Source organism: Tursiops truncatus, chromosome 8 (genome assembly GCF_011762595.2).
Source record: "Tursiops truncatus isolate mTurTru1 chromosome 8, mTurTru1.mat.Y, whole genome shotgun sequence".
Taxonomy (NCBI): domain Eukaryota; kingdom Metazoa; phylum Chordata; class Mammalia; order Artiodactyla; family Delphinidae; genus Tursiops; species Tursiops truncatus.
In genome coordinates, this window is record NC_047041.1 from 18,555,854 (window position 1) to 18,627,514 (window position 71,661).

Here is a 71,661-nt window from a genome sequence, read left to right on the forward strand (position 1 = left end):
TGGCTCCACCGCCAGGTGGAAAACCCTCTATTACGCGGTCCCTAGACAGGTTCCCCAAATGGGGAGCAGCCTGAACTCGTCTGTGAGGAGTCTTGAGCCGGTGGTGAGTCCTAGAAATGAGCAGGTTTGAGGGACGACAGCAGAGAAGGAGACTTGCGAAAACAGCGTCCACAACCCACACCACCACTTCCTGGGCGTCAACCGCCCAGAACACACCGCTCGGGGGCAGACGCTGACCGTTAGGCGCGGGCGGGGCCTGGGTCACGTGACCGGCGCCGGGTCATATGCCGGCGTATGCGGGAGCACGTAAAGAGCGGCTCGGCCCTCGGCCGCGCGCTTGGCGTGCGCGCGCAGGCCGGGGGCGGAGCGTGTGGGCTGAGCCGCCGGCGCGCGGCGGGGTGGAGGCGGGGCCCTAGCGGGGTGGAGGGCGGAGGCAGGACCACCTCCTCCACCTCCTCCTCCTTCTTCTCTTCCTCCTCCTCCTCCTCCTCCTCCTCCTCCTCCGGCGAGGCTGGGCTGGCGGCGGCGGCGGCGGCGGGAGGCGGGTGACCTGCGGAGGGGCGCCTCGGCCATGACTGCGGAGCTGCAGCAGGACGACGCGGCCGGAGCAGCCGACCGCCACGGCTCGGTGGGCCCCGCGGCGGCGGGCGGGAGCCGGGGGGGCTGGCTCCGGGTCCCGCGGGAGTAGGGGGTGCGGGGCCGGGGCGGGAGCGGCGCGGGGCGCGGGCGGGCGGGCCTGCGGGGCTCCGGCGCGGGGCCAGGCGGGAGGGGGCTGCGGAGGGCTCCCGGGCCCGGCTGGGGAGAGGGCGGCGCGCCGGCCGGGGTGAGCCCCGGGGCTCGAGGAGGAGGGTGAAGTCTCTGCAAGGCTCGGTGGCAGAGATTGAGGACTCTCTTCGGGTTCGGGGACGGGCTGAAGTTCGAGGGAGATTAGCTAATTTGGAAAATCAAATATAAAGGGCTGGACGTGGGCTGTCTGCATCAGGGATCTCTAAGAAGAGCGCTCCTGGCCCCCGACCAAGGGTGAGAAACTTCCGAAAGGGGCAGCTTTGGTGGTTTTTGTTTTTTGTTTTTGTTTTCGAATCCGTTTTAGGGCAGTGCTGTTCTAAGAGTCTAAAGCAGACCGAAGTTACCTAAGTTAAAGCCAGGATTTATCTACACCGTGTGAAAGACCAGGGGTCCTTGTTACCACTTCATGCCTTCCACACACACCCCTATTTTTTTAAGCAGAAAGCAGCATTCCCAATTACTGCATTCATCACTCTAGATTTTTAAGGAAGGGGGAGGAACAGAACAGCGCGATGAATACAAGGTATGCTGATAATGCTTTCCCTTTTCTATTATCTAAGAAGATTGAAATCAATACGAGGATTTCTGGGCTAAGGTGGTGAGAGTAAAAGAATACTGGTTTGAGAGAAAATCAAACGGCTAATGTCTGTGCGAAAAAAAACTTGGGAAGTGGGCAATTTGAGAAAGTCTTCTAATGTTACTTTGGAATGTTATAACTTAAGACTACCCGTCACCCATCAAGTGTTAAGCTGTTTCAAGACAGAATTGGAATCCTGTACCACGTATTTAAATGCGAGTTTGGAAGTGGGGAATTTCATAAAATATTTACAGTACAGAGCTGTCAGATACTTCCACGTGAGAAACCTTTTATGCCTTTTTGTTTTTCCTCTTCAGGCACTCGGGAGACCAATAGTGTGTAAAGTGACCGCACTTACTTTTTAAACTCCTGTAGTAAAAGATACCTCTGGGTCGTGGACTCAAAAATGAAAGTAGGCAGATGGTGTTTCATGTGCTGATTTGTAATAGAAAAATTGTTAGGTGTTTACCAATGCCTGTTGGAACCTGAGTCAGGATTTTCTTTGGTTTCAGAGATCAGTTCTATTTGTTTTTAGGACAGTGAGTTAAAAACAGGTGGGAAAATCTTAGCTTTGAGACAGTCATGTTGATTTGGAGAAGAGACTATTTTAAGGGAGAGCAAGTCATTTAAATTCGTTGGTTGACACCATGTGCCTTTTGGTCAGCAGCAACTGCATTTACCTCTGCCGCAGTTTGATAGGTGACCATTGTCTCAGCACTCTCTGTTTAAGAGTTCGTATGTGAGGTGTTTGATGAACACTTGTATATAAGTCATAGCTATTTTTGGAAAGATTTGGAACTCCAGTGGCTGTGGCTAGCTGGAGGACCCTGATTCCTGGCAACCTGCAGAGTGATGACATTTACTGTTCTTCTCAGTGATTCGCCCCATACAGACAGATGATAAGCTTGGAATGCTTGATAATGTTTGCCCTTTTTGTTTTTGCTAATGTAAAATGCTTGAAGTTAGCAGGCTAGGCTGAAGGAGTCTTATATGAGGAAATTACCTTTCACATCTCAGAGGAAAGATTTTAATATCTTCTTCCTAATCTTCATAAATTTCATGTTAGAGTGGACTCTATTTTGAATTCTCTGAAGCATTCTACATTGCCCTTAAAGGATCTTTCATTGCTGTAATTGAGGGGAGCTCTCCTCCCCTGACACTAAATCTATTTAAAACCTAGAATGCTTCCCTTCCATTATTGGTCATTTGTACATGGAACAGGCAGAACCCATTATAGCCGTCCAAGATTCGAGTGCAAGAAAAACGTAGTACTCTTGAAATATGTTCTCAGTACGTACTCGAGTCTAAAAGAGGGTACTATTTCAATCAATTCTTGACTTAGATGAAAGCCAGCAGCAATGTTTACTGTTATTGTAGTTTACAACTTGAGGTCAGGTTGGCTCTTAGAAACCTGTGGTCCTTGGCAGCTAAACTAGGGCTCATCACACGTTCTGCTAACTGAAGCCCTGTGAAAACCTGTCAGTTTCCGTGAAAATTTAATGCTTTCTTTTGATTTTTTGGCTTTACACCCTCTTTTTTTTTTTTTTTTTGCGGTACGCGGGCCTCTCACTGTTGTGGCCTCTCCCGTTGCGGAGCACAGGCTCCGGACGCGCAGGCTCAGCGGCCGTGGCTCACGGGCCCAGCCGCTCCGCGGCATGTGGGATCCACCCGGACCGGGGCACGAACCCGTGTCCCTTGCGTCGGCAGGCCGACTCTCAACCACTGCGCCACCAGGGAAGCCGTTTACACCCTCTTTTACCTTGTCTCATTAATTGTGATTTTTGGAACATCAGTAAGTCAGTGCTTGGTTGGCTTCCACAACTCTCATGCCTCCAGCTACAAACAGTTCCTATTCACACAGTACTTTTAGTAAACTTATAAAACACATTGACAAGTAACACCTCACCAGGCAAGATCTTCCATGTATTTTGTTTCATCCAAGAAATTTAAAGCAATAGCCAAGTGAAACATTTTTCAAGGAAAATAATGACGCTGATAATAGTAGTAGATAACATTAATTGATCATGTACTGTATGCCACACTCTGTGCTACGAATTTAACATATATTATCTTAGTACTTATGACAACTCCAGGAAATTTTCTTGTTAAATAATTTGCCAAAGGTCACCAAGCTAGTCAATGGTACAGCCAGGATTGAACCCAGGCACTTCTGACTCCACGGAGCCCAGGAAATCCCTGATCCTACTTCTTAGTCAGTGGACGCCTTGTTTTGGGTCAGATCCTTTCTATTACTCTCTAGAACTCTCTTCCTGATGTTTTAAACTTTCAGTCCTCCCTGCACTCTTTCTAAATAGATAACCTTCCTTTCTACTTAACTGAGCTTGCTGATACCTTAAGAGCTCTCTGTCTCATATTTGGGGTTTTTTCCCCCCCTCTTCAGCATCCCTTTTTCTCTCAGTGGAAGAGATACCCTTCCCTTCTCCCTTCATTTCTTAGAGATGAATCTAAATCACGGGTGTCTAGAGACCTTTTTGACTGTGACTACTGGGGGACAATGCTCCAGTAAGAAGCCCGGGATGCTGCTAAACATCCTACAGTGTACAGGATAGTCCCCCCTAAACAAAAAGCTGTCTGGACCAAAATGTCAATAATTTTGAGCTTAAGAAACCCTGATTTAGATGTCTCTCCTCACATGCCTAAGTTTTCTTACATCTTCCTTATCCGAACCTAACCCCCAGGCACCTTCACTGACTTCTGCTCCCTTGCGACTCAGAACATGGTCCATGGACCAGCAGCATCCACATCACCTAGGAATTTGTTAGAAATGTAGAAATTTTGGGTGTGCTGTAGCCACCTTGTACTTGTCCTGCTTCCAGACTTTTTTGACAGTTTATGAAGCACTTTAACATTTATTCTCATTGACTCCATGTAGCAACCCTATGAAGTAAAACTTAGTGCGGCTAGGAAGTAGAATTTGCAAAGTGACACAGCTAGTAAGTGCTAAAACCAAAACCCTGGCACAGGCAGTTTTCTCCTAGGATATCAGTATTTTTACTACAACCTCTAGATGAGTTTTGTTAGATGGGCAGGTCACAATAGTTTACATTTAAAAATCATTTTTTCATTTTAGTAACAATTACTGTATGCATTACTTCACTTCATAGTCACACCAGTGCTGTCAAGGCTTATGGTATACTTTAGTTTCCAGGTGTGGAAATTGATGCTCAAGAAAGTTGAAATTTGCCTAGAGGCTAATGTGTGCTAAGAATCTGGGCTACTTAGTGCTATTTCCACCATCAAGGCTTTATAATAAAAAGGGAGGTCAAAATACCAGACATTCAAAGGCAAATTAAAGATCTGCGGGAATAGGTGCTGGCAGGTGCTGCGTGATGGTTGCTAGTCAGGTTAGACTTGAGATGCCCTAAACAAATATGTCCTTTTTCAGTATTCCAGCCCAGGTTAGTACTTTCCTGCTGTCTTTTTTCTTCTTGCGTGTGTGTGTGTGTGTGTGTGTGTGTACGTGCGTGCGCGCGATTGTGCAAAGCTTTCCCTTTTTATTCAGTTGAATAAATTCATATAAAACTATTTTAAAGTGTACATTTAGTATATTCACAGTATTGCACAACCACCACTTCTGTCTAGTTCCAAAATATTTTTAACACCCCAAAAGAAAACCCACTAAGCTGTCACTCCGTATTCCCGCTCCCCCTGGCAACACCAGTCTGCTTTCTGTCTCTGCATTTACCTGTTCTGGATGTTTCATGTAAATGGAATTGTATAGTACGTGACCTTTTGTGTCTGGCTTCTTTGACTTAGTTTAATGTTTTCGAGGTTCATCCAAGTTACAGCATGTATCAGTACTTCATTCCTTTCAATAATGGCTAATATTCAACTCTATGTATCTATTACATCTTGTCTGTTTTCCCATTGGTGGACATTTGAGTTGTTCCTACCTTTTGTTTTTTATGAATAGTCCTTCTGTGAACATTCACGTACGAATATTTTGAGTACCTGCTTCCAATTATTTTGGATATATACCTAAAAGTAGAATTGCTGGATTATAGGGTAATTCTATGTTTAATATTTTGAGGAACTGCCACACTTTTCCACAGCAGCTGTACCGTTTTACATTCCCACCAGCAATGCACAAGGGTTCCAGTTTCTCCACATCCTCCCCAAACACTTGTTATTGTACATTTTTGCTTTTTTTTTTAACATCTTTATTGGAGTATAATTGCTTTACAATGGTGTGTTAGCTTCTGCTTTATAACAAAGTGAATCAGCTCGGTACATATACATATATCCCCATATCTCCTCCCTCTTGTGTCTCCCTCCCACCCCTCTAGGTGGTCACAAAGCACTGAGCTGATCTCCCTGTGCTATGTGGCTGCTTCCCACTAGCTATCTGTTTTACATTTGGTAGTATATATAAGCCCATGCCACTCTCTCACTTCCTCATTTAGTTTTGATTTGCATTTTCCCAATGGCTAATGTTGTTAAGCATCTTTTCTTATGCTTATTGGCCATTTGTGTCTCTTCTTTGGAGAAATGGCTGTTCAGGTCCTCTGCTCCTTTTTGAATTGGGTTTGTTTGTCTTTGGTGGTTTGAATTGTAAGAATTTTAATATAATCTGGATGCTAGACCCTTATCAGATTTATGATTCGAAAATATTTTCTCCTATCCTGTAGGTTGTCATTTCACTTTCTTGATAACGTCCTTGGATGCACAAAAGTTTTTAATTTTGATGAAGTGCCACTTACCTATTTTTTCTTCTGTTGCTTGTGCTTTTGGTATAATATAAAAAGAATCCATTGCCAAATTCAAGATAATGAAGATTTACCTTTAACTTTCTTCTAAGAGTTTTATAGTTTTAGCTCTTATATTTAGGTTGTTAATCCATTTTGAGTAAGTTTTTGAATATTGTGTGAAGTAGGGGTCAAACTTTACTCTTTTGGAAATGGATATCTAGTTGTCCTAGCACCATTTTTGTTTGTGGTGTGTGTAAATTTAAGGTGTACATCATGTTACTTTGGAAAATTTGTATATTATCATATGTTTGCTCCTGTAATGATATTTATCATATAATATACTTATAGTGCAATATTATTGTCTACATTCAATAAACTGTACATTAAATCTCTGTGACTATTTTAGTACTTGTTACAAGTTTGTACTCTTAAACACCATCAATCTTATCCCTACAGCACCCCCAGTACCATTTTTTGAAGAGAATATTTTTTCCCCATCAAATGGTTTTGACACCCTTGTCAAGAATCAGTTGACCATAGATGTATAGTTTTTTTCTGGACTCCCACTTCTTATTCATTTGTCCATATGCCTGTCCTTATGCCAGTACTACACTGTCACGATTACTGTAGTTTTGTAGTAGGTTTTGAAATCTTAAAGTGTGAGTCCTCTAACTTTGTTCTTTTTCAGTATTGTTTTGGCTCTTCAGGGTCCATTGAAATTCCATATGAATTTGAGGATCAGCTTTTCCATTTCTGCAAAAAAGGTCATTGGAATTTTGATAGGGATTACACTGAATTTGTAGATCACTTTGGGTAGTATTGATATCTTAACAGTATTAAATCTTTGTAATGATTCGTTTTATGTGTCAGCTTGACTAGACCAGAAGGTGCCCAGACATTTAGTCAAACATTATTCTGGGTATGTCTTCGAGGGTGCTTCTGGATGACATCAGCGTTTGAATTGGTAGGCTGAGTAAGGCTGATTGCCCTCCCTAGTGTCTGTGGGCCTTACCCCTTCAGTTGAAAACCTGAATAGAACAAAAAGGCTGAGTAAGAGGAAACTTTACCCACCTGACTGGGTGCAGGTCTTCTCCTGCCCTCAGACTGGAACTTATATCATCAGCTCTCCTGGTTTTCAGACTTTCCAGATCTGACTGGAATGACACCCTTGGCTGGTTCTCCAACTTGCCAACTGCAGATCTTGGGACTTCTCAGCTTCCATAATCCCTAGAGCCAATTTCTAATAATAAATTTCTTAATTCATACGCACAGGAAACTAGGAATACAGGGTCTCTTCATGTGCTTGCACACACATGTGCCCTATTGCTTCTGTTTTTCTGGAGAACTCTGACTGATACAGTCTTCCAATCCATGAACTTGGATGTTTTTCCATTTATTAAGGTTTCCGTTAAGTTCTTTCTCAGTGTTATGTAGTTTTTAGTGTACAAGTCTTTCACCTTCTTGGTTAAATTTATTCCTAGGTATTTTATACTTTTGGATATTATTGTAAGTGTAATTGTTTTCTAAATTTCCTTTTCAGATTGTTCATTGCTGCTGTATAGAAACACAACTGATTTTTGCCTGTTGATCCTGTACTCTGCAACTTTGCTGAATTTATTTATTAGCTCTAGTGACTTTTTTGTGGATTCTCTGGAATTTTACATATCATGTCATCTGTGAATAGAGATAGTTTTACTTTCTCCTTTCCAGTATGGGTGTCTTTTATTTATTTTTCTTGCCTAATTGCTCTGGCTAGAACCTCTAGTATAATGTTGAATAACATTGGTGAAAGTGGGCTTCTTTGTATTCATACTGATTTTAGGGGGAACTCTTTCAGTCTTTCACCATTGTGAATGATGTTAACTGCGAGTTTTTTTAAATAAAGGCTCTTTATCACGTTGAGGAAATGACCTTCTCTTCCTAGTTTCCTGATTGTTTTTATCATCAAAGGGTGTTGGATTTTTTCTGCATCGACCAAGATAACTGTGTTTTTATCCCCTTCATTCTGTTAGTGTGGCATATTACATTGGTTGGTTTTTACTTGTTTCCTTTCATGTCTTCATCAGTCATGTTTTCTTAGGCATCCATTTTCAAATATTTGGCTAAGCTTTATCTCTTCATTCTTTGAGATGTGCAGAGTATACTCTACCTTTCCATTTCTCCTGCCAGCTTCCTACCTCTGTCATCACACTTGGTTTATTCAGTACCCCTATAACTCATGGTTAAGCTTTCTTTCCCTAGTCTCATCCCACTTTAAACTAGTTGTTGACATGTGCTAGATGAATCCCCTTAAAGTACCTTTTTTACCCCTCATATTTCTTCCCTGCTGAGGAACCTGTAATAATTTTTTATTGTTCATTAGATCAAGTCTAAACTCATCCTGACATTTAGAACCCTTCATAATCCAATCCCACATCACCTCTCTGGTCCCTGTTATTTACCTTAAATGGAAACTACACACTGAGGCCCATCTAATAATAACTTAAAATTTTACTGTTAGATTTCTAAAATTATAACCATGTAAACTTGATTTCTTATATCTTTTCCCATATTTTCTTAGTTTCTCAATAAACCTTAGCTGTAGATTGCTGAATGACATTTTCTTTAATTTTTGAAGATACATTTCATAAGACCTTATTGTAACAGTTTCCTGGCCTCGTTTCTTGTATTTAGTTGGGGCACATATGTATTTAAAGAAGTGAAAAAAATATTGTCTTAATGTATTCAAAAGTAAGAAGAAAACAAGGTGCAAGACATGATATATAGTATGAAAGAATATATTTGTGTGCATAGACCATTTCTGGAAAGATATGTCAGAAACTATTAATAGTGATTACTCCTGGGAAATGGGACTGGATGGGAGGAAGAGGGAAATTTCCCTTTCATTTTATATCTTTTTGTGCTGTTAGAATTTCCTACTCAGTGAATGTGAAAAAAAAAAAAGATGAAAAAATTTGAGTAAATAATGATCAGTTCTTTTTTTTCTTGCTTTTAATTTTAGTTTAAACCCCACTATACCATTTAGAATTAGCTAACTTTTAAAAACTTTTAATGCTTTTTAAAAACTTTAAGCCAGTTGATGAACTGAAACAGTGATTTTCATCATGTACCTAATTTTTTGCACCATTAAAATAAGTTATCAAGTAGCCCATTTTGGGAGATTTAGTTTCATCCACTAAAGAAATGCTATTTGTCAATTGTAGAGTCATAAGGCACTTTAGATTTCTACGTTATGAGTAAATTGGACCAACATGGAGTCGTTGCTGGGAGAAAAACTGAAAAAATACCAGGGCTTTTGTGGACTTGTTCCTTGTTTCGTGGAAGTTGGAAAGGTTAGTGACAGTCTCAGACTGTTGTTAAGACCCTGTTGTATAAGTTGGGTTTCTGGAGTTGCTGCTGTATATTTTCTTTGACTCCTAAAGTTATTCCTTTGTTTTCCTTGGGTATTTAAGTTTTATTTTAAAATTAGAAAACCAGATCTTTAACTTTGGAGGGAATTTTATTAGGCACACCTTGGTAGTTCTTTGGAGTAAAGTAACATTTATCAATTATGTACTTAGTTTTAAATTTAGAAATGGCTTTGTAAAAAGAGACAGTTGAGATCAGGAAATGTGTGCATGAGAATGATGAAAATAGCATCCCTGTTTGAAGGAATGGAATAATCTAGAAATTATAATAAGAAATAACTATAGCATCACAGTGCTGAACTGGGTATTTGAAGATTGTGAGATTAGTAATCTCACTAATTTGCTGATCAAAGAGTTTTAGTTTAGTTGCAGTAGGATTAGGACTATAAAACTTCATAGTTTAATGTTTCACTGGGTGACTAATTCTGTTTATTGCTTACTAGAAGGTGAGTTATTGTCTTTGCTTTAAGAAAACCTCAGTCCTGAGAAGTTTTGCACCAAAACCACGGAGTAGTTGAGGTCGGAAAGCTTGAGTTCCTTCTTTCTAGAGATTTCTGTGTGCCTGTCTTTTTTCACTGCCTCTGGGCAAGAAAAGAGAGTACTCTTTGTTTTATGAAAATAATGTGTATTTAGCTATAGGGAAGTGCAAACATGTTGGCTCTTGTCAGTTATTTGACCTCATTATGACTGGAGCACAGGCTTTGTCTTGTCTCATGTTGGGTGTGTACTTTATGTGTAGCATCATAGTTAGGGTGAAGTTAATATTTAAATCAGCTTCCTGTAAAGTTCCAGAAGAAACTGTGAGTTAGTAATACCGTAGGATCCTAATGAGCTTAGCTTGTCTGTTGTGGTAAAATTAACATGTCATATATAGTACTGATTGCGTTGTCTGTGTGAGAATTTAGGTTTACCTGAATATTTATAAGACTGAGTCATGTCATAGCAGTTGTTCATGTGTATCACTAGCATAGCTTAATCCTTGTGAAACTTGTTATTCAGACTCTTAAGTTATTTTTGATTAATCTTTTAATTCAAGACACTTGATGACAAAATAGGTTTTGTAAACCTTAGTTTTCTAATTTGCACAATGAAGATAATGATTCTTAACTTTTTTAGGGTTGTTCCAAGGATTTCATGTGTGTGTGAGGCATCTAAGGTTCCTGACAGAAAGGCGTTCAGTAAGTGTTAGTCACAGTTGTTAATAGCACTGTCCTATGGCTAATTCAAATCAGCTAGTGTGTTGTGTGATTCTTGCCTTTACAGAGGCAGGAATTTCACTTAAAACAGTTAGGAAACCACATGGTTTCCAGATAAAGCCAGTAAGTCCTATTCCTTTGCAGGCTCATTCGTTCCCTCAACATGGGAGGGGGAGAGGATAGTGAGGGACCAGAGTTCTTGAAGGAGGTAAGATGAATATAATGTCGTTCTTGACACTGTACAAAATGATTTTATGTAGCTGTCATCTCTGCCCAATAGCTTTTAAAAAAGGGAAACGAAGAGTTTATTTTCCTTTCCTGAGTGTATTATTCTAGATGTGTTAATGTCCACTGCTACCTGTTACAAAGTGGAGACAGAGGAGTGGGACTTTAACCCACAGCCAAATGTAATGGTTAGTAAATTATTTATCATTTCCATACCGTCTTTCATTGATTAGCATTTACTTGGCATTCTGAGATCTCTGAAATTGAGATGGTCCTTACATTTACTATCACCCAAGCAGCACATGTGGTATAGTTACCATAGTCTGCACATGTGTGGGCTTAGTCATAGCTAATCCTGCCGTCATGGCAGTCGGGTTATATGCACTCTTGGTACCGCGGGGTTAGTTTACTTGCCATTTAAAAGGGCTTTAAAAAGATCGAAAAAACTATGAAGAAAGGCATAGAAATAGAACAGCAGGGTACAGATTTGATTTCATGTGAAGTAAAATATTTGTCATTGGAGGAATGATTGCAGTTTCAAATTTTCTTGCAAAGCTACAATCAAGTGCATTATGGGACCTCAGAAAGGAAGATACTATAGGTGTTTTAAGCTTTTTTTTGTTTTTGCTGAGAAATATGCCAAAGAATTATCTATTGCATGCCAGGCAGTGCACCTGGAAGTAGGGTGAATTGGTCTATTTCTCAACATAAATGAGACATTTTGGAGCTACAAGAAGCTGATGTGACCAGTTCATGTGTCTCCTAGGACTGTCATGAAGGACTTCGTCACACTTCACTGTCATGAAGGCATTTAAGTGGCAGCCGTTTTTGTCTTTGGTGGTGCATAAAATAATGGTGCTTTTTATAACTGATGGCACCTTAGATTCTGTCCATTATAGTGTTTACCTCTCTACTTCCTGATGGTAGCTTATTTGGAACTGATTGTACTACTAAGTAATCAAAATTGTGATTATATAAGGGCAGCTAAAATAGGAAACTTGTTAAGATGCAGAGATCAAGGTCAAAATATAAGAATAAAATGTTTGCATTGTTTTGCATTAAATAGGTATTCTTGCCTGTTTTCTTTGTTTTCTCAGATACAGCATGGCATAGAGGTTAGAGTGCAGACTCTGGAGTCAGGCAGCCTGGGGTCAAATCCCAGCTCCACCCCTTACTAGCAATAACTTTGTGTAAGTTACTTAACATCTCTATGCCTCAGTTTTCTGTCAAATGGGCGCAGTGTCTATCTCACAGGTTTGTTATGAGGGTTAAATGAGTGAATACATATGAAGTGTTTTGAACAGCACCTGGCTAAAAGTAAGCAGTGGGTGTGAGCTATTATTTTAACCGGGATTGTCTTCTGTGACTCCTGCATCAGTTGGTACACAGTAATTTGAGGTGAAGATGTGATTGTCTATCCCACTCTTACCTTCTTGGTTCCAGTGCAGGGCTGATATGCTACCCATTTCCTCTTCCTTTTATTCCACCCTTTTTTGGGTACATTGATTTGGATTTTTTAGAAAATTGGTTATGATTGACCTATATAGATTCACACACTTACACAATACGATCAGTGGAATTAGAATTTATTTGGAAACAAACTTTTTAATACTTTATTTTTCTAAAAATCATATGCTGTGTTTTCAGTGTTTTCCAAGGTTAAATCTGGATACCTCTTAGTGTGAGAGTCACTCTAGCAGTGCCCAGGCGGTGACTGCCTTTGACAGACTCACAGCCTCCAGGGCTGCTGGGCTCAGCAGGGTAGGGTTCCATTTCTAGCCTATGACGATGACCTGTGACTAGAACAGAAAGACTGTTGATGCTTTTCCAAGGACTGTACAGGGGTGTTTCAGTTCGTTATTTCTAGTGGTGTGCTGCTTGAGTGTTGCATTGGGCCCTCAGCTGTTGAAGAACAGAGGATACTGTTTCTGTTACAGCTGGCAGTGAACTTGACTGCCTACTGCCTCTTGGAGACATAGTACTAACTGAAAGACAGTTAATGGTCAAGCATCAAGTATTGAATTGGGGCTTCATTCTAGTACAATGTTAAGAATAAATTAGATTTCTTCTCGCTGGATTAAATTTGAGCTATTTCGTTTTCAGTATTCATCTGTAAGATCACTGTGTCTTCACTTGGGCCAGCCAATTGTTTAAATTGTTGAAAAGCTTACTTGTAAATAGGTGTTTTGTGTTAACTTGTCTGTGTTAACTTGTCAGTTGAAGACTTTAAGGCTGAAAAGGGTTATAAACTGATCTTGTAGCTGGAAGTTAATAAGAAAGGTTTTTCCATGATTCAGATTAATGAAGAGAAAACATTCCATACTTTATTCCCTCTGCAATTGTATTTATAATTCAGAAAATTCTAGCTTTATCTATACATTTTTTTAAGCAATCAAACCTAAAGTTTCAAATGTAACATTGGTGGTATCGTTTGTTAATTACATGATTGGAAACTTAATGTCAGTGAAAAATGACACACACAAATGGCATGTGCAGTGAAGCTTAAAATAGCACATCTTCACATCCATGCAAATTCCCTGGACTCCTCATAATGACCTACTTACGTACTGCTCACAGAGAGAAACCTGAGGCACTTGAAGCATCCATTAAAGCTGGAATATTACATTTAAATGTTTTATGTATTTGTAGTTTTGCTATTTACTCATGTTTCGTCCACAAATGCCAAAAGCATTTTCCATGATTAAGCTTTTAAAAGAGCAATACATTTGGCATTTCAGAATGTGTCTGACAGTCAAGTACCTTGTTCCTTGGAGCTTGTTGGTTTTTTAAAGTAAACAATGCAAGTCTCAAGCCTGTTTACCCAAGATGCCGGTGTCTATTCTTTAAACGTGTCCAGGTTTACTTTCCGATTGACACGTGTGTGTGTTCTTTCTGTTTCTCAAATACAGAGCTGCCAAATGCTGTTAAATCAACTGAGGGAGATCACAGGCATTCAGGACCCTTCTTTTCTTCACGAAGCTCTGAAGGTTAGTCTCAAGGCCTCTATTCAGCAGGTTTTAAAGCTGTTGTTCATATCATAGTTATGTCAGTTCAAGCTATATTTATGCCAAGATGAATGTGCATACGTATAGGACGGAAGTTCTAAAGGTCAAATGACCCAGTATCTTCAACATGTAAATTATAAGAGCAGGAAAAAGTTGAGGAGGGGAGAGACTCATAGTGCGGGGGGAAACCTACAGAGATTTAAGGTACCTGTCAACTAACTGCACCGTATGGACCTTTTTTGGATCCTGATTCGAACTAAAAAGTATTTGAGTCAGGGAAATTTGAACTGGTTATTTGTGTGAGGATAGCATTATGGGTTATATTTTAAAATATATTAAAAAGATACATTCTGAAATGTTGACTGATGAGATGATAAGACACTTAGAGTTTGCTTCAGAGTATCTGGGGGAGGAGAGGCAGAATAGGTAAAATAAGACTGACCAGGGCTCGGTAATTATCGAAGCTGAGTGATGGGCACATGGGGTTCAATTATACATTCCCTCTCCTGTTGTGTATGTTAGAATTTTTTCCTAAGAAAAGTTTAAAAAGTTAAGATGAAATAGAAGTGTGGTCATCACTTCATCACTATAGAATATGATAACTGTTTGGCACCTTTACCGTAGGGGCTGACTTCACTTAGAATCTCTGTGTTAATCGCCAGCCCCCTTCTTGATACATCATGCCGTAATTCTGTGAAATCAGGCGGCACAGTATCCAAAGCAGTGAGATTTCATTCTCGTTTGCATGTTGTGGGAAATCAGAGCATGGCAACTCCCTTCCTGTAACTAGGAGTTTAATGGCAGTGCTTTAAGCATAATAGACCTACTATCCTCCACTGTACTCTGTTTCCTCCTTTATACCCTAGAATTATGCCTAGACTTATTCAGTATGTCACCAGGGTAGTAAGAGTTATAACCCCCAGACTAACTTGCTGCTTATTTTAAATGCTGTGATGCTTTACTTTTGAAATTTCTATTTTTTTCCTCCCCTCAGGCCAGTAATGGTGACATCACCCAGGCAGTCAGCCTTCTCACTGATGAAAGAGTTAAAGAGCCCAGCCAGGAGACTGCTGCTACAGAACCATCTGAAGTAGCGGGCAGTGCTGCCAACAAAGAAGAATTAGCAAGTAGGTATATCCTGGCTTGGTCCCGCTCTGAACTAGCGGAGAGTAAGAGATGAGTTTACGTGAGTGTCCTTTCCATCGCATCAACCCTTCGGAAATAGTAGTAATAATGACTAATTACTGAGCCATTACTAGGCGCCAGGCACAATTCTCAGCGCTTAAATGGTTCCATTCATTCAGCACTTATTTAATGAACCCCTATTATGTGCCAAGCACTCTTTTAGGCACTGGAGATGAACAAAAGAAACAGGAATTGCTGCCCTGTGAGAGATGAGGCCATTGAGGGAACAAATGGGAGGCAGATCTTGCAGAGCCTTCATAGCTGCTTGGCATTTACTCTGACTTAAGAGGACTAGCCATTGGAGAGTTTGGTGCAGAGGAATGCTGTAAACGGGTTTCCTTTGGCTAAAGATCATTCTGGCTGCTCTGTTGAGAACAGAATGTGTGGGAGGGAATAGCGAGCGTGGGGCAGAGCAGGGAGCCCAGGACGACTCAGGAAGCTATTGCAGATGAAGGCGGTGTGGGCCAGGATGCAGTAGTGGAAGGGTGACAAGTGCTTGCTCTACATGATTTGCTTACAAAGGATCTGAGAGTTGTGAAAGAGAGAGGGGTTAAAGATGACTCCAGGTTTGTTTCCTAAGGAGCTGAAAGGATGGAGCTGCACTTAACTGACGTGGGAATAATTGCAGATGGAGCAGATTTGGGGTGGAAAATGAGGAGATCGGTTTTGGCAATATTAAGTTTGAGATGCCTGTTAGACATCCAGGTGGAATATCAAAAAGGCAGTGGAGGTCCAATTGTGCAGTTCAAGGGAGAGATCTGGGCTGGAGGTGGATAAAACCTGGATTCATAAACCTGTAAATGGTACTTAAAGTTATGAGAAGGGATGAGCTCTCCAAGGGAGTGGGTGTAGAAAACAGGAAAGGTTCAGTGACTCAGCAGTAGATCTTCCAGTGTTGAGATGTCTGGGCGGGGGGCAGGGGAGTAGGAGGAAGACCAGGAGAGTGGTGCTATGGAGGCCAAAGAGGCTTCCAGGAGGAGGGATCTATCAGCTGCGCAAGGTGGTGTTAATGGATATTTGAGCTGTTGGCAATTTTGAACTATTCTGAATAATGCTGCTGTGAATATTCTTGTGTATGTCTTTCGGTGCACGTAGTGACTTTTTCAATCCACATTTTTCTTTTCTAGACGCATCCATGTTGGTTGTACCTGTAGTTATTTCTTTTGACTGATGTGTAGTATTTCTTGGTCAGAATATACAACAGAATTGATATATTTGTTGATTGACTTTGGGGTTGTTTTGAATTTTTTTTGCTGTTGTAAACAAGGCTGCTGTGAGCTTTTTTGATTTATGTTTCTTGTGCATGTATGCAAGAGTTTCTTTAGTGTATATGCCTAGCAGTGTAATTGGTGAGTATTAAGATGTGCTCATCTTCAACTTAGTAGCTATTATTAGTGACATTATTTTCCAAAGTGATTTTTTAAAAAAATATTTATTTGGTTGTGCCGTGTCTCAGTCGCGGCATGTAGGCTCCTTAGTTGCAGCCTGTGGGCTCCTTTAGTTGCGGCAGGCGGGCTCCTTAGTTGTGGCACACAACCTCTTAGTTGCGGCATGCATGTGGGATCTGTTTCCCTGGCCGGGGATCGAACCTGGGCCCCCTGCATTGGGAGTGCGGAGCCTTAGCCACTGTGCCACCAGGGAAGTCCCCAAAGTGATTTTTTTACATATTTATACTCCCACTAACAGGGTTTGAGAGTAACTCTTGCTCTCAAATTTGTTAGATTGTAAAATTGTTGCCTGTCTTTTTGATATGAAATGATAATCTTGTTTTTAATTAGAATTTTTAAAAATTAAATAATGAGATTGAACATCTTTTCCCTTTTGACTATTCATGTTTCCTCATGTGAAGTTTCTTTTCATGTCTTCTGCCGGTTTGTCTGTTTGTTTGCCTCTTTTTATTGATTCTTGATATTCTTATTGATAATGACCTTATATTCTTGATATTAACCCATTTTTCTGGACTTGGGTGTTGCAGATATCGTCTCCTTATTGATGACTTGTGTTTTTACACTATGGTGACGAACTAACAAATAGCTTTCATTTATTAATCTTCTGCTATGGTTTGTGTTTTTTGTTTAAGAACTCCTACACTGTGAAGTTATAGGATATTCTGTTATATTTTCTTCTAAAACTGTAATGTTTTGCTTTTCACATTTAAATCTTTAATTCATCTGAAATGGATTATCTTGGTAAGCCATAAGATAGAAACATAGTTCGATCCACCCCCTCACTTCCTCCAGCTATTCAGTTGGTTCAGGACCTTTTATTGAAAAGGCTATACTTACCCACTGATTTACAGTATTAGCTCTGTGTTATATCAGATTTTCATATTTTCCATTCTATTTCATTGAGTATCTGTTTTTAATTCTTTGGGATATATACCTAGGAGTGGAATTGCTAGGTCATATAACAATTCTGTGTTTAACTTAAAAAAAAAATTCTAAAACAGGACTCCTTTTTCATAACTGCAACAATATTATCACACCTAAAAATTAATAACAATTTCTTAATCTCATCAAATACCAGTGTAGAAATTTCCCTGATTGTCTCACTAACAATATGTTTGTAATTGGTTTGTGAGAATAATGATCCACATAAAATGAAAACATTAAAGTATGTTTGAAATGGTTTTTTAAGATCCCTTTTGTCTATATAGTCCCCCTCTCTTTTTTTCTTGCAGTTTAATGTTTGAAGAAATAAAGTCCTTTGTTTCAGGATTTTATTTGACAGGATTTGCATGATACCACATGACTGCATTCCTGTGGTATCCTTTAGTGGATTTTTATGTCCTCTGTGTTTCCTATTAATTTAGATGCTTATCTGGCATGATAAAGTCATAGGTAGTGTTGTGTGTATTTCTTCTATTTTGTTGTATCAAGAAGTAAATAATGTCTGGTCCCCGTCTTTTTGTGTTGTTAAAATTGTTAGTGTGTTCAGATTGTTAGTTTGATTAATTTATCATAAAATTCCCCACCTAGTATTTCCAGCCACCATTGGTGATTATTGCTTAGATTCTTTATTTTACTGGAGATTTCAAAATGGTAGTATTTTATCTATCATTACTTAATAATTTATTAGTTGGAATTCTTTTTTTTAATTGTAGTTAAAAAACACATTAACATAAAATTTACATTTTAATCTTTAAAAAAATTTTTTCATCATGGATATTTTGGGGGGGGGCATCAATTTTAATTAATTAATTTATTTATTTATTGGCCACACCACGTGTCATGCTGGGTCTTAGTTCCCTGAGCAGGGATTGAACCCTGCCCGCTTCAGTGGAAGCAGAGTCTTAACCACGGAACCGCTAGGGAAGTCCCACATTTTAACCATTTTTAAGTGTACAGTTCAGTAGTGTTAAGTATATTCACATTATTGTATAAAAGATCTCTAGAACTTTTTCATCTTATAAATCTGAAACTTTATTCCCATTAAACAACCCTTTTCTCCCTCCCCGCCCCCAGTAACAGCCTTCTACTCTCTGTTTCTGTGAATCTGACTACCTTAGGGACCTCATATAAGTGGAATCATACAGGATTTATTTTTTTGTGACTAGCTTATTTCACCTAACATAATGTCCTCAATATTCATCCATGCAATGGCATGTGACAGGATTTCCTTTTTTTTTTCTTTTCAATTTTTTAAATTATGGTAAAATGCACATCACATAAAAGTTACTGTCATAACCATCTTTAAGTTCAGTGGTATTATGTACATTCATGTCATTGTGCAACCATCACCACCATTCATCTCCAGAACTCTTTTTTTGTCTTGCAGGACTGAAACTCTCTACCCATTAAACAGTAACTCCCCATTACCCCATCCCCCAGCTCCTAGCAACCACCGTTCTACTTTCTGTTTTCTATGATTTTGACTACTCTCAGTACCTTATGTAAGTGGAATCATACAGTATTTGTTCTTTAGTAGCTGGCTTATTTCACTTAGCATAATGTCTTCAAAGTTCATTCAGATTGTAGCACGTTAGAATTTCCTTCCTATTTAAGGTTGAATAATATTCCATCGTATGTATATACCAAATTTTGTTTATCCATTTATCCATCAATGGATATTTGGGTTGCTTCCACCTCTTGGCTTTTGTGAATAGTGCCATTTGAACGTGGATGTGCAAAAAGCTCTTTGAGACCCTGGTTTTTCATTTTGGATATATCCCCTGAAGTGAGATTGCTCGATGATATGGTAGTTCCACTTTTAATTTTTTAAAAAGTGTGGGAACCTCCACACTGTTTCCCGTAGCATTTGCACTATTTTATAATCCTGCCAACAGTGCAAAAGGGTTCCAATTTCTCCACATCCTCGCCAATACTTGTTATTTTCTGGTTTTTGTTTTTTGATAGCCATTCTAATGGATGTGAGGCATTATCACATAGTGGTTTTAATTTGCATTTTCTCTGATGATTAGTGACATTGAGCATGTTTTCATATGTCTGTTATCCATATTATATCGTCTTTGGAGAAATGTCTCTTCAAGCCTTGTGCCCATTTTAAAATCAGATTAGTTGATTTTTTGTTGTTGTTTATATACTCTGGATATTAACCCTTTATCAGATACATGATTGGCAATTATTTTCTCCTATTCCGTAGGTTGCCTTTTGACTCTGTTGATTGTGTCCTTTCATGCTTTAAAGTTTTTAAGTTTGATTTAGTCCCATTTGTTGATTTTTGTTTTTGTTTGTTGGTGCTTTTGATGTCATATCCAAGAAATCAATGTCATGAAACTTTTTATGTTTAACTTTTTGAAGAACTGCCAGCCTCCATTCTTCTAACTTCCACAACAGCTGCGCCATTTTACATTCCCACCAGCACTACACAGGGTTCTAACTTCTCTACTGTCTTCACCAACATTTGTTAGTTAGCCATCCAAGTGGGTGTGAAATGATAATCTCATTGTGGCTTTGATTTGCATTTCCTTAATGGCTAATGGTGTGGAGCATCTTTTCATGTGCTGATTGGCCATTTGTGTATCTTCTTTGGTGAAATGTCTAATGAAATTCTTTTCCTATTTTTAAAGTTGGGCTGTTTGTCTTTTTATTATTCAGTTGCAGGAGTTTATGTAGTCTGTATATAGGTTCCTTACTAGATACATGGTTTGCAAAATTTTTCTTTCATTCTGTGGGCTGTCTTTTCACTATCCTGATGGTGTCCTTTGAAGCCCAAAGATTTTTATTTGACGATGTCAGATTTACCAATCTTTTCTTTCACTGCTTGTGCTTTGATTGTCATCTCGAAGATGCCATTGTCTAATCCAAGGTCATGAAGTTATACCTGTTTACTTCTAAGAGTTTTGTAGTTTTAGCTCTTATCTTGAGGGCTTGATCCACTTTTGAGTTCCTTTTTGTAAATGATGGGAAGGAGGGGTTAAAAGCCACTCTTGCCCTATTGAATTGTCTTGGTACCTGTGTTGAAAATCAGTTGACTATAACTGTGAGGTTTATTCCTGGACTGTCAGTTCAGTCCCACTCATTCTGTTCCATCGATCCATATGTTAGTTCTTATGCCAGTAGCACAAGGTCTTGATTTTTTGTTTTGTGTTCTTTGTGGTTTTTTTCCTTTATAAATTAAGTATTTCATTGCTCATATATAGAAATTCATTCAACTTTTGTTCATTGATCTTTTATCTAACCATCTCTTATTTTTTTTTACATCTTTATTGGAGTATAATTGCTTTACAATGGTGTTAACCATCTCTTATTAATTATAACTGTTTTCTATAGATTATTTTGGGTTTCCCTTGTAGGGGATCATTATCTGTGAATTATGACAGATTTGTTTCTTATTTTGCAATCTTTATTATTTTTAAAAATTTATTTTATTTTGTTATCACACTGCCTGGAACTTTCAGAACCATGGTGAATAAAAGCCCTCAACAACAGACATCTTTGTCTTAGTCTTGGTTTTAAAGGAAATGCATGTAACATTTCACGATTAAGTGTAAAGTTTGCTGTGGGCTTTCCATGGATATTCTTTCTCAGTCTAAAAATACTCTTTTCTCTTTCTACTTGGCCTGGAGTTTTTATTCCTTAATGGAGGTTGAATGTTATAAAATACTTTTTCTGTATCTATTGAGATGATCATTTTTTCCTTTAACTGTTAAGATAGTGGATTTTACTGGTCTATTTTCTAACATTAACTCAGTATTTCCTTCCTACAGTGAACTCAGCTTGGTCTTAATATATAATCTTTTTTGGTGTGTTAGCAGGATTCTGTTTGCTTTTGTTCAGGCTCTTTGCATCTGTGATCATGCGTGAGTTTGTCATTTTTCCTCTCTCTTACTGTTCTTGATTGGTTTGTGATATACGAAGGTGTTATGCTGACTTCGTAAAATGAGTTGAGGAGTATATCCTCTGTTCTCTAGAATAGTTTGTGTGAGATTGAAAGTATCCATTCTTTGAATGTTCAACTTTTAGCTGATAGTTTACAATGGTAAGTAAAGAGACTGTTTAACCTACAGGTACGGGATATATTTCTGACTCTGTGAAGTAAGGCTGCAAAAGGGGGTATTTGACTCATTGCATTTTAGCAGCTTGTTATTACTGTACTGTTAGCTAATCATAAGGTTACAGTGTAGCTGTAAGTTATTCATTTGATTCTAGCATAGAGTAATAAAGTTGTTTTTACACAGAAGAGCCATTGTATTGAGAGTTAGGGAGTGTATCTAATTTTGTGAATGCTTTTACCTTTTTTCCTACAATACAAACAGAAAGGCAATGTTTCCTGCATGTAGACTAATTAAATTTCTATTTATCTTACAGAAGTAATAGACCTTACTCATGATAACAAAGATGATCTTCAGGCCGCCATTGCTTTGAGTCTGCTGGAGTCCCCCAAAATTCAAGCTGATGGAAGAGATCTTAACAGGTTATTGATTTAACTTATAGTCTTTGCTCTGCACATTAGTGTGTAGGTCAAAGGCAGTATCTCTGTGAAACAGTTCTGCCAAGCTTCTTTAATTGCACCTAAATGAAATCTCTTTTATGAGAAAATTTAAATTCACATTCGCTTACTTACTCTTTGGTTCACTTTTGAAGAAGCTAAATATGATAAGGGTCTTATTGCAGCCTGTGGTCTTTGAGTAGAAGCCTGCAAGGTTTTGTAGTTCACATTTGCTCGTGGGAAAAAACTGCCTAGGGCAAATATCCGATAAATATGTATTCTCTTTATTAACTTTGAGCCTTTGTAAACTTTGAATGTTTTGTTGTTGGCTATTGAAAATGAAAGTTATCACTCAGCTCCCCTAGGACTAGGAGGATATATGTTTTGAATTGGTACTGATTTGGTGCTTGTCTGGTATTGTTCACAGATACCCAGTTCCAGTGGTGCCCAGTCAGTTTCCAGACACGTTTATCCCCTCATACTGCCAGGTTGTTTCTTTCAGGGAAACATAGGGCCATGGTTTGTGTGCTAAGCAATTTCGAGGCTCTCATCTTTAGCAGAGTGTCTCTCTTGCCTCTTTCAATGGCAAGGGCTGAGATAAGGCACTATTGTTGAAATGTAAAACTTTTAATATGGTAGCCATAAATAGTCTTGAGTCTCAACTCAGTTCCATCAGGGCCCTTGTTAGTAATAATCTCTGTTATGGCAGGATTAACAACTCGATGTTTAAACCTTTTCACTTATATTGCAACCTTATAGTTATTATATAGCCAGTGGTTACCCAGTAAATAGTGTATCTGGCATTTTGAGTTACCTGTGAAAGCTTACCTGCATCCTCCATACAGTAGATTGTTGTTTAACTCTTTTCTTTTTTGATGTGTGATACGTTGGCACAATATAGGATGCACGAGGCAACCTCTGCAGAAACTAAACGCTCAAAGAGAAAACGCTGTGAAGTCTGGGGAGAAAATCCCAATCCCAATGACTGGAGGCGAGTTGATGGTTGGCCCGTTGGGCTGAAAAATGTTGGCAATACATGTTGGTTTAGTGCTGTTATTCAGGTATGGTATTAAGAGACAACTGTGTCTTCTGGAAACGATTTTGTAATTTATTAAACTGAAATGTGAGAAACATAGCTTTAAAAAAAAGGAAACAGATAAATAAAACTGGAGGGTTTTCCCCATGGCATTATTGTGTTTTGGTTGCTTTCTTGTGTTTTCGACCTAGATGCTCTTGTGTCTAACTTGGTCAGTACTGAAAACAGAATCTTCTGTGGTTATAAATAGGTTGAGGAGGTGTTTTGGTGAATGCTGTATTACAGCAGAGCAAGAGCTAATAAGGAGAAATCAGTCTTTGGGAGGCTATCATAAATGACCAGGCAGGAAGGAAATGATGGTGGCCTGGAACAGAGAAGTGGCATAAGCCATGGAAGGGAGGAGTCAAAGCATTCACGAGGTATTTAGGAGATCAGATCTATAGGATTTGATAAACAACCGGGTAGGGATATGTGCAGGAGGGGCTGAGAAAGACTGCAAGGTTTCTAGCTTGAGGTACCAGGTGGACGATAGTGCCATTTAACACTGGAGGAGGAATAATTTGCGTGAGTGTTAAACGCGGGATTTCAGTTCGTTTTATACATGCTGAGTTTGAGGGTCCACGTGGAGATACCGTGTAGGCAGTTATCTATGTGAATCTGTTGTTCAGTAAAAAGATCTGGGCTGCAGATATAGTTCTGGGAATCAGTAGCATGTAGATGGTGATAAACCCAAGCTAGAGGATGAATTCCCCTGGGGAGCGTGTTGCCTCTTAAACTTAACGTGGCTGCAGTGTAGCACTTGATCCTGCCCTGCCGGCTTCTCCTTCACAGTACTTGACACCGACCCAGCTGCTTAGCCAAAAATGGAACCCTCCGTTTACACACATAAAATCCATGGGTTCCTTCAGCTTACTCTGTGCCTGGACTGTTTTAGCACTGGGGAAACAGCAGTGGATAAAACAAAGCCCTAACTCCCATGGAGTTTACTTGGAAAAGAGTGGGACCGACAGGAAACAAAATATATATCAGATGGCAGTAAGTGCTATAAAGATGAATGAATGGGGGCAAGAGGGGCTAGAACGGGTTCAGCTAGAGAGGGAAGGGGTGCTGTTTATATAGGGGGGTTACATATGGCCTTTCTGCTAAGGCGGGCATCTGAGTAGAGGCCTGACTTAGGCGAGGGAATGAGCCATGTAGTTCCATGAAGAATGTTTCATATAATTATATAGAGGACACTGCAGACAGGGAACAGCAAGTTCAGAGACTCAGGTCAGGAGCTGAGAAATAGGGAGAAGGCTGGAATTGAGTGACCGAGGAGGGGGAACAGACAGCTGTGAGTGCAGGGAGGTGGTGGAGGCGGGGCGGGGGAGGGGGAGCGTGGAGTCACGATGAGGGTTCAGGAATCACGTGAGGTGGGAAAGTATTGGAAGGTTTGGAGCAGACAAGTGCTGCGATCCTACTTCCATTTTAAGAGGCTCACTGGCCTCTGCATTAAGAATAGGATGTAGGAAGGTCTTGGGGAATGAGGGACACGAGTCAGTTCTTTCCTTTTGAGAGAGAGGGAGAGATTGAGATTGAGACCGAGACCCTTCCCTGGATTCACTTCCCTCCTGTGAGAGATGGTGAAAGGAGCGAGCCTATGGAGGGGATGACTGAGAAAGGCTTCTGAGAAAGCATGGGAGGACAGGACAGAGAGCAGGGCGTGTGGGGAGGGCTTGGCCTCCGACAGCAAGAGGGCAAGAGGGTAACAGGGGAGAGGACAAGGAGGAAATGATGACTGCCAGTTAAAGTGGAAATAGTTCCTAGTAGTCGTTTTTTCCTCTGAAATAAGCAGCCATTTTTTGAGGCAGAGTGCAAGAGTGACAGAATCAGGTTTTAAAGGGAGTGAAAGTTTAAATGGTTGTTGTAAACAGCGGGAAACCAGTTGGCGCCAGAATACAGTGGTAGGATTTCTGAAAATGTGAAGGTCTCCTTGAGGTTGTAGACCTTAAATGTATAGTGGTACCCACATGTCCTGTTTGATCGGGACTACTTCTCTTAGCAGTTCTCCAAAACGCTTAAGTGGAAAATTAAATTCATTTAAGTTGGAGGATTTGCTGGGTATGGTGAAAGGACAAAAGAGCAGTTTGAGGGACTTCCCTGGTGGCACAGCGCAGTGGATGAGACTCCGCGCTCCCAAAGCAGGGGGTCCGGGTTCAATCCCTGGTCTGGGGAACTAGATCCCACATGCATGCTGCAACTAGGAGTTCGCATACCATAGCTAAGGAGCCTACATGCTGCAACTAAGACCTAGTGCAACCAAATAAATAAATACATAAATAAATAAAAACTAAGAGATTGTTTCAAAAAAAAAGAGCAGTTTGAGAATTTAATGAAAGATGGGTAGAGACCACGGAATCAAAGCTGGGGAGAGGGAGAAATGAAGACAGAAAGGGAGGACAGGAAAGAGGTCTGTTTGCTTGGGTTCCTGATGACGTCAAAGTACAGGTGTCCTGTGGGTCATTGAACAAATGAGCCAGAAGACAGGTTATGGTTCAAGAGGAGGTTTTTCTGAATTTGTGATCTGAGAAGCGGCAGTGTTTCCAGTATTGACATATCCTGGGTATGTAGAGATGGAGTGGAGGAATAGGTCATGAGACGTAAGATGCTCATGGGAGCCGGGGGGGGGGGGTCCCTCGGCTGAACAAAAGTACCTGTGTTCCCTCAGAAAATGTGAATTGGACTCCTGCTGTGTGCCTAGCACTGTTCTAAGCCCTTGAGATATAGGAGTGAACCAAACCAAGACAGAGACTTGCCCTTAGGGATTTAGATTCTTGTGAGGCAAGACAGACAAGGAACAATAAATAGAAAATAAATAGTTGAAATAGGAATCAATAAATAGTTGAAAAACTAACTAGTTAACTACATAGATGTTTATATAGTATGTTAAACTCTGGTCAGTGTGATAGAAAAGAGAGCAGGGTATGGGAGATTGGAATTGCCGCAGGAGGGACGGGAGCAGGTTCCAACATAAACTACGATGTTAGGTTAGGCCGCGTGAGGGGATGAGATTGGAGCAGTTGCCCTGGACGCAGCAGGCGAGGGAGTGAGCCAGGCGACTGTCGGGGGAGAGCATTCCATATAGAAGGGGAAGCACCAAACAATGGCCACAAGGTGGGAGTGAGCTTGGCGTGTTCACAGGACATCAGAGTCCCGAGTGGCAGGAATGCTAGGAGCGGAAGCAAGGATCACTGGAGGTGGGGCTGGAGAGGTAACTTGTCTTTTGCTCTGAGTGAGATGGGGAGTCATGAGGGTTCTGAGCAGAGGAGTAATGGACTCTGACTCGAGTTTTAAAAGGCTCCCTTGGGCCACTGTGAGGAGAGCAGAATGGAGGGGCGCGGATACAAGTGGAGAGACCTATGAAGGGGGCCGCTGCAGTCATCACTGAGAGGCCGTGCTGCCCTGGACCAGGCTGGTAGCCGTGGAAATAGAGAAGAGGTTGGAATCTTGATTTATTCCCAAGGCAGAGCTGACAGGATGTCCTGTGGATTGGGTACTGACCAAAGTCACCGAGTAAGGATGGCAGAGCTCTCAGCATATGACAGTCTTCAGTGAATCAGGTGCTTTATTTTGGTTACATTAGAAAGATAGTTAGAAGGAGCTGTGTGGAGAGTGGGCTGATACAGAGGAGGTTCTAGAGGCAGGGAGACGATGTGCCGTGATCCAGGTGAGCAGTGATGGGAGTTTGATTAGAGCAGGTGATAGGGACTGAGAGAGGAGGTGGTTATGAATAAAATAGTGCCCCAGAGGCAGAGTGCAAGGGACTTCTTACTGGATGTAAATGGTTGATAAAGGGAAAGGAGTCAACGATTATTCTGAAGTTCTAAACTTTGATGCCTGGAGGAGGAGGATGTAATTAGTGATACAGAGACTACAGGAGAAGAAGCAGATGTTGGAGGATCAAGTTGATATTGGTTTGGGAAATGAGTAACATCAGCTCACACTGTTGTAGTTTTTAAGAATAATAGCATCTTTGGGAAAAGCCAGATTTTGGTGAAGGTGAGGAAGTGGAGTGAAGGGACTTGAGAACGTAAGGCCAGTTTTCTCAAGGTAGACCAGAAGTGCTGGAACATGTTACGGGATAGTCAGCCGAGTAGGGATGAAACCAGGAGGAATGGAGATGCGCTAGGTAGACATGGGAGGTGGGAAGAGAAGAGATGGGGCTGCTTGTAGAGCTGAGCATCCCAGCCCCGGCTCCAGATAGAACTTTGGTATCACATCCTAACCCGACGTAAGTTCCCAGTCCAGGTGTACACTCCTCCTATTGGCTGAATCCCGGTAGAGCTTGCCGTGGAGTGGGGGAAGTCGGAGGCTTATAGTCCACCCAGGATGCTGCTTCAAGAGTTCCAGTCTGTGGGCTGGAGGGCTTTTCATCTGAGGATTATGTTGGGATGAGGAGTTATATTCATACAAGGGGTTTTTTTTTTGCTGTTCGCGGGCCTCTCACTGTTGTGGCCTCTCCCGTTGCGGAGCATAGGCTCCGGATGCGCAGGCTCAGCGGCCATGGCTCACGGACCCAGCAGCCACTCTGCGTCATGTGGGATCCTCCCAGACCGGGGCACAAACCCGTGTCCCCTGCATGGGCAGGGGGACTCCCAACCACTGCGCCACCAGGGAAGCCCATAAAGAGATTTTTTAAAACATTAACTTTCAAAAGATATTCGTAGTTGGAAAAATGTATGATTTACAAACAGTAAAAAGGAATTCCTTTCCCTAATTCTGCTAGCCAGAGATATCTGTTAAAATTTCTTAAAATACAGTATTTAAGGCAAAGAGTGGAGAATAGTAAAGCTTTAGAAAGAAATGTTTCAAATCCCTGTACTGTTAAGTCCCCATTGTACCCATCGCCCGTCATACCACCACCCCCTTCACACAGATACAACCACAGGTGTATGTAACCCTAAACAGTGTATCATGTTGTTTTATATGATTAAACTTCTTATGAACAATATAATACTCTATCTTTCTACACCTTTTTCTCACACAGAATATTTCTGAGATACATCTGTGTTGATACATGTAGCTCTTGATCACTCATTTTTACTGTGTAGTTGTCCTTCTATGAAAGCATTGTTTCTACAGTATTATTTTAATGACTATATAATAATCCGTTATACAGATGTACTGTAGTTTATTTAATCTTTTCCTGCTAGCCATTATGTTTTTTCTAGTTTTTTCCTAAAAGGATTAACATCCTTTTGGTGAAATTTTTATGTGTAGCCATTATTATTTCCTTAGACATAGTAGAATTACTAGGTTGACAGTTATACATACTTTTAAGGTAAAAAATATTTTTTTGCTGCAGTTATTTTGAAAGAAAGGCTATTAATCCATTTCTTTATTTCAGTCTCTGTTTCAATTGCCTGAATTCCGAAGACTTGTCCTCAGCTATAGCCTACCACAGAACGTACTTGAAAATTGTCCAAGTCACACGGTAAATTGGTGTCAAGGAATCTTCACTGTTGTTTAGTCCCATTCTTCCCAAAGGCCTTTTAATTTTGGTTAAAGCTGGTTACTGTGATGCTCTTTGGCTTGTGCAACATTTGTTTTCATTTCCAAATGGCTCTTTTTCTTTCTTTGTGACAAGAAATAATGTAAAGTTAAGCAGGAATAAAATTAGGAAAACAGTTCTAAGAAAGGGGCAGGTCACCCTGATGGCCTCAGCTTTTCTGCCTCTGGGTGGGAGATTTAGAAACCCCTGTCTGTCTGCGCCTTCTCCAGGCTCCTTTAGTCGCTTGCGCTGAGGGATGCGAGTGGATGACATCATGCCGGGAGGCCTGGGCCTTCTTAGAAGAGTCTTTAGTCCACTCTTGCCAAAGGATATAGCCTCCTGCTGAGATCTAACCCTTCCCAGGATTTCCCTTGGTGATGCCTTTCCCAAAAGGAGGGATGGCAGCGGTTTTAGAAAATAAACACTTTTGCTTTCTGACATTATTCTCTCTCTGGCTTCTACATAGATATTCTCGAGTTTAGGGCAGTCCCCTACACAGACTTTATCAGAGTACCTATAACAGTTTGAGACCTGATTCCAATCTAGAACTTTGTAAATATAAATTAGAGATTGTTGACCACTTTTTTCTTTATGTGTTCAAATTTTCCAAATATGAGGTCATAAGAGTACACATCGCTATCTTTCCTGCAGGAAAAGAGAAATATCGTGTTTATGCAGGAGCTTCAGTATTTGTTTGCTCTGATGATGGGATCAAATCGCAAGTTTGTAGACCCTTCAGCAGCCCTGGACCTCTTAAAGGGAGCATTCCGATCGCCTGAGGAGCAGCAGGTACAGGAAGCCCATAGTCCTCGTTCTTTCCCTCGACTCTGGAGTTTGCAATGATGCCTTGTTACTACTACTGTGATGTTGCCTTGTTTCAGCTGTGTAATAAGCTACGAACGTGACTATGCAGGACTCCGGGTGCCTGCTTTTGCCCTTTGTAATGCCTAAGGAACAAGTAAAAAAAAGTGTGTGCATGTACGTGTTGTGTGGGGGAGGCTGGCTGTTTTAAAGGAAAAAATAGTAGAAAGAATAGAATTTTCCAGGGGCTGTTGAAGTAGAAAGGAGGAGATTGGAAAATATCTCAGTAAATCATGGCAGAGGGTCACCGAGAAAAGGAAAGTCTGTCCTTTGTCTGCACCTTTGTCTTGGGATGGCCCAAATAGAAATCCTATTTTTAAAACGATCTAAACCTGAGTTCAGTAGCTTTTCTGAGCAGTCTTTCTCTTCTAGACTCTAGTACGTTCCTTTCCCTACCTCTTATTCAGATCAAAGCTATCACTATTAGAGCAGCTTCTTCTTCATAAAATTACATTTTTTATCTATTTGTCTAAAGGTCCTGCAGTTCTACAAAATTCTCAAAACATTTCATAAAGCTTTCCTTTCTCCATTCAGATCTCATATTGTTCTAGAGAACTTCAGTCTGTTCTTTGGACCTTTTTTTCAAGGCCTAACTGGAAGATTTTGTTAGTTTGTTACAAATAGATGTGGCTGGAAGGGGTAGTGTTCCCATTTCCTTCTAATCAGAAATCGCCCAATGGGTCTTGTGTGTTGTCTGCAGCAGCTGGGTTCCAATGTTCCTTGTATCTTCACGACATTTGGACCTAAAAAAGAAGTCCTTTGTAGTAATAGAATCTTAACCATTGGTGGGATAAGGGCATATTTTCATTTCCCTAAGTATACTGTTGGGTCTAACTCATGCAATTTGTGCGTCTGTTACAGCAAGATGTGAGTGAATTCACACACAAGCTCCTGGATTGGCTAGAGGACGCATTCCAGCTAGCTGTTAATGTTAAGTGAGTGTTGAGGATTTGTTTGTACATCCTTCCTACTCACAGCGGGCCAGTGAGAATTATGATTTGGGGGGAAATTCTTCTTCTCAAGTAGAAATTGCTGATTTTTACCAAACCCTGTGGGGTAACCACTCATATTTGTCATTGTTTATCCCCCTTGCCCTTGGTTTTCCCCCTGTAGATAATCATATTAATCTGTAACTTTTTTTCTAAAAGGGTCATAACTGTTAACTTTTTAAAAGTCATCACCTGTGCTGTAAAAGTATTGAAAGATAGAAATCAATCCTTGATGTGAGAATGGAGGTATAATATGAATACATTTAATTTAATTATTTCAATCACTGACAGAAGTAAAATTCAAAGCAAAGAATATAAATAGCCCTTGCCAAATACAGATGCAGAGATACTTGCTTCCTAAGTTTTTTTTTTAAACTCATAAAACAGCTTTCCAAATAGCATCTTACATAGTTAATTTAAGATAGGCTTATAGAAATAGGCTGTTTTCGTTCCATCTCTATTGTGCCACCAGGAAAACATTTTCATATTCATTTGGAAAACTGAACAAGAGGGTTCATTCTTACCTTTATATGACTTCTATACCTTATATATTTCTGTCACTGGATATAGATGTATATATTGAATGTACACACACACATGTATTTGCATGTATGACTCCCCTGTTAGACTTGCAGTTCTGTAAGGCCAGGGATCATGCCTGTATTGCCTTTGTGTCTCCAGAATTTGGTACAGTGCTGGGTATATACTTGTTTAATGAGGGGTTTTTTTGTTTTTTAATTTTCTTTAACATCTTTATTGGAGTATAATGGCTTTACAATGGTGTGCTAGTTTCTGCTTTATAACAAAGTGAATCAGTTATACATATACATATATCCCCATATTGCCTCCCTCTTGCGTCTCCCTCCCACCCTCCCTATCCCACCCCTCTAGGTGGTCACAAAGCACCGAGCTGATCTCCCTGTGCTATGCGGCTGCTTCCCACTAGCTATCTCTTTTGGTAGTATATATGAGTCCATGCCACTCTGTCACTTCGTCCCATCTTACCCTTCCTCCTCCCCGTGTCCTCAAGTCCATTCCCTACATCTGCATCTTTATTCCTGTCCTGCCCCTCGGTTCTTCAGAACCATTTTATTTTTTTCTTTAGATTCCATATATGATGTGTTACCATATGGTATTTGTTTTTCTCTTTCTGACTTGCTTCACTGTATGACAGACTCTAGGTCCATCCACCTCACTACAAATAACTCAATTTCATTTCTTTTTACGGCTGAATAATATTCCATTCTATATATGTGTCACATCTTCTTTATCCATTCATCTGTCGATGGAAACTTAGGTTGCTTCCATGCCCTGGCTATTCAATGAGTTCTTGAACTGAACTAATCCGTTACTTATTTTAGAGCATACTTAGATCTTTGAGGGTTGATGAAAATGTATTATTTTTGCTTTTGAATGCTGGTTTGGCTTAATGTATTGCTTATCTGATCCAAATGATACAGAATTGTTTCCTTGTTTTAAAAGCAGCAATCCCAGGAACAAATCTGAAAATCCAATGGTGCAGCTATTCTACGGTACTTTCCTCACTGAAGGGATTCATGAAGGTAAATTCTCTGCTCTAAATGTTAATTCTAGACTTGTGACCACATCTGTATTACTGTGAAATGGCTTGAGAGTCAGACAAATGCAGGTCTGAATACTGGTTCTGCCTCTTAGTATGTGTGTGATCGTGGACAAATTACATGAGATCCTGGATCCTCAGTCTCTTCATCTGTAAAACGGGCACAGTGTTCGTCTCAGAGTTGCTATATTGAATTGTGTAATATTTGCACAGCCTAAATCTGGTATTAATGTCAGACACACACTGATGTTAATCAGTTTTCTCTGTTGTTTTATCTAATCTCAAGGTTTCATTGAGTCAGGCTGCCAAAAGTGTGTCTACTCTAGGGGCTTATCTAAGCTGTATGTTGGACACATGGCCAGTCATTCTCCATCTAACACCTGTCTTCTTTTACCCCTCTGATAGGCTTTGTAAAACAGTCTAATCCAGGGACTTCCCTGGTGGTCCAGAGGTTAAGACTCTGTGCTTCCACTGCAGGGGGCATCGGTTCAATCCCTGGTCAGGGAACTAAGATTCTGCATGCCATGCCGTGTGGCCAAAAAAAAAAAAATCCAATCCACCGTCACTCCCAAAAAACAGCATTTCTTGATATCATATAACTAGTCAAGTGTTCAAACGCCCAATTCGTTTTACAATTTCATGTGTATATAAATATATAATTTTACATATGTAAAAATAAATACACTTCCCCATATGTATACTTTTTTACAGTTTGTTTTAATCAGGATGCAAATGTGGTTCATTTATGATTGGTCTTTTAAGTTCTTTTCAAAATCTGCAGACTGTCCCTTCCATCCATTCTTTCTTCCTTGAAATACATTTTTTAAGAAATTAGGTTGTTTGTTCTCTTATATTCTCTACAGTCTAAAATTTTGCTGCTTGCGTATCTGTGATATAGTTTAACATGTTCCTCTTTGCTCCTCTTTTTGTAACTTGATAGTTGGATCTAGAGTTTGACCAGATTCAGGTAAGGCTTTTTAATTAGTCAAGACTAACTCACAGGTGGTGGGACAGTCTTTGACTAGGAGGCATAGTTGGTTGTCTTTCTTTTTGTGATGTTAGCAGTTGTTAATGATCTATGCCTGGATCCGCTGGTTCATTAGAGGTAGCCATCCCGGCTAAGTATACTTGTAACCAGTTCTCAGCAAGTTGCTGAATTAAGAAGATACTGTCTGTGTGGTGCCAGGAAAAAAGCTTTCGATAGCAGTAGTGATGTCTTTTAAAAAGCAATCTGTTTCTTTGCCTAGGGAAGCCCTTTTGTAACAATGAGACCTTCGGCCAGTATCCCCTTCAGGTAAATGGTTATCGCAACTTAGACGAATGTTTGGAAGGGGCCATGGTGGAGGGTGACATTGAGCTGCTTCCTTCCGATCATTCAGTGAAATATGGACAAGAGGTGAGTTGGATATTTTTATTTGCTTTGCCAAGACAAAGCCAGTTAAATAGGACTGAGCTTTTGGGCAAAATGTTTTCACATCACATATTAAATAACTTTACACTAACAGGACTTGAACTAGTCTGAAGTCTCTCATGAGTTGATAAGAGTTAGTGAGTCTTAGTATTTGATGAATAAATTCTTGTATGAATTTGAGTTAATCGTATAAAGGTTGTATGCTGCTTCTGACGTTTTAAGTATGATCAAGTTTCTCTCTTTCTGTTGAAGCCTACCTGTACCTGAGTAGGGAGAACCACTGCCTCCATATTTTCGGAGGGTAAAAGTACAGTGATTAACTCCTATGGTATGCCATTTAGAATATTTTCCCTATTATAGTGTTTACTTTTCTCAGTTGTAAATTCTGCCTTTGCTTTAAAATTTTTTAAATGTAAGATTCATTTATTTATTTTTGTGGGTTGGAAAGAAAGGGGGAATTACAAGCAAGGGTAATTAATATCTCAAAGTTCCCGTTAAGAATTAGTTACATTGTAGCATAATTGCCAACACCACACAGCTTGCATTATTCTCCTTTCATCATACATTTTGAACAGAATTGTGCCTTATATGAGTCCAACTCAGTAATTACTTATAAGAGAAAGAAAATCTTTCTTGAATTAAATAGGGAGCCTGACTTGAGCCTTGTTAAAAGTGTATTAGCTGTAGAGCAGTGTTGGAACTGGGAGAGAGCTACTGCCTCCCTAGCTTTCCAAGGAAAGTATTAATTCCTGATTGGGAGGCATATCATCTGTGCCATCTGTGCAGAGCTGATGCTTGCTCTTACAAAAGGCAAGGAGTGTTCATTAGCGACTTAGACCTCTGGAGACCTCTATTCAAGAATGGGACCTCTCTATTAAAAAAAAAAAAAAAAGAAAATTGTGCATATTTAGGTATAGCTCTGAGGTGGCCAGACAGGCTGTCTGGATTCTCCTCATGCTGACAAGGGTATGTGGAGGGAATATAGCTATTTGCATCTTTGGTAAAGGGAACATTTTAAAGCTGTTCATACAGACCTCTGGCATACAGGTGAATTGAACAGAAATGCCTTTCCGGGTTTAGCTTCTTCCTCATCTACTATCAGTGACAGTTGAGATCTTCTTTATATTTTAGTGCTTTCTGTTCTTGAAACTCAAGGCAACATTATAGGTTGATTTGACTAAGTCCTTTGTGAGATCTGTAAATTCTTGGAATCCAGAGATTTTCTCAGAAACTTCAGAACTCATAATCATGAAGCTATTTCAAGTTTCCTTTTTAGAAATAAAGGGGATTCAAATTATGGTTAATAGACTGTAAATAAATAGTATATAGTATATGTACACATATTAATCTTTCTGGACAATTTCTAATTCTTTGGTTAGGCTAGCCATTTTCTCCAGGTTTTAAACCTCTTGAATACTGATGGTGCAGTGAATGATGTGTAGATTCTTGGTGAAGTTCACATATTTAAGGGTCGTCATATCTGAGGATGATAGTTGAGTTGAAATGTTGTTCACTGGCTTGTAAATTTGGAGTCTTGAGAAGTGTTTAACCATATTCTCTAAGAAGGCATGATTCTAAGTGGTCATTTTACTGTTTGGAGTAAAAAAAAAAGAACTCTAGTATGAGTTTGATTACCAAAGGAAGAAAGTCTGGTGAGGGATAGTTTAAATCTGGCTGTTGCTATTTCCTAAAATTAACTTTTCTCTCCCGCATTTCTACGCCTGACATAGCGTTGGTTTACAAAACTACCTCCAGTGTTGACCTTTGAACTCTCAAGATTTGAGTTCAATCAGTCCCTTGGTCAGCCAGAGAAAATTCACAACAAACTGGAATTTCCTCAGATCATTTATATGGACAGGTGAGTTCTGTGGTTGATTGTCTTCTTAATGTGTTGTAGCAGTAGCAGTGAGCATATACTAAGTGTATTGTACATAGGACTCACCTGCAGCTCTTGATAATATACATATTTGGATTCAGTGGATCTAGGTTGCGACCTAAGAGTTTGCATTTCTAAGAAGCTCTCAGGGCAATGCTGTTTGATGCTTCTGATCTCTGGACCACAATTTGAGTAGCTAGGCTTCAGGTGAAAGCCCTGCTGTCTGGTGGACAGTATCTGGAGTAGCTGCTGTGTATTTCTTTCTCATTTAATACTGTTTGTATTCCTGAAAAAAGAAAAAAATCCTAGACAGACTTACATTATAGAATTTTAATCTTCTTAAAGTCTCTTTTATTGACATATAGTTCACATACAAAGAAATGTTACCATTCTTAGGTGTACAGCTGATGAATTTCAACGAATGTATACAGCCAAGTAATACCACCATCACCCGGAAGGTGATATAGATATAGAACATTTGCATCGCCCACGAGGTTCCCTCGTGCCCCTTTGCAGTCAGTCCCTTCCCTCCACCTTCAGGCAACCACTTGTTTTCTGGCCCTGTACTTTTGTCATTTTTAGAATGTCATAATTAGGGACATTAATATTCAGTATGAGCCCTCTTGTGGCCGTCATCTTTCACTTAGAATAATGTATTTGGAATTCATCCATGTTGTTGCATATATCAGTGATTTCTTTCTTAATGTTATGGAGTAGTATTACATTGTATGGAGGTACCACAATATTTTTTCCATCAACTAGTTGATGGACATTTCAGATGTATCCAGTTTTAGGCTATTATGAATAAAGCTGCTGTGAACTTTCACATAGAAGTCTTGGTGTGGTTTTTAGTGCTTCTGGGTAAAATACCTGGGAGTGAGATTGCTGTTGTATGAAAAGTATATTTTTAACTTTATAAGAAATTACCAAACTTTTCTAAAGTGGCTGTACAGTTTTGCGTTCCTATCAGCAGTGTATGAGAGTTAACATTTGCTCCAAATCCTCAACAATACTTGGAATTATCGGTCTTTTAAGTTTTAGCCATTCTCTTGGGTTTGTAGGATTTTATTTTTCTTTTGATTTATAGTTCCCTGATAACTAACAATGTTGACCATATTTTCATGTGCTTAATTAATGGTCATTTGTATATTTTTCTTAGGTGAAGTGTCTGTTCATATCTTTTGTCCACTTTTTAATTTGGTTGGTTGTGTTCATACTGAGTTGTAAGAGTTCTTTATATATTTTAGATACAAATCCAAATATTTTCTAACTCTACTTGTCTCTTCCATTTCTTTACTGGTATTTTTAGAAGAGTAGGGGTTTTTGGTTTTGATGAAGTCTAATGTATCAAGTGCCCTTTTATAGTTTGTGGGGTTTTGTGTTCTAATTAAGAAATCTGCCAACCCAAGGTCACAAAGGTTTTCTTCGATACTTTTCCAGAAATTTTGTAATTTTAACTCTTATGTTTATGTCTATGACCCATTTAGAGTTCATTTTCATATATGGTATGAGGTAAGGGGATTTTTTTTGCAGGGTGCGTAAGGCGGCATGCGGATGTCCAATTATTCCAGCATCATTTGCTGAAAAGACTCTTTTCCCCCATTGAATTACCTTGGTACTTTTTTCAAAAATTAGTTGAATTTGTAGGCCTTTTTCTGGAGGTTTTATTCTGTCTATTGTATAATCTTATGCCAGTGCTACATTGTCTTGACTACTGTGATTTTTTTTTAACATCTTTATTGGAATATAATTGCTTTACAATGGTGTGTTAGTTTCTGCTTTATAACAAAGTGAATCAGTTATACATATACATATGTTCCCATATCTCTTCCCTCTTGCGTCTCCCTCTCTCCCACCCTCCCTATCCCACCCTTCTAGGTGGTCACAAACCACCTGACTACTGTGATTTTATTGTAAATCTTGACATCAGATAGTGTAAACCTCCCACTTTGCTATTCTTTTTAAAAAATTGTTTGGGCTATTCTGATCCATTTCTATCTAAATATTAGAAGCAGCCTGTCAAAACCCCTAATAGCTATTAGGATTTTGATTGGGACTGTGTTGAACCTATAGATCAATTTGGGGAAATTGACATCTTAACAATTTTTAGTCCTTCAATCTATGAATATGGTACAGCTCCATTTACTTGAGTCTTTGCTAATTTCTCTCAACAGTGATTTATAATTTTTTGTGTACAGTTCTTGAACATATCCGATTGTTTATCCCTAAATAATTATTGCTTTTGATGTTATTATAAGGCTTTTTTAAAAACTTTACTTTTTGTTTGTTCTTTACAAGTATACAGAAATGCAATAGATTTTTTTCCTCTTTCTTTTTAAATTGACTTTGCATCTTTTGACCTTACTAAGAAATTCACTTGTTAGTTCTGATGCATTTTCGTAGATTCCTTGACTTTTCCTATGTAGATGATCATGTTATCTGCAACTAAAGGCAGCTTTACTTCTTCCTTTTCTGTCTGTATGACTTTTACTTCTTTTTTTTACCTTACTGCACTGGCTATGCCTCCAGTAAAACATTGAATAGAAGAGGCAAGAGTGGGCATTCTTGGGTTGTTCCTGATACTAGGGGAAAGCTTTCAGTCTTTCACCATTAAACATGATGTTAGCTCTGTGTTTTCTTAGATATCCTTTGTCTGATTAAGGCAGTTTCCTTGTATCCCAAGTTTGCTGAAACTTTGTGTCATTAATGTTTTTAAATGTAAATTGTGTTTGTGGGATTATTATTTGCTTAGGTACATGTACAGGAGCAAAGAGCTTGTTCGAAGTAAAAGAGAGTGTATTCGAAAGTTGAAAGAGGAAATAAAAGTTCTGCAGCAAAAACTGGAAAGGTAAGTCATAGACAGCTTTGTACTTAGAAATGTGAAAGATAGAGTAGGATATTCAAATCGGATAATTTGCTTTTGTCTAAAAATTCAGAGTTTTAAGTATTAACTAGTGTTATTTTATAAAATAGATAAGAAAAATGTGTTTCTAAGTGTGAAACTGTAAGATGTGCAATAGTAGCCCCAGGGAACATTAGTGTCCCAAGTCACACAATTGGCAGTGTACTGAAGGGCACCCAAGTTCTGATTTCACAGCTCTTTACTTTTTCTGCTCTCCTTGCTATCTTTTTCACAAACACAGGAGAGGTGACTGCCACAAAACTCTAATCGCTTTGTCTTGGGAAAGTGGTTTTGAGGTGCCTGGGGAAGGTAAAACAATGGTGTTCTCTCTAGAGTGGTGCTGACTCAAACTGAAGGCTTGTATTTGTGACACATACCAAGTCCTTTCTCCTGTGGAGGGATCTTTCCCTTTTTGTTCATCTGTTCTGCAAGGACTGTTTCTGTGGACTCGCCATGTGACTTCCTAAGGAGGAGTCATTGTCATTTCTCTCTAGTAGAAGAGAGCCCATTGATTTAATGTGCAGGAAGGAAATCATAAGTACACTGTCAGTGGCTTTTCCCCCTTTATCTACTTAGCATTTTTGCTGCTACCACCCCACCTCTACCCACTTCATTGCTAGCTCAGTAATTTCCCTGACGGGCAGAACCTTCCATACCAGCCCGAGAAAGACCCTGTACATATAGGTGCCCCTCTCCAGCTCCCTCTCTCTCACTTAGGAAGAACTTATCCAAGAGGTATTATGATCCATAATCTAGTTGTCTAAATACAGACTTAAGCTGGGGATTGATTCCTCACATACTCCTGGAAGTGACTTATGGGACTTTATACCTGTGGCAATATTTTACTTTTAAGATTTTAGTGATACTTTGTAAGATTGGAAAGTTCTGTGTTTATACAACCAGATATACGTGATGCATTATAGCTCGAAAATGCTCAATTTTCCAGTAACCAGCAAGGCATTCTGGCTTATTTAGATTTTAAAATAGTGTACAGGAGCATTTTCTGTAGTATGATACTACTTTCTTTTTAAAATAAAGTGACTTTTAAAATTTCAGATAATTTTACTTGGGTAATTTTTTTAAAAATTGCTTGTCTGTGTGTGACATAATCCTGGGAATCTATACAAGACACTATTAATGGATACCATTAGGTGGTAGAAGTGAGATGGGGGTGGATGGCTTTTGTGGTTTGTTTTACACATTTTTGTAATTGTTTTCTTACCAGGTGCATGCATTACTTTTACTATTTAAAAAATAAAAATGTTCACCATTTCTTCTATAAGGTACTCTAATATTAAAAATAAGATTTCTTGTGTACAGTGTAGACATCTTTTTTGAAACTACTTTTGCTCTGATTCTACTAAATTAATACAAGTGCTGCATTGTATGAAGTAGTTGGTCTAAAGGAATTCAGAAGAAGAACAGAAAAATGATTGTCATAAAATTGAAGATAAGTTTCTTAGAGAAAGTTTTTTCCTGAAATTTTGTAGAAGTATCACGTTGAAATGCAGCAAACCTGAGAAGAGTTACAGATGTAAAAGAATGACTTAAAATCTTATGAGATTATCAATGCTGCAGTGCCAGTAAGAAGATGTTTCTTTTGGTCCAAGCCAGTGCTGTATTAATAACTTCTTTCAACAAACACTGAAAGCTTAAGAAGACATGTTAACCATGTCTATGGGATAGACAAGAGGTTTAGTTCACGTACTGTAGGAGTTCAGAGAGGGGAGATCTTCCTTTGGCATTTGGGGGCATGGCATATGGAGGGGAGACTTCATGGAGAAAGTATATCTTGAAAGACCAGCTGAGTTTAGGTAAACTGATAGCTGCAATTAAGCCAAGGAAATAGGAATGTAAGGAATGGAACAGTTCTTCAAAGTTCTTCTAGTTTTACATATTTAATATCCTTTTCAGTGAAAGCTGTAACTCTCTGTGGCAGGCAGATCCACAGGAGAAATCATTCTAATTCTCCTTTCAATTAGTAGCTGAAGTGTCTTTGCTGCATACCCTCTAACGTGGTTGATTTTGAGTCGTATTATATTTTTTTTTATTTCATAATGTCCTTTTTGATATAGAAACAGACAATTTTCCTTCTTCCTAGTTTTATGCCTGTTTCTTTTTTCACTTCCTTTAGAGAAGTGTGAAGTGACTCTATCCTTTTATAAATGGAATCCCAGGATTATAGTTTATCTGTACCAATGAGTCAGCTTAATTACGTACCATTTAGACTGTCTTCTGCAGTGAGCTGTAGAATTCACTGAAGTAAATCTCTTTACTGGGTGTAGCATGTGCTAGTAATGGCAGAACATTGGGTATTATTAAAATAATTAATTAGTTGTTTTGGTTACATATTGAAGGCATTTATTATTTACTAATCCCAAAGAAATCTTCAATAATTTATTCCTGGCCTGGCCTGTTGAATGAGTATGTGAATAATAGGGTACGTAGGACTCAGGCAGAAGAAAGATTTGCGTTTTCTTATCTCTGACCTTTGTCAATACCTGCTTCCCATTTCCAGATTTCTCTCTCTCATTTTTCCTGATTGCAGAGTACTTGATCTAAAGGGCAGCAGAGAAGAAACCGTTGGATACTAGTTCACCAGCATTATTTTCAGATTTGAGTAATGATAATGTATCCCTTTTGCTTTAAGAAACAGAATTTACTTTTATGACAAGAGCCTAAATGTGATATGAATCAAGAGGAAGCGTCACTGGCGTGGCTTTGACTAGAGCCCATTTTAAATGCTTTTTGCCAGGTGTAAAAATTTAGGTGATTGTCACTTTTCACTGTTGTAGTTAGAGAACTTTTTGCTCTATAGATTAACGTATTAAATATTGTGTGGCATTTAGGAATAAGCCTTTCCATTGACTCTTCAGAAAATAACAGATCTTTTGTCAGCGAGCCTGGAAATACAAGGCAGCCTTGGCAGTAGAGTACCATTGTCTCTGCCTCCTAGGTATGTGAAGTACGGCTCGGGCCCGGCTCGGTTCCCACTCCCGGACATGTTGAAATATGTTATTGAATTTGCTAGTACAAAACCTGCCTCAGAAAACTCTGCATCTCAAAGTGATGCACGCATGACGTTACCACTTTCTTCTGAGCACTGCCCGGCTTCTGACCTGATATCCAAGGAAAGGTAATGCAAACAAGTTTTAAAAATAGTATGTAATGGGTTTTTTGGTTTAATTTGAACTGTGCACCATCTTTCCACCTGATTAACACTCACCCCGTAAGAGCTCAAAGGCCGTGAGCGCTTTGTCTTAAAGGGAAGGATTTTGCCAACTGTCACTTGGGTGAATTTTTCATAATTCCCACCGGTGCCTTCGTCTTGCCCACACGATAGTTGGGATTATTTCAGAGGCGTTTTGAGCTGTTTGGAATAGTGTTCATTCTCCAGCAGGCCCAGCTTGCTTTGAGCTTGCTATAAGCTAGGTGCCACAAAAGGCCTTCCTCAGAGGAAACCTCAGCCCCTGAACTTCTAAAACATCTCATTTTCTCGTTTGCTGAAGAAGTGTGCATGACTAAGTAAACATCAAGGGAAGGGGAACTTACTCACAAATAGAAAATTAAGATATGGACAAGAACTGGCTGGAAATCGAAGAGGACAGCCTAGAGGGGTTTATCCAGTAAAGAGACAGGGAGGCCGCGTCACGTGAGCCCTTGATTCTCTTGCGGCTCAGCCGTGTACAGCACCCTCTGTGGCCTGGAGGAGCCACTGGGGCCAGCGCGGATCAAATTTGATGTGTGGGTCCTGGGTAACAAAAACACTAGAACCTATAGAAAAGGTTAGACTCTGATGTTAAAAAAACAAAACAAAATAATCATTCTTCCAGCTCCCCCCGCCGCACACACACGTATTAATACTCATTCATTGATGTGTGTGCAGAAGTGCCTATGTGGATAGAACATACCAAATGGTAGGAGTGATTATCTCCAGGGGACGGCATGAGGCAAGGGGTGGGGGGTTCTTTTACTTTTATTCTCTACCTATGCGTATTTCTTTGGGCTTTTGTAGAATGTTTTTATGTCCTTTGTAAAATATAAACGGTTTTAATTTTTTAAAAGTGGTTTAATCTGTTTAATAACATAAAATAGGACTGCCTATATTAGATTTTAAAGTGCTCTGTGTGTGTGTGATCTTTTCTGAGATTGAGATGTCTGCTCGTTTGCTTATGTTGGGCTTATTTTTCCATCTGTATGGGTCCTTAGGGAAAAGAGGTTTTCTCCATTACTCTGTGTATGGGAGAAAGGCAGGTGGGAAAGGGAGAGAGGGTTGCTTTTAAGTCAGAGGTAGGAAGTTTATATTCTTCAGTTTTGGTGTGAAACAGAAACCTAAGTACAGTCACAGGCTTAGTTTATATTCCTGCTGGTTTGTCTATGTGCAGTTTGTTTGGCATTAGTTAATTAGTAGATAAATTAACATTTACTTTACATACTTTATTCTTGGTTTACAACAACGATGTAAAGAAGTTAACATCCCACATTTCATAGCTGAGGTATTAGATTACTTGCCTGAGGCTACTAACTTTTCCTTGGGTATTTGGCTAAGGCGCGGTAGAGCTGAGATTGTCTGCCTGTAAGTCCTGCACCCTGTGCTCTCCCAGGGGGCCACCTATTTGCATTCCTGTGAGTTGGATGTTGAGCTGATACTATTTTTCCTCTGTGTATTTTGTTCCTGCATCTGTCTATCCATCTCACTTTAGTCAGTTGCATCTTGGAAACACTATAGTTGATTCCTTGATTATTCCAGTCCCAATCTTCTCTTCTCCATGTTCCTTCTCATCCTTTCTTCAAGAAAAGGCAAGTGGTTAGAGAGCAGGAGGCATAGACTCTTAAACCCAGGCGGATCTGGGTGTAAATCCCTCTCTGTCATTTACTAGCTGGGTGAACTTGGATACGTTGCTTTATTTCTCTAAATCTTAGGTTTGTAGTTGGTAAAATAGGGATGGTCATAGTACCTGCCTCATGAGCAAGTTGTGTTAAATGAGATGATGCATGTAAAGGAAAGGTTTGGCTCAGTAACTCTGAAGAGTAAACGCTCACTAAGTTATAGGTGTACTTCTCCACGTAGCAGCTTGCTTTAGAAAGTGCATTAATTTAGGCCAAGGCGTATTTTGGAAATCATCATCTGAGCATGTTTTTTATCTTCCTTCAGTACAAGTAAAGAGAGCACGTCTCAAGATGCTGAAAGTACCTTTTCTTCTGAAGGTTCTCTACACAAGTCTAAGGTGGCGAATCAGCCACTTACACCTTCCCGATCTTCCATGGAAATGCCCTCACACCCAGCTCCTCGAACGGTCACAGATGAGGAGATAAACTTTGTTAAGACCTGCCTCCAGAGGTGGAGGAGCGAGATTGAACAAGATATACAAGGTTGGCTCTTTCAATACTTCCCAGTTACTCTTTGCCTTTTCTGTTTGTTTGAATATGTGGAAGTTAGGCACCTTGGGTACATGTCCTGCCATTGCCATGTATACTGTTGAATTTTGGGGATTGTGACCTCTTTGGTACTTTCTGTTCCCTGTGAGATTGGGTCACACACATCTGTTTTACAACCATGAAAAGACTCCCCCCCTGGATTCCCTCCTCAGAATTTCTGGGAAATCCTGGGTAGCTTGGACGCTCATGACACTTAGCTTTGGCTGAGAATATTCTGCGTCTGCTGATTTTCTTTTCCCATAGTTTATCTGAACTCTGGCTTCAGTTGACCCAAACTTAGAATTTTGTTTTCCTGAATTACCACTTTTAAAGTCTTTTCCACATGAAGTATGCTTTATTGAAGGTTAATGAAGCAAAGGATATGTGAGTAATACACGCAGTGTAAAATCGTATTGCTCAGATTCTGTTCCGAAAATCCTGTGGCCTCGTTGTCTTGTTGCTCAGACTTCCCCTCCTCCCCTTCTTTCTCCTTTTATCTAGGGAGCAGTAAATAAAGAAATAATACAAATCTAGATTCCTCCCAGGTTCTTATTCATAGAAACCTGGCCCTGCCTTTTGTTGTGCCTTCTCCTTTCACGTCCTGTCCCTGGGACATATATTGTACACCCAAGTGCCCCATTAAGGTCTTTTTCTAGAAACTGTTTTCTCTCTAAGAAATTCTGGTGTGAATTATAAGAGGTGATTTTTAAAAAATCTTAATGTAGTTATATTAAACTAAAAGCCTTTGTAACCTAAAGCTCCACCTACTTTAAAACTGCGTCCTGGGCTTCCCTGGTGGCGCCGTGGTTGAGAGTCTCCCTGCCGATGCAGGGGACACGGGTTCGTGCCCCGGTCAGGGAAGATCCCACATGCCGCGGAGCGGCTGGGCCTGTGAGCCATGGCCGCTGAGCCTGCGCGTCCGGAACCTGTGCTCTGCAGCAGGAGAAGCCAGAGCAGTGAGAGGCCCACGTACCGCAAAACAAAAACAAAAACAAAAACAAAAAAAAAACTGCGTCGTTCTTCGTGGTTCATAGAGTGAAGTTGAACTGGTCAGAACCCCAGGTGCAGAGAAGCAGTACTCTTTGCAGAGCTAAAGCTGCCTGGGTGACGTGTAATGAAAGCATTTTAACTAAGTATTCTTTTTCTTAACAGATTTAAAGAACTGTATTGCAAGCACTACCCAGACTATTGAGCAGATGTACTGTGATCCTCTCCTCCGTCAGGTAGAATGAAAATTGATGGGAAGGTAGTCAAGGCATGTTCTAATGGTGCTAATGGTAGATACAAAAAGAAAAGTTGATGGTTTTCTTTGAAACTGAATGGAAACTTCCCTGAGATATAAAAATAACTTTAGGAAAGAAATAGCTATTATTCTATATTTTAGGCTAAAAAAAAGCAATGTATCTTCTGTCACCAACAGAACCTAAAATGTATTTGTTTTGATTCTGCCACATGGTATTTTTTTCATGTATTTGAAAAGTTTGTCATTAAATATTAATAAAAACTTCTCATAAAATGGTTAATTTAAGTAGTGCAGTGGGGGAAACCTGACCAGGGACTGGTTCCCCATCCTTTCCAAAGTACCATGGTCCTTAGTGATCCTTTGTTTAGCAGCGTGCTTTCAAGCTTTATATCTCTAGTAGTTCCAAAAGGGAGGTAGGCAGGGCAGAAATTTTAGTTTCCACATATGTTTTTGTTTAGAGTAACATTCTGGGCAGAGAGGGGAAAGAGGCCCCAGTTAGGGGCACGCCCTCCACTGGCTTCTGTGTGAACGATAGGCCGCGGGAGGAGAGCTCTGTTTCTAGGGTCGCGTGGAGGCACAGTTGTGTTGCACAGCAGGAATGCATCATGTAAATCTTGGCTGTTCCCCATTTTCTCTCTTCTATTATTTAAAAAATTTCACCACCAGTAAAAACATGTCAAGGTACTGATTAAATGTAAGTTCACTTTGGTTCGATGGCTGACTTTCTTTCACCAGTACTTACTTGGCACTTAAGCATTGCTCTATTTTCCCCATATTGGGGGAAAAAAAGGCTTTTCACATGTTGAAACAAACAAGTATGTCGTTAAAAGGGTCTTCACCCCCAGATAAGTGGATGATAACTTGCAAGAAGAAATATAGAGACCACGAGACCGACTAATAATGAAATATGCTAACTTAGATTTTGTTAACAAATAAAATAGGCATAGAACAAGATAGCTGCTAAACTTGTTGTAGGTACCAAGTGTGGTAAACATCTTCTCAACATGAGTAGTCACGGTGATTCTGTTTTTAGATAAACTGAGTTTGGAACTCAGGGGATAAATAGGTCTCAGTTATCTTTCGTTTTAGATGTATAATCATAGGAGTTTAGAGTTGAAAGAGGCCTCAACGAGGTCATCTGGTTCAATTGTCCGACTTTAAAGGTTCAGGAACCAAGACGTAATTAGGAGATTCCAAGGCTGTGTTTTTGTTAGTTCATCTTGAATCAACAAGATGTTTTGATGTGAACCTAACATCAAACACATGTATAAACAGGCAGTTTTCTGATGTCTGATGGTTGCGTATACTTTTGAATTTTAGTCATCTAAGTCTTGTCAGATTATTTTGCTTAACCTGATGCTTTGTGATTTGCAGGTGCCTTATCGTTTGCATGCAGTTCTTGTTCATGAAGGACAAGCAAATGCAGGACACTACTGGGCCTATATCTATAATCAGCCCCGACAAGTCTGGCTCAAGTACAACGACATCTCTGTTACCGAGTCTTCCTGGGAAGAACTTGAAAGAGATTCCTATGGGGGCCTGAGAAATGTTAGTGCTTACTGCCTGATGTACATTAATGACAAGCTACCCCACTTCAGTGCAGGTAAAAACACCTTAACAGAAGCCAGGGGTGGGGGAAATCTGTACTGCTCAGGGAAGGGAACAATCTTGTCGTTTAAAATAAAAATTTTAACTCAGATTTATTATAAAGTAATAATGTATTTAAAAAATACAAATAGTATAAAGGAGACTAAAAAGGAAAAATATATTTGCTCTCCTACTTCCGTCCTCGAGCCCAACGAGTATCCATTCTTAGGTTTCATGTGTAGTCTTCAAGAAGTGTTCTATGCAGAGGCTAGATTTTATTTATCGGTATCTCTCCCACACCCAATTTTTCCCCCCAAAGGGGATATTTTTCCATTCTGTTCTGCCTCTTTTTCATTAATTGTTTTTCTTAGTGATCTGTATATTTTTATAAATAGAACCAACTTATTCTTTTTAACAACTGCATAATAATTCCATTGCATGGAATATGTATATAATCTGTTAGACCAGCCTCCCATTGACAGACTTTTCAGTTGCCTCTAGTTTTTTTTTTCTTTTAGTGACATTCTTGCACACATATTTTTACACCCTTTGGAGAATAGCTAGATGTTACAGGTGGATTTGCCTGAACAGTTTCATACTTCTCATAATACTGCTGTTAATGCTAAGAGCAATCATAATTATCATTTATGTTGGTACTTTACTCCTTATTGCACACTTTCAAACTTTATTTCTCTAATAACTTATAACTCTAAAAGGGAGGTAGGCAGGGCAGGAATTCTTATCACCCACATTTTCCAGCTGAGGTTCTGCACTTGTCTGGAGTCTTATAGCCAGGAAATATTCTGATTCCAGGTTCTGTGCTGTTTTCCATTTATATTACTCTCTCTTTCTTTCTTCCTTTCACATCTGAGATCATGGAAGGCATCTTCTTTTAGTGTTCAAACTTCACTGTGTTGCATAAGTAAGAAAACACATAAGGCATTTTGTCCGGGCAGCAAATGATCTTTCTGATTTGTTAGCGTGTGCTTGAGGGATAAGCGATGGAGAGAATGATCACTTAATGGTAACTGATCTTCGTAATTGCATGTTTGCAGTGTGAAAGCAGGAACAGCTGCTCGTGGGAGTTACTGTACAAATAATTGTGCTGGCTGTTGGTGGTATCTAGGAGCCTTGTTGTTACACGTATGGCTCATTTTTATATTACAGAAACAGACAAAAAGTGGAAACTGTCATTTGCTTAGTGAAAAGACTAGTTAATAGCCACCAGTACATGGATGTGCTATTCTGCTGTAGGTTTTTATGTTTTGTTTTGGTCACAGGGTTAGAGATGAGATTTAATATGTCCTTGCTATCCTTGCCATTTTTCATCATAGCCTTTAGTGAACCAGGTATTACTGACCATCTAACCTTTGTATCAGTTTGCTTTCTTACAGCACTTGATTGTGTGAAACTTAAGGAGGTATAAGTGTCTTGGAATTCATCTCTAACCGTCTTGAGATGGATATTCTTATCAGTAATAGGAGCATTGGTTACACTGATAACACTATCTACCTTGAAATATCCATTGGATCTAATGATTTTCTCAATTTCCAAGAAATGTTTGGTTTGTTCTTGCTACTTTGTCACTGATTGGCCTCTATTCCAAATCCTTAGTCATGATCGTCGATTGATTCGTTCAACAAATATTCAGTGTGCCTGCCTACTAATATGCCAGGCACTGTTACTGGGGTGCTGTGACTGTTGGCCTGATATTGTCAGTACTTCAGATGGATTATGTACGTGTGTATGTATTTTTCATTAGGAGTAAGAAAAAAAGGCAAAGTGTCTTATTTTCTTTCTTTCTAGAAAGGACCTTTGGATTCCTTGAGACCTTTTGCTTGGTGGAACTTCGTTTAAACTCCGTCTTTGTTCTTCCTCAGAGGCGGCCCCGAATGAATTAGATCAGATGTCAGGAGAAGTGGAAGCCCTCTCTGTTGAACTGAAGCATTACATTCAGGAAGATAACTGGAGGTTTGAGCAGGAAGTAGAGGAGTGGGAAGAAGAGCAGTCTTGCAAAATCCCTCAAATGGAGTCTTCCACCAGCTCAGCATCACAGGATTTCTCTTCATCGCAAGGTACCTGAGAAGGGCATCTATGCCGGTGATCTGGTGGGATTCATGCTGCACTCCAGTAGCCAGTCCCGTGCACTTCATCTGAGTGAGCCGTGCCACGGTCTGCCCACTGGAGTTCAGATAGAGTTGGTGTTGCACAACCTGACGGCCTAGCCTGTGGCTCTAGACTGTCATTTCTGCTGAGCAGAAGTAAGAGCAGAAAGACTAGCTGCCTGTACTTTCACTCTGTTTAGTTTTTTGCTTATTTCCCAGGTTGCAGGAGAAACTACGTAGGATTAATAGGTAGATTTTATGAAAACTATTCTCCACAGGTGATCTTCCTAACAGATGGTTGTTTGTAGGAAGGCTTCTTGGCATAAAGAAATATGACAGCATCAGGAGCACATTAAACTTTACAGCATCATCAGTGGCTTCTTGCTAAAATAGCCATTTCTTTTAGTCACTAGTTTCTAGGGGAAATTTGCATAGGTTTTTTTAAAAAGGTTTGTTAGAAGGTTTGCACATGAAACTTTGTATCAATCCTGCTTGCCGTTTACAGAGTGTTCTAGAGGTTACTTCTCATCAGATGCTAATTCCTTTGTGTGGTTCTTTATCAGAGTCTTCAGTCGCCTCTTCCCACGGGGCTCGCTGCTTGTCCTCCGAGCATGCCGTGATCGTGAAGGAGCAGACCGCCCAGGCTATTGCAAACACGGCACGCGCCTACGAGAAGAGTGGTGTGGAAGCAGCGTTGAGTGAGGTGAGAATGGCTTAGAAGCTCAAGTGCAAGAGGGGTGGGCTCTTGGCAATAACGACCACAGTTTCTCGCATTTCTGTTATCCTGTGCCTGCTGCATTTAACCAATCCCTCTTTATTTCTTCTGTTTTTTTCTTACTCTTTCTCTCCATTCTGCTGCCACAGCTTAAGGAAGCTGAACCCCAGAAGCCCATGTCCCCGGAAACAGACCTTGCAGAGCAGCCCGAGCAGCCCGCACAGGCTCATGACGCAGAGTCTGCTGCCCAGCCTAATGCTGAGGTCTCTGAAGTCGAGATTCCCAGTGTGGGAAGGATTCTGGTTAGATCTGATGCAGATGGATATGATGAGGAGGTACAGAGATGAGTCAGGGTTTAGCTCTCTGTCGTCAGTCTTGTATTTCCTTCTCACGTGACTGAATATAGTTGTGTGAGGTGTTTGGCAATAGTTACTGTTTTCTCATTGACGCAAATAATGGGCGAGAGGGCCTATCTCAGTTACCACTGTACACTGCTGCCAGTATATATCTACCCAGACCTGTCCTTATGAGGGCCGCTGCAGAGTCCAGATGGCTCAGAAAGGCAGAATTTAGTTTTTTGTTTGGTATTATGAGCAAAGAAATTGCCTTTAGGAGTCTTTGTCTTTGGTCATGTTAGTCCATTGTGTCTCCTCCAAATATAAAGTTTTCAGTTGTCCAGTGAGCAAAAAAACAGATGTGACTTGAAGGTGTTTTTAATTCTGAAGCTTTAGGGAGAAGCTGTAGAATCCCAGGTGGTTCATTGTCTGCCGCCTGTACAGTTGTCACCACACACTAACTGTTGGGAATCCTGTCCTCAGGTTTCTGTTTTTTCCTGTGGGGCATTTTTTTAATCATTGTAAGAGTTTCACTTTGTAAAGTGTTATTTGTGTATCCCCTAGTTTCCAGACTGTTTAAAATGTGCTCTTCATCCTAGTAAAACTCCAAAATACTGGTGTATTTAGGATATACACCCAAATTATAGAACTCAGTTGGAACTCTCGCCTCAGACGCTTCCCCTCCGAGAGTTGTAATTTAACTCGATTCTGTAGCAGCGCCACAGCGCAGGTATTTTTAGACATACATCTTTATCCATTGGCTAAATTAGAGAGAATATGTAGGAATAGCTTGTCTTGGGCAAAGTCTTGACATTGTGCAGAGGGCCAGGGCTGTGAATGTGTGTAGGACCCGGTGTGTGAGCCTTGCCTCGCAGTGGGTTCCAGCCACGGAGCACGCTGCCATGCTTCCCTGCAGCTGTCTGTTCACCTTTCCTTCATACAGTCTTCTTTTGAACCTTTCTTCTCTCCTTTTTCTCTCTGTTTTGTGCCCTCTTGTGGTAGGTGATGCTGAGCCCTGCCATGCAAGGGGTCATCCTGGCCATAGCTAAAGCCCGTCAGACCTTTGACCGAGATGGGTCTGAAGCAGGGCTTATTAAGGTATCTCTGTTTTTTGAATTCTCATCCTTATGCCACAGGTATCATAACACGGGGCAGTAATTTCCTTAGATGCTGAAAAATGGGATTAAAAGGTTTTCATCGAAGTAAAACATAGAACTTCCTTTCCTGCCCAGCTAACGACCGAGCCATCCATCTCACAGCACTGATGGCTTCTCCTCTCTTGGCACTGACGCGGCTTTGGTGTTCTGTGTTACACCTGGCCTGGAGGGCTTCTTGTTGTTCTTAGGAGCCATCTGTTCATAAAGCTGTGAATGGGACCTTGCCTTTGTAATTTGGGGGCCATAATATAAGAATGAAGGCCATGCTTTTTAAGGTACTTGAATAAAATTTAAGGTACTTGAAGAAATTGCATTCATGTCGGTTTTTAAATTTCAGGTCCTTGGTACTCAAGGATATGCCTGAAACAATTAAAACTAAATATTTGTTTTTCTGAGAACTTGATGAGGAAGATGAGTTTCTTGTGAGTATGTCTTTGGTGCCAGAGGAGTTTTATCCTTATGAAATGAAAGAAACTTTCAGATTCCATAGTTGCCTCTGTCATGTCTCAGTAAGGACTTCTCAAAAGTCTTCTTAGAGTGATGAAAACCTCTGTAGCGCTTAGGCGTCAGTTTCTGTGTGTAGAAGGTCACAGTGTGCGCTTTTCTAACCATAGTTCTGTCTTCAACAGGCATTCCATGAAGAGTACTCCAGGCTCTATCAGCTCGCCAAAGAGACCCCCACCTCTCACAGTGATCCTCGACTTCAGCATGTGCTTGTCTACTTCTTCCAGAATGAAGCGCCGAAAAGGGTAGTAGAGCGGACCCTTCTGGAACAATTTGCAGACAAAAATCTTAGCTATGATGAAAGGTGAGGAGGGGCTACTTCGGTGAACCACCCTTCCTTCTGGGTCTGGCTTGACTAACTCCTCTGAAGGGGGAGCTTTCATTGCTTTCTGAACTTCGTTCACAGGTCAATCAGTATTATGAAGGTGGCTCAAGCGAAATTGAAGGAGATTGGTCCAGATGACATGAATATGGAGGAGTACAAGGTGAGATCTTCTCTTTACGTCTACAAAGCAAACACATTAAGGCCAAACCAACAATTTTATATTATCACAGACTGACCACCCGCCGCCCACCCCCCAAAGAAAGCTGGGTGAGAATGAATGAATGATCTTTTCTTACCCTTAGAATGGCCAGTTTCTTTATTCCATTGTTCTGTTAGACTGAATCAGCACTTCATTTCTCTTAAATACCCACTTTAGCCCTGTTCTGGGCAGTAAAATTCTTGAATTCATGGCTTTGGTTTGCTTTAAATAATTTAGTTCTCTAACATTTCTATATCTGAAATTAGATTTTTACACATTAAAATGCATGCATGACTACAGATTTTCAAAAAAGGCATCGTGTTGTAGGAAAGACACTGTCCTGTGCCACCTAAAGTATGTCACCACCCCCACTGAGCTTAGTGTTGTTCTGTGAGGTTGGAATGGCCGTGTCCCTCCGTCTTCCGTCATCTGGATGGTTTTGTCAGAACTCGGGAGGCCATTCATTTATACCAGAACTGAATGACTTTGACGTGGGTGTTGGAAATTAAGATCCTAAATTCTAAAGCTCATATGAAATGAGTATTTCTGTTCCTTGGTGGAAGGAGCAAGACATGGAAAATTAAGGTCGGCGGTAGACGTTAATTCTAAATGTCGAATACTTTATTATCTGAAAGCCTTTGTGTCTCCTGTTTTTGTGCCTGGCCACATGTGCTCAATGAGTATTTGTACTGAGTTTGAAGTTTACTGTGGCGGAAAGGGTACAAGTAGTCATGGTCATAATCATGAATGGCTGTCATTCCTTTTCAGAAGTGGCATGAAGATTACAGTTTGTTTCGAAAGGTGTCTGTGTATCTCCTGACAGGCCTGGAACTCTATCAGAAAGGAAAGTAAGTTGGCCTCTTATGTCACTGAGATTACTGGTCAGGACACTTATTTATTGATGCCTACCAGGAATTCAGAAGGTCACAGCACCTTCACCCCCCTTCTCACATGTACCCTGTGCCTCTACCTTTTTCCAGTGTTTCACTTCACTTTTGCTCTGAACATCACACATGTTTTTTCATCCTTTACATAATGATAGATTTCTTAGTTGAGAGATATAATGGCCAGGTTTTCTTTGTGATAAATGAAAATGAACTCAGAAAGTGAATTTTAAGAGTTGGTGTGGACCTTAGTGAGCCTCTCGTCCACTTCTTTGTTTTAGAGTTGGGAGAAACAGAAGCCCGGGGAAGTTCCATGATTTGCCTTGGGTTTCTCGGCCAGTTTGCAGAGGAGCTGAGACTGGCTGTGGTCTTTGGCCCTCAGGCTTTTCCCAGTGCTCCATGCTGCCTCCATCATTAAGACTTTTCCATCATTTCAGCCAGTTGCATTCTTGTATTAGGGAACAGTGGGGACTAAGCCCTGGATTCGGGGAAGGAGCACTGAGCTGTTTTTTATCTACCGCTTTCTAAGGTACCAAGAGGCGCTTTCCTACCTGGTGTACGCCTACCAGAGCAATGCCGCTCTGCTGATGAAGGGGCCCCGGCGGGGCGTGAAAGAGTCGGTGATCGCTTTATACCGAAGAAAATGCCTTCTGGTTTGTACTGATTGTAAAGCCTTACGACTTTTTAATTATCTATTGTGTTTACCTCTGCTCCTTGAAGCCGTGAAGAAATACAACTTAAAAAAAATCTCCAACAGGTTTTAGATTTTTCCAAACTCTGAAGAGTAGTTTTACATGGAAACAAATTATTTTAAGTTACTTCAGTGAATGTCATTCTTCTTCCACCCCTGGTAGAAGTTAGGTGAGAATCACTTATCCCCATTTCGGTGCCCTTTCTATGTACTGCATGATAGCTTTTATCACATGGCCTGTCTACTAGATTGTGAGTTCCTGAGCACAGATCCTCTTCTTATTCAGCTGTTTACTTGGTGTCTGGCCCAGAGTAAACATGTAAGAAATGTGTGTTTTTCCTGTGTTCCCTGCTAAGCTAGTAGATGAGCATTTTAGTGACTTCTAAAGAGATTCCAGTTTTTTTTTAAAAGGTATGAACCATCAGGATCGGTCCTGCCATTCTGTTAATATCCTCGTCATACACCACTGGAGATCTATCCTGACCTATTTTGCATTTGGCCGCCACGTGGGAAGGAGACCCATGTCCCCTCTGCCTCCCCAGGGGTTCCTGCAGGTGCTTGTCCTTCAGAAACTACAGAGGCGGCTTTCCCAGACCCACGTGCTTGCCTTTAGCCTCTCTGACACCCGGCAGGATCACCCTTCACGGGAGGAGTCAGGCCAGCATTTCTCCCACTGCTTCTGTTAATACCAAGTGGAGGAGATTAAGTCATGACATGTATTTATCTCAGAAGCTTCATTTTCTGATTAGACTTCGGTTCCTGCATCAGTTATAGGTATGGCAGGGCACTTTGAAGCTGAAAAAAGGGCCTTGTAGATTTGATGGACCCAAATTTTAGTAAAGACATGATTTTATTTTTTAAATCACCAAATACAGATTACATTTTGAACATCCCACTCAGCTGCCCCAGGGAGACAGTACTAGGGATTTAGAGTCTTTCCACCTCTGGCTCTCAACCTCCAGTGAGCGTCAGAATCGCCTAAGGAGCTTTCAGAAGGTTGGGACCCAGGCGTCTCCCCATACAGTTAAACCAGTCTCCTAGGGAGGCGCCTGGGCACCAGCTTGCCTTCTGCAGGTGATTCTGATGTTCAGTGAAGATTGAGAACCATTGAATAGGCCTTTTGATAGAAGCGGGTGTTAAATATGACCTTGACTTGTAAGTTTAGGCCACTGGGTCAGAGACTTTGCTGCATTCGGGTCACCTTGGGAGCATTAAAAAAAAAAAATCCCAGCGCCCAGGTCACCCAAATACCAGTCAGTCAGCTTGCTTGGGTTGGGGCATCGGTACTTTTTAAAGATCCCCAGGCATTTCCAGTGTACAGTGGAGTTTGGGAAGTACTTGTTTAGGCTCTTCTAAAATAGATATTCTCTTTCAGACTTTTATTTTTGTTCACTCTGTTTTTTATCTATAGGAGCTGAATGCCAAAGCGGCTTCTCTCTTTGAAACAAATGATGAGCACTCTGTAACAGAGGGTATTAATGTGATGAATGAGTTGATCATTCCCTGCATTCACCTTATCATTAATAACGACATCTCCAAGGATGACTTGGATGCCATTGAGATCATGAGAAACCACTGGTGCTCTTACCTCGGGCAAGATATTGCAGGTGTGCTGTTGTTGCCACTTCCAGTAATTTGTAAGGCCCTTGAGAATTCTAGAAGTTGCAGTGGACTCAGTTTGTAGTACCGGTTGTCAAACCATTTTAAGGCACTGGAATCCCCTAGAATATACAAGAGTCAAAAGTACATCTACTCTATTGAAACAAGGAATGGGAGCCTGCACCCCTGTCCTTCTTAGCCTCCCCTTACCTCCTCTGGGGCTGCTGAATCACCTCCACAGCCAGCCAGCCAGCTCTGTTTGAAATAAGTCACTGCTCTCCAGGAATGTCAGACTGCTCTTACTTTTTCGTCTGCCGAAATCTGAACTTTAATTTTATAGTTTAAAAATAAAAATCTATTTATGCAGCTTGATTACCTGTTGGTGCCGTAATCAAATTTTCCTGTGACTTGAAGTTGCAAGACATAAACATATTATTAACTATGATGCCTTCAAGGTTAACAAATTAGTAAATGGAACGTCTGTGCATGTCCAAAGCATTTTGGAGAGGGAGCCTAAAACTAGGTATTTTTAGGTGAGTTTGATAGATTTAGAAAGTTGCTACGTATCCTAATACGAATCCTCTTTGTTAGTTTCTCACTGATGTAGAGATATTCTGTTGACTTGTTAAAGTTCATAATATTTATTGAAAAATTCTATAATAATTAGTAGCTATGAATTTTGTTTTAATGTCTTCAGTTTTTACTTAGACCATGTGTGATACATAGCTTTACATAATGCCGTGTACACACTAGTATATTTTAATTACTTGAAGGAAAAGAGCAGCATTTTATTTACGGCAATAGTATATTTACGGTACATTATATTTATGGTACTTTCTCAAATTTTAAAGGATGATTGATTGGAAGACGTGTCCATAATGAAGTGAATATATAGTGTTATTCTGCCACACGTCACATGGCTTAAAACAGTGACCTAAAACTTTGGTATATTTGGCAAATAGGTCTTTGCTACTGGTTTGGCCTGAAGGAATCATCATTTGTCATTAGCTGACCAGAACAATGCTTTAACCTTTCAGGTTGGGTGATGGCTGTATGAAAGACCGTCTCCTATCATTGCAGACTTAGTTTTTACTCAGAGATTTATTTAGCTGTATAGTAACCATCCATTTTTCCTCCACAGAAAATCTGCAGCTGTGCTTAGGGGAGTTTCTACCCAGACTTCTAGATCCTTCTGCAGAAATCATTGTCTTAAAGGAGCCTCCGACTATTCGACCCAATTCGCCCTATGACCTTTGTAGCAGGTTTGCAGCTGTCATGGAGTCAATTCAAGGGGTGTCAACTGTGACAGTGAAATAAGCCCCCACGTGTTCAAATCCCATCCTGGTCTTTGGTTGACTGCCTGTTGCACAGAAGTCTGTTGTCACAGTGTTTACCTTGGGAAGGGGATTAGGTGGAAAAGTAAGATTCAGATCCAGACCCCAACCATACTGTGTATGTAAAGAAGGATTGAAAATAAAATTGCACTTTTTAGGTACAGAATCATAAAAGCGATTTCACTAAAAAAGGCAGGAACCAGTGTATTAAGGTATTGATTTATGGCAGAAGACCTGAAATGCCTCTTGTACCTACAGGCGTGCTTGGGCTTTTCTAAGCCTCTTGACACTTTTAAAATTATCCTTCAGGCATAAGTGTTTTTGACAGCAGAGTAGAAGGGTGATTCATCAGAACCTGAACCATATGAACAGCTACTAGTTATTTTATCAAATACAGATGACATTAAAAAATTCTTAACTGCAAGAGAGGAGAAGCATACACCTTGCCTGGCTCTTGACAGGAGATGACAAGATAGGTTGTTGATGAACCACTACCCTTTCACACGTGGGTAGAACATAAGGTCATGCATGTGGCAGTAAGATGTTCAAAAGTCAAAAGAAAGCTGCCTCTCCTTCCTTTCTTCTCTCTCTTTTACTTTATATTTTTAAATAAACCAGAAAACCTCATACTCAGTCCTGAGTGAAAGAAAGGAAGGCATTAAGGACGTCAGACGGAGTAACAACATTGTGAAACTTGACTAAAGATCACGTTTTCATAGTTAACCATTTAGGTAAAAATTTCTAGTGTCTGAAAATTGTCAAAACCCATGTCTAAGGCTGCTGCTGGCCCAGAAGAACATTTTGATGCCCCTCCCCTTTTTTGCTTCTAAAAAATAAGGGATGTGGGTTTGTAAAAAGAAAAAAAAAATCTATATATATATGTATATGTAGAGAGAGAAATATCCCCTCTTGATAATTTTTAAAAGGCTCCAAATTGGGTATCCAAATTTTAAGATTAATGAGGGAATCGTGGGAGGGAAAAACACTTACTACAACAATGCAGATTTTATAAATGTGCAATAAAAGTATTTGTTTTACCTTTGGTATGCAGTATGGCCTTTATTTAAATATATATTTTCTGTTTTGGAAATGGATGGACTCAATAAGCGTTTCTCACGTTTCAGTTTTTCTTCTTGAAAAGAGAAATGCAGATTAGAGCATTGAGAAGCTTGATGGGGATGAAAGGCAGTGGTCACTTCTTGAGCAGCACCTAGTGGTGACTGATCTCTTTTCATCTCATTTGCTAGTTGTATTGCATGTAAGTGTATCCACTTTGTAATTTTTCTGATTTAGAAGGCAAAAAAATTATTTTCTTGAAACCAAATTCTTATATTTTGGTTAAATTAATGGTTAGGCCGTCTTTTACAGATATTCAGGGGTGCTTTTGTGTTTTAAAGCTCACTGCAAAGATCTGTTTCATGGGAAATTAATCACTTTTCTTACCCATTGATTACCTTTTACTATTTAAAATTCTAGGCAGTAGCACCATTTGCCTTCTGCTTTTAAATACCTGTCATTACTGATTACTGTGCACAGTTATATAACAACCCTGGGATGAAAATGGGGGCTGTGGTTTGTCCAAGGTCATAGGTGTCCTAAGTAGTGGAGCCAGGACACTAACCCTTGGTGTGTCTCACTTCATAGCCTGTGCTATATTAACAACTGCTTGACTGCCCTTGGGAGTCTTGTAAAATCTTTTGCTTTGTACCTTTCCACATTAGTTATTTCCTGATGAGCTTTTGAGAACCTGTAGTTGGTGAAGAAAGGAACAGCTGTACATCTGTAGTGTTGGATCCACTCAGACCACCATGGCGGGTACTGGTGCTGCCTTAGGTACAGCTTAGTTTCTTTCAGGGTCAGCAAACTGTCTCAAGCTAAGAGTGGCTTTACTTATTTAAAGGGTTGTGAAAAAGAAGGATGAGGGGAAGGGATGTTGGGGGTGGGGTGGGAGAAAGAACCAGTGTGACCCTTAACCAGAAGTGATTTCAAGAGTTTGGGCAGGGTACTTGACCTCAGCATGAATTCCCTGGAGACTGGGTTTAGCCTTTCCCTGGTTAACTGGAATTGGCAATCCTTTCCCATTTGGATTTGTTAATTAGCTCTTTCAAGAAGTATGGAGCATATAAACTCATTGTTATCCTACCCACTTCAAGAAAGAGGTGTGAAGTGGATACATAGAACAATTTAAATAATGAATGAAGAAGAGGCAAGGGTTGAATGAAGGGCTGGGATGTAGCAGGGGTAGGATAGAAGGGAGAATTAACTGCAGCTGTAGTTTACTCATTTTCCTTGCTCGGTTTATTATGTTTCATTGAATGAATATACCTTACAATTTATTATGCTAATTGTCATTTGAGTGTTTCCAGTTTTTGGTTGCTACCCATAATGCTACCAGGAACGTTCATGTACATGTCTTTTGATGCGCCCAAGAATGCATTTCTGTTGGTATGTAATTCTGAGTGGAATTACTGGGTCCTTAGAATATATGGGTCATAGGAATAGGTAGATGTATCTTTATTAGGTTCTACCAGTTTTCCGAAGCAGTTATACCAATTTAAACTCCTACCAGCAGTTTATAAGAGTTCCAGTTGCCCCATATCCTTGTCAAGATTTGATTTTGTCAGTATTTTTAATATAGCCATTCTGGTAGACATGTGATGATATCATTTTGATTTGCACTTCCCTGTGTCAGCTGAAGAAAAATGCACAACCTACAAGTTGCAAGTTATGTTTTATTTAGGGACCTTACTGAGGACTGTGGCCCTGGAGGCATCCTCTCAGATAGCTCTGAGGAACTGTTCCAAAGAGGTAAGGGAGGGAAAAACATGTAGTTGAACATTAAAAGACTGCTACTAATCTCAAAAACACCAGACATTTCAAGTTAATGATTTTAGTGCTTTTCTACCTATGAGAAGATGCGAGCCTCATTGAAATGATTCCTTAGATATGTACTTTAACTATCTAGGGCCAGTATCCTGTTTTTCTCTGTCCTGAATTCCCCTCAGGGTGCACCATCAGGGCTGGCTGCAGTGGCTGATGGCTTGATGGTAGGCAACATTCCTTTTTTTCCTGGGATGGCAGGCAACATTCCTTTGTCCACATCTGTGTCCTAAGGATGTCCAGCATCTCTTAATATACTTATTGGCCTTTGGCTATTCTGTTTTTTGAAATACGTATATAAGTCTTTTGCCCACTTTTTTTTTTCTTTTCCTTAGTGATTTATAGGAGTTTTTTGAAAATATAGTCCAGTTATGGAAGCTTTTTTGGTTATATGCATTGCCTATATCTTCTCCCACTCTGGCCTTTCATTTGATGTCTTTGGGTGAAAACAAGTTTTTAATGTTAAGGTTGTCTAGTTTATCAGTCTTTTCCTTCATGGTTAGTGCTACTGTGCCCTATTGAGGAAATTATTTCCAAGGTCATAAAGATATTCTGTGTTATCTTCCAGAAGTTTCACTGTTTTACCCTTCACATTTAGTGGACTGACCCTCACCATTTATTGAAAACATTTTGTGTTTCCCAGTGCTATGCCTTTGTCATAAGGTGTCTACGTAGGGTTCTGCTTCTGGGCTCTTTTGTCTGTTCTATCGGCCTGTTGGTCTGCTTGTACCAATATCACATTGTCCTAATTAGTGTAGCTTTATAAGTCTTGATATCTGGTACAATAAATTGTCCAGTTTGGGACATCTTCAATATCATCTTGGCTATTCTTGATTTTTTTATATTTCCATATAAACTTTAGAATCAGTTTGTCAATTTCACACATGCATACACAAATCTCCAGGGATTTTGATGTGGTTTATAGTGACTATAGATAATTTGAAGAGAATTGACATCTGATCTATGAACATTGTGTATACTGTTTATTTAGGTTTTCCTCAGTTCCTGTATAAAGGTCTTCCACCTCTTTCATAAGATTTATTCCTGGATCTTTGATGTTTTTCAACCTATTGTAAATGCTGTGATTTTTTTAAATTCCATTTTTAATTGTTTGTTGCTGACATCTGGAAACAAATGGATGTTTTTATATCAAGCCTGTAAGTTTATTAATTCCAATAGTTTATCAGGTTTTTTTTAGGTCTTCTGTATACACTATGTTATCTGTGAATGATGACTATTATTTCAAGTCCTTACAACGTTTCTTTTTCTTGACTGGTCACACTAGGACCTCTGGTATAATGCTGAATAGAAGTGGTGATAGTGGGTGTCATTATCCCCCCCCCCATATCAGGGAGAATGTTTTCAGTATTTCACCATACTGTAGGCTTTTTATAAATTCCGTTTATTAGATAAAGAAAGATTCCTTTTATTCCGAGTTTGAGTTTTTTTTAAATTATGAATGGGTGTTGAAATTTATCAAATGCTTTTTCTTTATCTATTGAAATGATTACATGGGTCTTTTCCTTTACTCTGTTCATGTGTGAATTACATTTAGTAATTTTAAACCAACCATGTTGCCAGAAGAAACTGAATTTGATTGTGATATATTTTTTATATGCATATGGAATTTTTTCATATTCTATTTAGGACTTTTGCGTGTATATTCATGAGAGAGATTGGCCTTTAATTTTCTTTTCTTGTAATGTTCTTATCAAAGTTTTGCTGTAGATTATTCTGGCCTTATTGCATGAGTTGGGATGTTCTCTCAATTTCTATGCTCTGAAAGAGTTTGTATAAGATAGGATTCCTTAATTTCTGGCAGAATTCATTGTTGAAGCCATCTGATCCCAGAGTTGTTTTTTTGTGTGTTTTGAAAAGATGCTTTTAATTATAGATTCAGCTTCTTTTATACATTTAGGGTTTTCAGACTTTTGGTTACTCCTTGTGTCAGTTTTGGAAAATTATTAGAAATTCATCCAAAAAAAGAGAAATATGTCCATTTTGTCTAAAATTTAAAATTTACTTGGCAAAACGTTTATAATAACGCCTTGTGTGTGTGTGTGTGTGTGTGTGTGTGTGTGTGTGTGTGTGTTTAATGGCTCCAGGAGCTTAGTAATGTCCCCCTTTTCATTACTGATACTGGGTGACACGTATCTTCTTTTCTTTTTGGTTAGTATTTCCAGAGGTTTATTGGTCTTTTCAAACAACTTTATTTTGTTTTTATTTATTTTTCTCTTGTGTAAGTTTTTTCCTGCCTTTTTATTTATTTATTTTTGGCCATGCCATGAGGCTTGTGGGATCTTAGTTCCCCGACCAGGGATCAAACCCGTGCCCCCTGTAGTGGAAGCACAGAGTGTAACCACTGGACCTCCAGGGAATTCCCTTTTCTACCTTTTTAATTCAGAGCTCTTCAGCAGTGATTCCTAACCCTGGTCACCAATCCAGAATCAGCTGTCACTTTAAAAATCCCGGTTGCCAAGGCCTCAACCCTGCAGGTATGGACTAATTAGACTTCCCTGGACCCCAGATGCTTTTATGCTTGGAAAGCATCACAGGTGATTCTGATAAACATACAGTCACAGCTTAGAACTACTTCTTCATAGAACTTCCATGCCTACTAGTAAGGTGGCTTTTACATTGTCCTCAACACACTGAGTTCTGTGGTTTCATAAAGTCTGTAGAATCTTCTGCAATGATAGTTTACCGGCTTTTATGCTTTCTGAATTAATGTATTATAACTTTGGTGTATTCCTCATGTTGTGAAGCTCAACTCTGATGGAGATATAGAAAAATATATTTTTTTCTGTGTAATTAACCTTTCTTTTAATTACCATAAACACATCAGTTCCTTAAAGTTCGCTCACAGGCTCAGCATCTCAGCTATTCAGTCATTACACTGCTTTTCCCTGAACCTTTAAAACAATTATCCACATTCTCTTAGGCTATTAAACACTAAATTGACATAGTAATCTACTACACATCAGAGTGGAACTGCCTTAAGAGATTTTCAGGGCACTTTCATGTCCTCCTCCTTTCAGCCCTCTTGTTTGCTGCATTGCCCAATAGGCTGCTGGCTAGTTTACCTGATTCCACAACCTCCTTGTTGTGTATAACTGATTGGCCATTTACAGACAAGTGAATGGGTCTTACAAGGTAGAGACCTGGTCTCCTCCCTTCTCAGATAAGATAAGCCTGGATTGTTCCTGCTATGAGGAAGACAAGAAATTGTGACATTAAGCAATGAAGCAGGAATATTAACTTTGAGTAGGAGAAGGGGACAGAAACCTTCTAAAGAATCTAGGTGACTTGGGTGACGAAGAGCAGCCCCCACTCGACACAACTAGAGAAAGCCCGCACACAGCAGCGAAGACCCAGTGCAGACAAAGACAAAGTAAATTAAAAAAAAGAATTTAGGTCACTTGGAATTGATAAGCTGCTACCTAGGTACTGAGGGATTGCCAAGAGTGTGTGCTGGTCCTTGTATTAATCATGTTCATGGAGGTATGACCAGTTTTCTATCTAGAGCCCTAACGGTGGGCTAGAGGTATCACTCATGCCAAAGATGGTCTTCCCAAATGAGCATTTAGATTTTAACAGTAAGGATGGAACCCCCAATGATGACAGGAGTAGCATCATCATTCACTAAGTCATCTTGACCGTCTCTACTTAGGGAATAACCAGACCTCACTCATGAGGTGAACAGTTTTACAGCTTTCCTGATTTATAAACCACTGCTGAATCAGTGTGTCTCATGAAGATGTAGTTCATGGAAAGAATATTGGCATCGTTAGCTAACAACTGAGTTCCAATACTGGCTAAACCTACTTTCCTGGTCTATAAAACCAAAAAAATCCTTAACCTTGCTGTTATGTTCTAAGGGTTAAAAGAAACAATAGATGCAGCAATGACTTGGTGTGAAGTATTGTTAGCTGCAGGTCTCGTGTGGAAATGTTTTGTGGGGCAAGGTCTTTAAGGCTTCTCCTTGGCCTATGTAGGGCTCACAGGTGGATGCTAAATAACTGGGACGTAATGTAGACATCCAGGGTGCTGTAGGTCTCTGGCAAGCGGATGTGATCATATTTTAGCCAGTCTGACTGGAAGAGAGATGCTGAAGGGATCCGGGCCTATGCTGGATAGAAAAATTACAGTATCTCCTGTCGGGTTCTTTTCTTGCTTTGGGTATATTTTTTCTTTAATCGTTTTATTGAATGGCCTAAACTTGATAGGGAACAGTGAGTCAATAGCTTTCTTTTTGTTTCCATGGCTACCTTCCAGTATGATCCTTTGGCTGTCCTTTCCCTGAGAACTTGATTGCCCCGTTTGAGTATGAAAAGAATAATTTTCATGTATTATAGCGTCTGGACCAGTCTAGATCAAAAGTTCACTCTCATCCATTTGCTTCAGTGCTTCTCCCCTCATCTTAGTCCAGGCCTCAGCCTGAAGTTCGGGGCTAGCAGTAAGGAAGGAGCCGTGGGATGTTTTTCTACTCCCCTGCTCCGTTCCCCTCCTAACCCCCAGCTCTGGCAGCCCTAGAGCCTGGGGGAGGAGAGTTTATAGCAGAAGAAGGCAAAGGACAGTGTTTATTTTTTTGTTTGTTTGGTTGGTTGGGTTTTTTTTTTTTTTGCGGTACGCGGGCCTCTCAGTGCTGTGGCCTCTCCTGTTGCAGAGCACATGCTCCGGACACGCAGGCTCAACGGCCATGGCTCATGGGCCCAGCCGCTCCGTGGCATGTGGGATCTTCCCGGACCCGGGCACGAACCCGTGTCCCCCTGCATCGGCAGGTGGACTCTCAACCACTGCGCCACCAGGGAAGCCCCAGTGTTTACTTTTTAAAGAAATAGCTTTGTTTCTAATACACTCTTGTTCTTTGTTATGGCAAGAATCCAGTTACTAGCTCTTGGGTGGGGTATTTTATGGGTTCTTCAGAGAGCTCTGTAGAAAACTTCCAGATCATTCCCTGATATGGCTTTTGGACTTCCTGGCTGGCCTCTTCCAGTCCCTCTCAGCTCCTGCTCTAGTCATTCACACCGTCCAGCAGCGCTCTAGGACAGTGTCACCCAGACTGCCTGCCCAGCACCCATCTGGGCTACAGAAAGCTTACCATCCTTGCCCCAGTAAAAGGCAGAAGGGCGGGTGCTGCCACTCTGCCCCACTCGAGCCAGCCCCCTGCTGCAGGCTGCTCCGGTGGTGGTCAGGCACCCTCCTCTGTGCCTCCATAGCCCAGGAGTGTCTGCAGCTCAGCACAGGTGTGATGGGTGTGTTTCAGATACCCATCTTCCCTGCTGGGAACTGCTCCATCTGTGAGTGGTTCTTCTGAGGTCCATCTCCACCCCACTCCTCACAGGGAAGGGTAGAGACACCACAGTCCTCCCAACTGTTACGAACTCCCTTCCGGGAAGCCTCCCTAATGAGTCTGGGTGTTTCTCTCATGTAGGTGTTGGGTGTGAAGGCTGACCACCAGTTTGGTTACTTCTTAGCAGCAGTGGGGTGAGCCCCTGTCATTAGAATCCAGGGCATGTATCACCCATGGGATTTGGCTTTGAGGCACTATTCAAAATTCTGGGCAACAACAAAACAGTCTGTACACATACTATAAATGTGGCAAGGTAGCAAGAACAACTGGCTTAAAAAAATAAATCCATCAGTTAGTAGAGTAGAATGTGATCCCAGCTTCTTTCAGTTCCATATCAGAGGCCAGTGACTGCAAACATTTCCCTAACTCTGAGTTTTGTATTATCCTAACCCTCCCTGGCTGCTAAGACACACGTCTCCTGTCCAGAAGCCCATAAAACTATTTCTTACTTTCCTCCCATCCCAAAATGTGTCTAACCCTTGGGACTTTTCCCTTAGAGCTAGTCTCAGAGGCTCAGAAGGGTAACAGATGAATGTTTTGATACGGACCTTCTGGAATGCCTTCTCTGCTAATGATGAAATGTTCAGACCCAAAGGAAGGCCGGTGGAGAAGACAGCACCGAACATATCAAATTCTAACTGCATCACGTTTGGCGAGTCCCCGGGTTATTTTCTTACAATGCTTTGCACATAATAAAAGCTTTTGCCTTGAAACATCGATTGATTGATGTCCCTTTCTGTTCCTAATACATATGACAACACACCTCTCCATGTGTAACCACAATAAAGAAATGTTTTTGATGTTAATTTGCCACAAATGCATGAGAAAAGGCTGAACTGAAGCTAAGATTTAATTAGTTCTATTTTTATTTCTCATTATTTTCCCTACAACGCAGGTAGATAAAAACAGTGGCAGTTTTTGGTGAAAAGCATCTTATTCCTCAGACTCTTTCTATAAAAGTAGCTTCTGGCCAGAATGCAGATCACCTTTCCTTCAGGGGATGACATGCTATTGACTGCTTGGGAATCAATCAACAGTCCCTGCCCCACTCCTATCGTTTTAAAAAATGCCTTTGGGGACTTCCTTGGCGGTCCTGTGGGTAAGACTCCGAGCTCCCAATGCAGGGGGCCCGGGTTCGATCCCTGGTCCAGGAACTAGATCCCACATGCATGCTGAAACTAAGTAGTCCACATGCTGCAACTAAAAGATCCTGCGTGCCACAAGTAAGACCTGCCACAGCCAAAATAATAAGTAAATATTAAAAAAATGCAGACCTTGGGGGGCTTCCCTGGTGGCGCAATGGTTGAGAGTCCACCTGCCGATGCAGGGGACACGGGTTCGTGCCCCAGTCCGGGAAGATCCCACATGCCGCGGAGCGGCTGGGCCCGTGAGCCATGGCCGGTGAGCCTGCGCGTCCGGAGCCTGTGCTCCACAACGGGAGAGGCCACAGCAGTGAGAGGCCCGCGTAATGCAAAAAAAAAAAAAAAAGTGCAGACCTTTAAAAAATTTTTTTCAATGCCTTTGTGCCCTTTATAAAGGAGAGTTAGGAAAACAGGCTATTTTTTTTCTTAATAAACCTTTAGTTTGTGTCCAGTTTCCTTGCAGAGGAAGCCATAATCACATGCTGATGAAAAATGCCATCAGCACCTGCACACATGGGATTAGGATGAGGGCTGCAGGTCACCAGCAGGACCAGGTGAGCCACCTGGCAACAAAGATCCTGTTTAGACCTCAACAAACGCACGGAGCACAAGATTTTTCTTTTAGGTCTTTGGTTTTTTCTTCTGCTTGGGTGCTAGTTTTTCCTTTGGTCTGGTAGATTGTCTCAGTCACCCATCCCCATGAAGCAACAGGATGGGGTGGGTGACAAAAGCCTGCCATGGCATCCAAGCCTTGGATTCAAGTCTCATCCAGCTAATTACTCACCGTGGGCATGTTGCCTAAATTCTTCATTTTCTCATTAGCAAAACAAATAACATCTGTTCTCCCAATCTCAAAAAAAAAAACCCTCAATATAACAGTAAATAAAACACAAGATATGTGAAAGTGCGTTGTCATCTCTTAAACCCTACACAACTGTGTGGTAGGGATATGGCCCAGGGACAAGGTGTTAGGAAAGGTGGAGCAGGCTACTGTTTCGGTCAGCTGACCTCCTGTTCCTGGCCTCATGCTTGGCTTCCCTTGGTTCTGAGAACAGAGACAACATGCTCCTTCCTACTTCACCAGCCTTGTCTTTTACTTTTTTCTCTCTCTGTCTAGAATTGCTATCCATCATTTAGCTTGTAGGCAGTTATCATTCCCTTAGGGTACCCGCTCATTTAACCTGACTAGGTTAAATTGTTCCTATTGCATGATCTTATAGAACCATGTACCTTTCAGGATTTGTAAAGTTTGTTACAACTACAATTAGCATTAATGTGATTTCCCATTAATATTTGTCTCCCCTAATTGCCTATATGAGGGGCAGGGATACGTTTTGTCCTACCGTTTTATTCCTGGTTGCTAGCACAATGCCTAGCACATGGTAGGTGCTCAATAAATATTTGTTCAAAGAGTGAATAAACGGCCAGATGGATGAATAACAAAATGAGTCCTTCTTGTAGATCCTATGGGATCCAAGGATCACTCTTGGATATTTGAGCTTCACCCCTGAATGAAACTTGGCCTAAAGATCCTTGAAACATAACCAAGAAGGGGTAGTTGATAAAATGGGCATTGGAACCAGAGAAGGCCGGAATACAAATTTGATGCAAACTGCTCTTTTATACTCAAAAATTTATTTACCTAAGAGTCATTTGGATTTGTGTATGTCAAGTGGACATATACAAAAGGACATACTGGGAAAGGAGCTTTCTGGAGAAACTGTGACTCCTAGAGGATGCTATTCTGGGTGAGAAGGTAACTGAGTCAGGTGCTGAAGACGAAGTTGCACCTGAGCAGACTCATTTCCTCAGGAAAAAAAAAGAAGGGAACTGGTCTGGGCTGTGCCGGCAAACTTGTTTATTCTTGTGTTGGTGCGTGCACATTCTGTGGTGGCTACCTCAAGATGCCAGGGCTATGCCAATGTTGTTTAATTGAGAAGGAGAGGCATCTGAGCACAAGCAGTACAGCCTCAAGGCAAAGCACAGTACCAGCGTGTGGAGGGAGGGAGCTCCTCAGTCCTGTGAGCAAAAGGTGCCTCTGAACTTGGAAAAGGGACATATCTGGGGACACTGGGAACCATCACCCTTAGTTGTTCTCCTGTGGGAATTGTCAACGGGGTCAGTGGTGACTCTCAACTGATTAAGGCAGTGGGAGGCAGATGGTAGCCAGAGGATCAGGGTGGACACGCAGGGTAGTTTCAGCTGATGAGCAGGTTTTTGAGCAAGCGGGAGGCTCCTCCTTGAGGACTTGCAGAAATGCCTGAGGAAGACCTGGCCCAGGCGGTCAGGAAGCAAAGGAACTTGGGTCATTGTTGTGAAAGGGACTTTACTGGTTGCCACAGCCTAGGTAGTTCTGCTGACATTTAGGTTAAAATTTAAGGGATTTATAATGTGATTTTGCATATGGTAAAAGACATTTCCAAGTAGCTGATAATTCTCTCCACATGTACGCCCACATTGGGCAGTCCTTGGGTACAGCCACAAGGACTGATATATTGTGAAGCTCCCTTTCAAATCATGCACCCGAGACTGAAAATGAACCCAAGGAGGGTCCCTGTCCTGAGGTGATATAATATCACCAATAATTCATTTTCATTTGCAAAGGCATATCTTTAGCTTTTCTGTCTTCATATCCAGTAGACTAGGTTTTCTAGGTTGAACGCTATTTTGTAATATGTTTTCCCTAGTAATAAAAGAATCAAGTATATAATTAATGTTATGAGTTTAAAAGTATTTTATGTAAATAAAATCTAAATCAGATAAACATGTCTTTAGAAACTGTGCCTTGATTTTTCATTCTGAAATTAGGATCGCCATATCACCAAGATAGTCAAATTCTTGAACAAATGAGACAGTGTCTACCACCTCTAAAATGAGGCAAGCAAATATAGAGTGATGGAGGATATGGAAGAGAGAGGATTCTCCTGACATTCCTCTGTTCCATAGATTTCTTGGCAAAGCTTGTCCTAGATGAACAGCATCCTAGGTCTTGGCATTAGGTGGAACAAGCGATCGAACTTCTCCGCTGGAGCACAGGATGGTGGGGCTGCTGTAGGGACAGCCATCTGGACAGAGGGCACATCTTCTTTTCCCAGGCAGGCCGAGGAGATAAGGAGTAACCCACCAAGGGCCAGGAAAACACCAGCAGCCCAGCCCAGCTAGAGGGCATCTCCAAACTCCCACCAAGGCACAATCTCAGGGACGCTGTCATCCCAGAAGTCTTGGATTGTGGCGCAGGCCACCCAGGAGACTGGAAAGAGGGGAGTGGCCAAAGCTGATGCCTCCAAAGTCCCTCCCAGGAGGCAAAGCCACCTCTGGAATACCCATCTGATCCTTGAAACCGGAAGCATTGGGCCCCAAAACCAGAGAGCAGAAGCCCCAGTAGTCCCAGCCCATGGGAGGCTACCATGAGGATGCGGGATGCCTGGAGCTCCAGGGGCAGAGACGAGAAGGACTCAAAGGCCTTACACACAGTGGTAACTTCCTCTTGATCTACGCAGACCTCCCAAAGTCCTATGATCCAGGTCTCCATTTCGTTCAGCTCCAGACTGAGAGTTTTCCATTGGGGCAGGACGGTGGTGACACATGAACAGACCCAGCCAAGCAGAGAGAGGAGCAGTCCCCCAAGCTGGGCTTTCCCACGGAAACTCCAGGCCATGGTTGCTCCCACCACAAAGGAAAGGCAGAAAGGAAAGGAGGACAGGCGGCTTGGTGACTGGTCAGCAGGCAGGACTTCTGGGGAGCTGAGTGGAGTCCACTCAGCAACTGAGGCAGGTGCCAGGAACTTGGCAAACTTTGGGTTTAGAGGGTGTACCCAAGATTGGATGTGGGTGTGGATTCTGGGGGAGGGTCCCATGAGAGGCAAAAAAGCCAGACAGTAAGCCATCAATACATATTTGATGAGTGAATTCATACGCTTAAATCACTCCCCAGTTCCGAGAAGACGAGAATGATGTTCTGGGAATATACATTGATGTAATCTTTCTGGAGGGTAACATGGCTTCATGTTTTACACTTTTAAATATCTGCATACTTTGACCCAGCACCCTACGTCCAAGAACTTACCTTAATTTACTGTGAATATATACCAATATTTATGAAAATATCCACTGAACTAGTGTTAATAATTATATATTATTATGTACAATTTAGGCAGCTGTTTTAAATTGATGTAGAAGAAATTTTAATGACATGAAAAATGCTTTTGAGGCTTCCCTGGTGGCGCAGTGGTTGAGAGTCCGCCTGCCGATGCAGGGGACACGGGTTCGTGCCCCGGTCCGGGAAGATCCCACATGCCGCGGAGCGGCTGGGCCCGTGAGCCATGGCCGCTGAGCCTGCGCGTCCAGAGCCTGTGCTCCGCAACGGGAGAGGCCACGGCAGTGAGAGGCCCACGTATGGCAAAAAAAAAAAAAAAAAAAATGCTTTTGATACGTTGTTAAGTGAGAAAAGCAGTGACCAAACAGTATATAGAGTATATAGAATGCAGTTTCACTTTCACAAAAAAGCGCATATATCTGTATCTATGTGTGTGTATCTATATGTGTATATACCACAAAATGTTAACCATGGTTATTTTACTGGAAGGATTATGGATAGTTCTTATTTTCTTTTGTTTTTGTCTTGTGCTTGTCTATGTATTTTATACATTTTTACAAATTTATCATTTAGTATTTTTGTAAACAGAAGAAAAAAATTCCCAAATCCAAGGAACCTATCCAGACCCAGAATATACCAGGAGGAAAAGCCCTTCCTCCCCAGTCCCCTGCTGCTGCTGGGACAACAGCTATAAATAGATGGTAGTCACACCAGCTTCCATTCCTATTTGTTGCTGCTGCCAAGAGGCAGGTTCCGACAGGAAAGGCAATAATTTGCATTTACTGAGTGAGGCTAAATACCAGACTTTTGGCCAGATTCTTTTTTTTTTTTTTTTTAACATCTTTATTGGAGTATAATTGCTTTACAATGGTGTGTTAGTTTCTGCTTTATAACAAAGTGAATCAGTTATACATATACATGTGTTCCCATATCTCTTCCCTCTTGCGTCTCTCTCCCTTCCACCCTCCCTATCCCACCCCTCTAGGTGGTCACAAAGCACTGAGCTGATCTCCCTGTGCTATGCGGCTGCTTCCCACTAGCTATCTATTTTACGTTTGGTAGTGTACATATGTCCATGCCACTCTCTCACTTTGTCACAGCTTATCCTTCCCCCTCCCCATATCCTCAAGTCCATTCTCTAGTAGGTCTATGTCTTTATTTCCATCTTACCCCTAGGTTCTTCATGACCTTTTTTTTTTTCTTAGATTCCATATATATGTGTTAGCATACTGTATTTGTTTTTCTCTTTTTGACTTACTTCACTCTGTATGACAGACTCTAGGTCCGTCCACCTCACTACAAATAACTCAATTTCGTTTCTTTTTATGGCTGAGTAATATTCCATTGTATATACGTGCCACATCTTCTTTATCCATTCACCTGTTGATGGACACTTAGGTTGCTTCCATGTCCTGGCTATTGTAAATAGAGCTGCAGTGAACATTGTTGTAATGACTCTTTTTGAATTATGGTTTTCTCAGGGTATATGCCCAGTAGTGGGATTGCTGGGTTGTATGGTAATTCTATTTTCAGTTTTTTAAGGAACCTCCATACTGTTCTCCATTTATAAGCAGCTCATGCAGCTCAATAGCAAAAAAACAAACAACCCAATCCAAAAATGGGCAGAAGACCTAAACAGACATTTCTCCAAAGAAGTTATACAGACTTCCAACAAACACATGAAAGAATGCTCAACATCATTAATCATTAGAGAAATGCAAATCAAAACTACAATGAGATATCATCTCACACCGGTCAGAATGGCCATCATCAAAAAATATAGAAACAATAAATGCTGGAGAGGGTGTGGAGAAAAGGGAACACTCTTGCACTGTTGGTGGGAATGTAAATTGGCTAGATTCTTTATCCTTATTTAATTTTCACACCACCGCTGTGAGATACATGTCAGGTAACTTGCCAAGGTGCACCA

The 71,661-nt window shown here is 40.5% G+C and overlaps 2 protein-coding genes across 21 annotated transcripts; one reads left to right on the top strand and one right to left on the bottom strand.

Moving 5' to 3' along the window:
* Positions 1-389: 389 nt before the first annotated feature.
* On the top strand, positions 390-57,305 carry USP28 (ubiquitin specific peptidase 28). 20 transcript variants are annotated; one of them, XM_073808185.1, is made up of 31 exons: positions 1,228-1,309; positions 9,276-9,404; positions 10,596-10,657; positions 10,820-10,883; positions 10,999-11,088; positions 11,998-12,090; positions 13,810-13,887; positions 14,900-15,032; positions 21,861-21,966; positions 22,883-23,042; positions 28,404-28,490; positions 29,199-29,336; positions 30,270-30,343; positions 31,880-31,959; positions 33,224-33,372; positions 35,118-35,245; positions 38,016-38,111; positions 41,122-41,301; positions 43,321-43,538; positions 44,736-44,806; positions 46,201-46,429; positions 48,294-48,488; positions 49,082-49,221; positions 49,383-49,568; positions 50,571-50,666; positions 51,355-51,533; positions 51,636-51,714; positions 52,522-52,601; positions 53,167-53,290; positions 54,740-54,935; positions 56,069-57,305. In XM_073808185.1, exons 7-31 carry the CDS (start codon positions 13,819-13,821, stop codon positions 56,242-56,244), a joined length of 3,369 nt encoding a protein of 1,122 aa, XP_073664286.1. In that variant the 5' UTR covers positions 1,228-1,309; positions 9,276-9,404; positions 10,596-10,657; positions 10,820-10,883; positions 10,999-11,088; positions 11,998-12,090; positions 13,810-13,818; the 3' UTR covers positions 56,245-57,305. The 20 variants fall into 20 exon arrangements, with proteins under 20 accessions (XP_073664280.1, XP_073664281.1, XP_073664287.1 ...); XM_073808179.1 differs by lacking the exons at positions 1,228-1,309; positions 10,999-11,088 and adding an exon at positions 390-628; XM_073808178.1 differs by lacking the exon at positions 10,999-11,088.
* Positions 57,306-68,602: 11,297 nt separating this feature from the next.
* Positions 68,603-69,294, bottom strand: CLDN25 (claudin 25). The gene is given in 2 exon segments (XM_004332090.3): positions 68,603-68,973; positions 68,976-69,294. Coding segments are annotated over 2 exon segments (690 nt in total).
* Between the last annotated feature and the right edge of the window lie 2,367 nt (positions 69,295-71,661).

Coding starts and splice junctions, on each gene's coding strand:
- USP28 (XM_073808177.1), top strand. CDS start 572: ATGACTGCGGAGCTGCAGCAGGACGACGCGGCCGGAGCAGCCGACCGC. Junction 35,246..38,015: donor CAGATCATTTATATGGACAG/GTGAGTTCTGTG, acceptor TTATTTGCTTAG/GTACATGTACAGGAGCAAAG. Junction 51,715..52,521: donor TGAATATGGAGGAGTACAAG/GTGAGATCTTCT, acceptor ATTCCTTTTCAG/AAGTGGCATGAAGATTACAG.